The sequence below is a fragment of the Mustela nivalis genome (assembly GCF_964662115.1).
Source record: "Mustela nivalis genome assembly, chromosome: 2".
NCBI classification, from domain to species: domain Eukaryota; kingdom Metazoa; phylum Chordata; class Mammalia; order Carnivora; family Mustelidae; genus Mustela; species Mustela nivalis.
This window is the reverse complement of record NC_139021.1, coordinates 44206386-44278474: the sequence shown is the minus strand read 5'-3', so window position 1 is coordinate 44278474 and position 72089 is coordinate 44206386. Positions and strand designations below refer to the sequence as shown.

At 38.9% G+C, this 72089-nt stretch overlaps 1 protein-coding gene and 2 long non-coding RNA genes across 4 annotated transcripts in view; all 3 read right to left on the bottom strand.

Annotated features, from left to right (window-relative positions):
* Positions 1–15846, bottom strand: part of LOC309859014 — a 39770-nt gene extending 23924 nt beyond the window's left edge. Inside the window, exon 1 of the long non-coding RNA XR_014308491.1 lies at positions 15364–15846. This is a non-coding gene — a long non-coding RNA (uncharacterized lncRNA). The remainder of the gene's footprint in view (positions 1–15363) is intronic.
* Positions 15847–19186: 3340 nt separating this feature from the next.
* LOC309859012 lies at positions 19187–26610 on the bottom strand. 2 transcript variants are annotated; one of them, XR_014308488.1, is made up of 4 exons: positions 25750–26610; positions 24301–25003; positions 21767–22047; positions 19187–20689 (listed from the first exon to the last, which is right to left on the bottom strand). It is a non-coding gene; the product is annotated as an uncharacterized lncRNA (long non-coding RNA). The 2 variants fall into 2 exon arrangements; XR_014308489.1 differs by having other exon boundaries at positions 24385–25003.
* An 825-nt stretch (positions 26611–27435) lies between these two features.
* TMEM64 (transmembrane protein 64) lies at positions 27436–51522 on the bottom strand. The gene is made up of 3 exons (XM_082719411.1): positions 50580–51522; positions 36173–36328; positions 27436–31262 (listed from the first exon to the last, which is right to left on the bottom strand). Exons 1-3 carry the CDS (start codon positions 51375–51377, stop codon positions 31071–31073), a joined length of 1146 nt encoding a protein of 381 aa, XP_082575537.1. The 5' UTR covers positions 51378–51522; the 3' UTR covers positions 27436–31070.
* Between the last annotated feature and the right edge of the window lie 20567 nt (positions 51523–72089).

The window sequence follows — 72089 nt, the reverse complement described above, 5'->3', positions numbered from 1 at the left end:
ATCACAAGTAGGCAGAGAGGCAGGCAGAGAAAGAGAGGGGGAAGCAGGTTCCCTTCTGAGCAGAGAGCCTGATACGGAGCTCGATCCCAGGACCCTGAGATCATTACCTGAGCCAAAGGCAGAGGCTTAACCCACTGAGCCACCCAGGCACCCCAGGTGCTCCCTTTTATAGAAACAATCCTCATACTGGATTAAGAACCTACCTTCCTACAACAAGACCTCATCTTTTTTACATCTTTTACATTTGCAGTAACTCTACTTCCAAATAAGGTTACATTCTAAGGTTAGAATTTCAATATATGAAATTGTGGGGGGACACAACTCAACCCATAATAGACCAAGATGATATGGGATAAATCTTTTAGCTACAAACGAGCTGCCCCAACACAAATTCAGGGGCACTTCTTTGAATTGGACCATACAACTAAGGACTTGACAAAAGCTTCAGTAAGACATTGTATGTAATTCCTGACCAAGCTCTTAATCATCTGCTTGTTTGCGGAAAATCCTTGCTATTGATAACCAAATGAATGAGATTCTAAGTATGAGGAACACTCTGCAGTGTTTTTCCAACACTGTTGATTGTGTGGCTACATCCAGACTCTTTCCATTAAAGCTGTAATTCAAAACTCCAAGATCATTTGCAGGATCTTACCAGGTGACCTAAGAATATCTTTCACTAGGGTGAATAAGAGTAGGACTGTATCTAGGCACAGTCACCATCACTAGTAGGAAAAGTAACCCCATGCTGTGACCTCCTGACATTATCTTCATATGAAGGCAGGATTATTATTGGGTGGGGGTGGGGGTGGGGAGGTATCTAGTCCTTCCAGAGATTGTAGGAAGACCACATATTCCTTCTCTGAATGTGAGAAGATTAAAAAAAAAAGTAATGTCTGACTTCTGTGACACTTCTAAAACTATAAAACAAATATAAAACATATGTATAACTGGGTAATACATAATCAATATCAAGGTAATAAACAAATCACCAGATAATGGGAAGATAGAAAGATGAACAAACAGAAACTCTTCATGATGAAGTACTCAGGGTCCTGAGAAGCACAACAGGGGGGTGATCACACAAAGGGTTATTGCCAGGCTTGAACATTATTTTCACACTGCTGCTAATTTTCTTGTTAAAAAAATGCATCTTTTGAAGGATGTGTTCAGAGGAAGCCAAACATTCCCTTTCCTCCTCTGTAGCTATATGCCTGGCTAAACATCAAGTTCTAGATTAAAATAGACCTGGACTGAATCCTGTCCCCATTGTTTACTAGTTTTGTGACCTTGCACAACTATAGTCTTCTTAGCTGAAAAATGGTCATAAATAACCACTTTTTATCCCATTAGATTTTTAGTCTTGTTCCTGCTACATAGTAAGTTCCAATATAGTTTAGGAATAATTATTTTGAGCAACCTCCTCTTTTCTAAAGTAAAGGCAATCTTGTAATTCAATACTAATTGATATAGAGGCTGCTTGCCATATTTTATTGGTGGAGAAATAAAGTATGTGTTCAGATCAAAAGTAATGTTTAACTGAAGCCTGTGATGGTACATTTCTAACATCACTCATACTCAAGCACCCCACAGCATCCTTGCTAACATTAATTACCAGGCAAAAAGCAATGCTAAGAAACCAGAATCTTTAGAGGATTCTCTCTTGGTAACAAGGGAATACACCATTCAGGCTCCTTATGGTAATATCATGCTCTTTAGCCGAGTAAATAGTAAACAACTCACAGAAATAAGGAAAAAATTCCACAGATGCTACAATTTTGCATAAGAAGACTTGTGGCTATATCATATATTCCCAGTAGGAAGCTTAGTACATTAAGACACTATCTTCCTTGAGGTGTTTGGGATGTAATGCCATGAAAATGTATCCCCCATTTTATAAGAAGTTCAGACGTAAGCTGGAAACAAAGATGGCTTTGGTTAGGATACTCAATGCATGGATTTCCTTTATTTAAAAGAAAACGTTTCAGTGTGACATTCATTCCTTGTCTTTCCTACAGTTGCTGGTCTAGACAGAGGTTTCTCATCCATAATTTGGATCGACAGCTGGCTCTGTCAAACCCATGTTAGACCCATGTAGTCGGGTGATGAACACAGCGTATGGCATTTTGACTTTTCCTTATGTAAGTAAAACTTTCTGAGAGTTTCACAGAAAGAGTATTTTTTTTAGTACACTTTGATTACTAATTTTTAGGTCATATGCTCTCCTTATTCATAGTTCAGATTCCTGAAGTTTGACAGCAGCCAGCACAAAACAGAACCCTAAAGGTAATCTTGATGAGGTCTTCTTCCATCCTCTATGCTATTCCTCAACTTGAAAGATTACACTTGTTTCCTCATACCTATAATCCAGCACTTTGGCTGGGTAGGAGATGGCTTAGAAGGAATGAGTTAGCTTTGTGGATCTGGTGAAGAATTTGGGAAAGAAGTGATAAGACAAGAGCGGGGCAAAATAAGAGTGGAAAAGAAGGCAGGAAATGAGTGCTTTAGAAGGAAGGATCATACCAAGATCCTGGATATTTTTGGAAAGGGTCAATATATAATTAACTAAATAAATGCATACAGGAAAAGGCAGGACTGTCCTACTCAGAAGATTTTAAGAATTTGGAAGAAAAGATTGACCTAATTTTTTTTTAAGTATGTTCTCTAGCCATCAATAATACCTCCATTAGAGACTTTTGAGAGGAGAAAAAAAAAGTACTGACTATTTTAGATACACTTAATCCATTATTATCTACCCTCTTTTATCCTCACCTCTCTCTACCAGAAAAGGGGTATTTGGGACAGGAAAGATAATAGTCAAAGAGATCTACAGCCTCACAGTTTTTAAAAAATGATTGTTATGAAAAGTTAAGAAAGGCTTTTTAAAATATTCTAGATTCTAAGACTCACAAAAATGTCAAATCTTTATGAGCTTTGAATAGCCATTCCAGTAGCAGGGTAGAGAGCTCATTGAGAGGAGGAAAAACTGAACTTTCTCTTTTGGAATTATGTTGCAATTCATCAAAGAGGACACAAAATAGTTTAGCATAATGTCAATATTGAAAATAAACTAAATATGTTGGAGGAATTTAATGACATCTTCCACTGGCCACGGCAGAAAAGCCATATTCTGACGTGGAGCAGGTTCGTGTCCGCGAGCCACGTTAATGGCAGACATGGCACGCAACCCTGAAACCAAAGATCTGAGATAAAACAGTCAGGAGATTTCATCTCGCTTTTACAATACACAAGATCCTTTGGGAGGCAGCAACGTGGACTGCGGGGCACTTTGGCAGAAGCCCTAGAGGACATGCATCTAAACCCTGACCTTACCACTTTAAAGTGGTAGGAATTTGGAGAGCTCCTTTAACCTCATTAAATCTCACTTACTTCACGGGGAAAATAAGGATAACGCCAGAGCCTTGTTTTCCATCTCACAGGCTTTTACGAAGATTAAATGCCTCTAATATATAAAAGAACAATGTAAACTGTACAGCTCTGTAGAATTGTAATGGTTACAATTGCTACAGGAAATATTTGATACAGTTCAGGTGTAAAGGACTCGGTGTTTTTCACCCTTCAGTGTAATCCCGTTGCCACATATAAAACATATGTGGTCAATTAATTTTTAAAAACGCTACCTCAACAAAGTGCTGAATCATCACAAACATTTCCATCTGAGGCCTCCTAATACAATCATTCATAACCATTTCTTCAGAACTTTAAATTGAGTGCTGCTGGCCCTTGGAGAATGCATGCCAACATCCTAATTTATTTTCAATTAGTAGTTAATTTGCTTTAAAATGTAAGTTATCAACACTGCCTAGTCCTGAGAGTTCCAGAGTATTGGGAACCCACCTCATTTCCCTTTTGTGAAGCATTACTAGGTCACACAAAACCACAGCCTTCTCAGAGCAAACTTTCAGAGACACACACGAGGCTGCCCAAACCTCAAGAACCTTCTGTAGCAGCTCAGCCTGCTGCTTGCTTCCTCCGCAACAGGGAACTAAAATCATCTGCTTAGAAATAATTGTTAGATGAAACAGTATAGATAATAATAGCTTTCCTATATGACAAATGTACCCAAGTAATAAAATGAGTTAAAAGGTCTCACCTGCAACCCCAATTATCATACACAGCAAAGATGACACTTCAAAACAGTGGTCCAGTTGTCCAAATGGCATTTATTTGGACAAACGGATAGTCTGAGATCAGTAGATCCCCACTCCAATCATTTAGAAAAATCAATTTCATATGGATTGAATATCTATATAGCTCTCGATATAAAACTGTACCAGAAAAATATATATATATGGGCCAGTACTTTTATAATCCTGAAGAGAAAATGTCTTCTCCAAGTGGGACCCCAAACTCAGAAGCTGCATAGGAAATGTTTGGTGATTTGCCCATCTGAACACCCAAAAAATTAATATTTCCATGCAGTGAAAAGACAGCACACAAGTAAACTACATGAACTATAGCCAAAAGCAAACAGTAAGGGAGAAAATATTAAGCTCCTACAAATCAATAACAAAACAATCTAGTAGGCAAAAGACAAAAAGCCATGAGCAGGCAATTTATTGATGAATACAGCGGCCAACTAACATAGGGAAAGATGTTCAACCTCACCCCCCCCCCAAAAAAATCTAAAACAACAAAATAATCAAATACATTTGTAATCTGAGAAAAAGATTTATGATTATATCTGGTATTTTAAAAAGTTGAGAGATCTAGGGGCACCTGGGTGGCTCAGTCAGTTAGGCGTCTGCCTTTGGCTTGGGTCATGATCCCAGGGTCCTGGGATAGAGCCCGGCATAGGGCTCCCTGCTCAGTGCTGAGTCTGCTTCTCTCTCTCCTTCTGCCTGCTATTCCCCCTGCTTGTGCTCAATCTCTCTCTCTCTGTCTCAAATAAGCAAATAAAATCTTAAAAAAAGAAGAAGAATGCACTCTCTAACATAATATATACCTTTTTGGAATACCATTTAGAATTACCTATTAAAAACTTCGAATGCCATGCCTTTTACCTGCCCAGCAACATCACATCATAAAATTTATGTTAGCACAAGAGATAAAATATACATCTGTGAGAATATCCATTTATTGGCAATTGAAATGGGAAAAGGGGGAAATAATATACATTTATCTTAAGAGGAGATGAATAGGTAATTTGATGATGTAATCCTAACAATGAAAAACTCTGAACCTGAAGATGATGATGATGAAGGAAGAGATGCAGGAGAAGAATGTCTACATGTGCTAGCACATGATATACATGCAAACTATTGTTAACTTTAAAAAGCAATTTCCAGGACGCCTGGGTGGCTCAGTGGGTTAAGCCGCTGCCTTCGGCTCAGGTCATGATCTCAGGGTCCTGGGATCGAGTCCCACATCGGGCTCTCTGCTCAGCAGGGAGCCTGCTTCCTTCTCTCTCTCTCTCTGCCTGCCTCTCAGTGTACTTGTAATTTCTCTCTGTCAAATAAATAAATAAAATCTTTAAAAAAAAAAAAAAAAAAAAAAGCAATTTCCAGAAAATAGATGTAAAGTTACTGGAGACATATATCATATTGTTAGCCACATACATCTTTAGGAAATGACATTTGAGGGCAGAAGGATTTTCACTTTTTTAACTTCTTATCAGAGACTACAAACTAGTGACTTATCTACCTAGATTTAACCAGCAGATATATTTTGTACACACACACACAAAGAGAGAGACTGAGGGAGATCAAAAGCCAATGTTTTAAAAATCAAAAGAATTCCTGAGAAAATCTGGATTTCCTGATCTCATTAAAAACAACAACAACAACAACAACAAAACAACAAAAACAAAACCAAAAATGAGGAGATTTAAAACCCCAGGCCTTGTATTCCTGCTTGGCAACTACCAGCTAAAGCTGAGGAATGCTGTCCCTTTTAAAAGGTATGTGCCCTCTCTCAGTGTCAAGCTTGACTTGTGATGTCACCTGCCAGCTTTCCAGGGCCATTAGAATTTGTTTCCTTCTTCCATATGCTCTTGGAGTCTATGAATTTGTTATAAGTAAGCTTTACTTTTGTAAATAAGAAATAGATTGCAAATATTGATGGCATACTCTGTGTGGAATGAAGTACAGAAGAATCAGTGATAACGTATCAAGAGCATTGCAGTACGGGGTCAATTCCCAGGAGCTATAAATCCAGTATTTTCAATTAGCTGCAAAAAAGTTGAGTCTAGCTAACCCAGAAACACCCTAAATAGTGAAATCAGATATTCACAGGTGCAGGGACGAAAGGTACAGCTCTTGGCCTATCATTTAGAGCCTCTTGGTTCCACATTCATCAAATTCTTCCATGTGCAAAGCAAAATAGAGGCCACACAGGATACAAAAAAGGAGTAAGACACGATTTCTTTTCCTTCTAAGTCACTGTCAAATTTATTAACATCTAGCTGGTTGCTCTGCGTTAAAATATTTTTTCATATGGGGTGACTGGGTGGCTCAGTGGGTTAAAGCCTCTGCCTTTGGCTCAGGTCATGATATAGGGGTCTGGGATCAAGCCCTGCATTGGGCTCTCTGCTCGGCAGGGAGCCTGCTTCCCCTTCTGATCTCTCTGCCTGACTCTCTGCCTACTTGTGATCTCTGTCTGTCCAAAATTTTAAAAATCTTAAAAAAATAATTTTTCTTTGTATTCCTCATAGAACTTATACTCTACTTTTACACTCACTTGTTTACCTCCCCAGTTATAACACTATAAGAGATTTACTACTATTTCAATAACCTTTTTACTATTTTTCCATCTTTCCTGACTAATCAATTCTGCATCCCACTATCACGTTGATCTCTAAAGCTCTAATCCTCTCATGTCCCCTTTATTACTTCAATTAATACTTTAATTATAATTTTATTATTTTTAAAAGTAATTTTACTTCAATTAATTACTATAATTAATTAAATTCCTTACTTTAGAAAAATCAAAGCATGCCACAATTTGACCCCAAAATGTCTTTTCAGACTTGACTTGCATGTACTGTTTTTCATGTCCTCTCTTTTTCAGTCAAAACTGAACTGCTGGTTGCTTTCTAAACAATGTAATTTCAGACCTTCTTGCATTTGCTTGACTATTTCTTCCACCTGGAATGCCAACTCCACCTTCTACTTGCAGTTCCAAACCCTTAGCACAGAATGCTAGCTCCTGCAGGAAATTTTCCTCCACTCCCGTCAGAGACCTATTCCTGTAAATGACTGTCATGGTTTGCTAGGATTCCTAATAGAGTACACTATCAACTGATTTGCATCGTGGTAATTTAGGCATATGTCTTTTCTCTCCTTCTAGATGTAAGTTCCTTAAGAGCAAAGATTATAGTCTGCAAGCATGGAGCTTTGCATAGTGTTAAAGACTAGAAAGGCCATTTGATGGTTAATAACGCTGAATTTCTCTAACATGCTCAAAAAAAAGCCCAGTTGAAAAGTCAAGAGATGTGCAAGCTGATGTCAGGCAGAAATACAACAAAGGTAACAGTGTTGGGGGAGGTAATCTAGCAGACCTGGTACGGATGATTCCTAGGAATTCAGGTGGCATCAGAGAGCCTCTGTGGTGATGAGAGGCGTGTGTCATTGCACTTGTAACACATGAGCCTGATACTTCCTTGACATGATGGCGAGAATGGAACCTCTTCCCAGTAAAAAACAGATGTTCCAGCTGATGTCAACGAAGGATCTGGGACAAGCTGCTTTGGTGTGGCCTGGGAGTGGCTTGCTTCAAAACTCTCAAGTGGAGAATTGCTTAAGATATAGTGTTCCCAGGAAAGTCAGGTAAATCTTCCAGGACAGTGTCGGGCAACAACTGTCATTCAAAGAGCTGCTGGTGGCTTGGCAATGAATTATGTGGAAGTAATTAGCCTTGACTGTCATGAGTCCTCAAGAGGAAGGGACACCAAGACTTGATAAAAGTACGTAGTCATAACTTCTCATGGCTGTGACAGATGTGTAGATCAGGTAGCTAAATTTCCTGTATGAAACTAGGTCAAACCCATCTACTAAAGCATGTAGTTTATTTCAGTTACTACTAGATTTCCGGAATAGACCAGTACATATGGCATGTGGCAAAAAGTGGGTGCCTGCTTACCAAAGCTCAAGAGGGTATTTTAAAGCAAAAGGGAAAAATTCAAATAGGGACGTCTGGGTGGCTCAATCATTGGGCGTCTGTCTTCGGTTCAGGTCAGGGTCCCGGGGTTCTGGGATCAAGCCCTGCATCAGGCTCCCTGCTCGGTAGGAGGCTTACTTCTCCCTCTCCCAGTCCCTCTGCTTGTGTTTCCTTGCTTGAAGTCTCACTCTCTGACAAATGAATAAAATCTCAAAAGAAAAAAAAAGTTCAACTAGGCATCGGTGGAAAAGTTTGGAGGATGAAAGGTTGGCAGTGGTAGAGTGAGCGGGATGAAAGGCAGCCAGGAGTCCTATTAGTCATGACTCTTTTCCCACATGAGAATAGAAGTCTGACTTTGGACTTCTCTGAAACAAGTCAGAGCAATTAGAACACACGCCTGCAACAATCTACAGATGGAGAGGGACTCTGAGACTTTCCACCCTTCGGTAGCAAAGTAAGATCCTGGCCCTCCATTGAGCTGGAGGTGGAAAAAGCCAGGACTAGGGTTACTAGGGCACTTCCAAAAGTCATTGAACACGAAAGAAGTTCAATCTTTGCTTCCAGAGATAGGATTTCACTTGGCAGCTCAAGCAACATTTGGGAGGTCATTAAGAAATGCCTAGAGCTGATGGGGGAAAGCTAGTTGCTAGCAATGGATTATGAATCAGAAAGAGCCAGCAAATGAGAAGCAGAAATATGGGAAGCTCTGAGGGCCATTTTCTTTTCTCTTTCTCCCTTGCTCCTCTCTCTCCCTCTCCTCCTCCACCTCCTCCTTCTCTCTTTCTCTATCCCTCTGTCTTTGTCTCTGTCTCTGTCTCTCCCCCACCCTCTCTCTCTGTTTCCTCTTCCCTAAGGAGACACCCAATAAATAGCATGCCATCTCCTGCCCAGTGGCTCCTTAAAAGGACTACTGGACTCCTGACTGGAACTCCAGCACCACCAGTCTGAGTCCACCACAGAGGTAAAAAGCTCCTTTTGTCTCTGTAGCCTCCGAGTAAATTATTACATGATTAATACGGAAGGAGACCTTGAGTCACTGAGATAAAATCACGTTTGCTTTTCCTATAAATAGATAAAACTGGCCATGTTTAAGGACCTACCAGTATATTTTTCACATTAGATTTCATTGTGTTTTTATAATTCCATTTTTGATAGCTAACATATACACATGGTTCAAAACTGGCATTCCTGTCCCCAGCCACGAAGCAAACAATAATAACTATTTCTTGTATATGCCTCCAGAAATTATTTATGGACTCACAGTGACATATGTAGGCACTTCACGTGCCTGCAGAATTAATGGTAACACCTGTAATATATTAACACTAATAACACAGTACTGAAAATATGCAGGAAAATGCTAATAAACACTTTCATCATTCTAGTGCATGAATTATATTATCATGTCAACTCCCAACCTCCAATTTCCCAAACCATATATTAACCACAGTAGAATGCTTACTTATACAGCAAACTATCATATAAAAATATAAATCGCTTTAAGCTTTGCTTCCTAATCACCAATTAACAGAATTATCAACAAACTTCTGCTTGTATAGATGAATAGGGCATCTTCAGGCACCAACCTCAGGAAAGTAGATGACCTTTGTTAAACCTGTGAGCTCCCCAAAAAGTGTACATTTGATTTGCAACCTACCAATTGTGCCTGGACTATTATTGGAGGTTTTTCCAAGCATCATTTTGTTCAAAATGTTGTATTAAGTGTAGTGGACATAAATAATTTTTTTCTCTATTAAAAAGTGGCTAGCGGCACCTGGGTGGCTCAGTGGGTTGAGCTTCTGCCTTTGGCTCAGGTCATGATCTCAGGGTCCTGGGATCGAGCCCCGCATCGGGCTCTCTGCTCAGCAGGGAGCCTGCTTTCCCTCTCTCTCTGCCTGCCTCTCTGCCTACTTGTGATCTTTCTCTGTGTGTCAAATAAATAAACAAAATCTTAAAAAAAAAAAATGGCTAAGAGGTGTTGTATTGAGATATATACTTTTTAGTAAGATGCCTAAAATCAAGATGTATTCTATCAAAAAAACAAAAACAAAAACAACCACCATAACAACCATGAACTAAGGAAACTTTGCCTGCCTTTTTCTATCATTCTTCACAGATAAGCATTCTATATATTCTATTTTTACACTATTATCTTCACCCAAGTTTATGCAAAGTTTTAAATTAAAATAAAAAATGACAAAAGGGATTAATATTAAAACATCAACAGTAGTTATCTCTGGGTAGTAGGATTATGGGTAATTATGCTCTTATCTGAATTTTCTCGATTCTCTAAATCTTGCCTCAAGAAAAAAAGATCTTCAAGAGTATAATATTTTTAAAAAGGAACTAGTTCAATTTTTTTTTTTTAAATGATTTTGTACTGGCACAAAAACAGACCCATAGATCAATGGAACAGAATAGAGAGCCCAGAAATAGACCCTCAACTCTATGGTCAACTAATCTTCGACAAAGCAGGAAAGAATGTCCAATGGAAAAAAGACAGCCTCTTCAATAAATGGTGCTGGGAAAATTGGACAGCCACATGCAGAAAAATGAAATTGGACCATTTCCTTACACCACACACGAAAATAGACTCAAAATGGATGAAGGACCTCAATGTGCGAAAGGAATCCATCAAAATCCTTGAGGAGAACACAGGCAGCAACCTCTTCGACCTCAGCCGCAGCAACATCTTCCTAGGAACAACGCAAAAGGCAAGGGAAGCAAGGGAAAAAATGAACTATTGGGATTTCATCAAGATCAAAAGCTTTTGCACAGCAAAGGAAACAGTTAACAAAATCAAAAGACAACTGACAGAATGGGAGAAGATATTTGCAAACGACATATCAGATAAAGGACTAGTGTCCAGAATCTATAAAGAACTTAGCAAACTCAACACCCAAAGAACAAATAATCCAATCAAGAAATGGGCAGAGGACATGAACAGACATTTCTGCAAAGAAGACATCCAGATGGCCAACAGACACATGAAAAAGTGCTCCATATCACTCGGCATCAGGGAAATACAAATCAAAACCACAATGAGATATCACCTCACACCAGTCAGAATGGCTAAAATGAACAAGTCAGGAAATGACAGATGCTGGCGAGGATGCGGAGAAAGGGGAACCCTCCTACACTGTTGGTGGGAATGCAAGCTGGTGCAACCTCTCTGGAAAACAGCATGGAGGTTCCTCAAAATGTTGAAAATAGAACTGCCCTATGACCCAGCAATTGCACTATTGGGTATTTACCCTAAAGATACAAACGTAGTGATCCAAAGGGGCACGTGTACTCGAATGTTTATAGCAGCAATGTCCACAATAGCCAAACTATGGAAAGAACCTAGATGTCCATCAACAGATGAATGGATCAAGAAGATGTGGTATATATACACAATGGAATACTATGCAGCCATCAAAAGAAATGAAATCTTGCCATTTGCGACAACATGGATGGAACTAGAGCGTATCATGCTTAGCGAAATAAGTCAAGCGGAGAAAGACAACTATCATATGATCTCCCTGATATGAGGAAGTGGTGATGCAACATGGGGGCTTAAGTGGGTACGAGAAGAATAAATGAAAGAAGATGGGATTGGGAGGGAGACAAACCATAAGTGACTCTTAATCTCACAAAACAAACTGAGGGTTGCTGGGGGGAGGGGGTTTGGGAGAAGGGGGTGGTATTATGGACATTGGGGAGGGTATGTGTTTTGGTGAGTGCTGTGAAGTGTGTAAACCTGGTGATTCCAGACCTGTACCCTTGGGGATAAAAATATATGTTTGTAAAAAATAAAAAATTATATTTAAAAATAAATAAATAAATAAATAAATGATTTTGTGACCTCACTCCTCAAACAAACCAGATAACTAAGTCACTATATTTTTGAAAAGATAAACCTGACACATAAATCCAGTTCAGGCTATTCTTAGTTTATGATTAGTAACAGACCATGTTTCTACATATACATGGTCTCCTCATCAATCATTTGTACTTTTAGTTGTTACTTTTAGTTGTTTACTTTTAGTTGTACTTTTTTTTTTTTTACATTGAAACAGTTTTATTATGGGGAATGCAAAATTCAGCTTCCATTTTAATGATAGAACATGAAATTTCATGAGCGATAGACTGCTTCAGAGTTTGGGCTTGGGCCCCTTCCCCCACATAGTCGTCATGTTCCTCCACTTTAGGGTTATGCTGGTGGCAAAATTTGCAAAGCAGACTTCAGCATGCCATGTGCCCTAAGCTTGGTCACTTAACTCATTCTTATATGTCCTCTTTTTAAGGTATAAGGTCTTTAACAAAGATAAAAGATGGCTTAATGAACATAACAGTATGGTTAATATGATTGATAATTACTGTGATAACCATAATACTGTGAGTCTTAGGGTGTTTACTTCATCATGTAGTCAACCATGAAAAGGCAAATAATATCCTGAAACAAGAATTTCACACTTTAACTTCTAGCTACTTAAAATAATTTTCCCCATTTATTGGAGAGCGAAAAGAAAGCTTTGTACACTAAGCAACTGACAAATTAATTTGCTGTTCTTTGTAAGGCACAATCTTGAGAAGACATTAAAGTAAACAATATCACTAGAGGCAACAAAAAATTACTGTAGAAATCAATCTTGAGAATGGGGGCTGTTTGAGGACCATCTGTCTATTTTGCTTAAGTTAGCCTTGGGAGAGAGGGGGTTGTTGAGCAAATCCGTAATTGGGATCCACAAAAGAAATATTCAACACAATGAAAACTTAAGTAAAATACTTTTCAAATCAACTAACGGTCATATAACATAAATCTGAACTCATGATCCAGAAAAACAGCTGAGGAATGGTTAGAACACACCGTCTATTACAGTTAAATAGTGTCAATGTCATATTTGAATTAGGACATAAACAATACAGAATATCAAGTAATTCAGCAATGTTTTTGCTTTCATAATCAAACACAGTTTTGCTGACAGCATAATTTCTAACATCCTTGTCCTAGAGACAAGTGGACGTAAAGATAAAGAAAAAGCATTTCTTGATTAAAAAAAAGAAGAAGACTAGGAACTGAGAAAGAAACATATAACTTCTTTTTCCATATTAGGGATATTTTGCATTAAGAGACTGATTGTGGATGAAGGGTCACATGGCATACTAAATCTAGTCTCCTCTAAAATCAGCCTGATCCTTCCCTATGCTGCTAGTGCATCCTCTCACCCCTGTTTGGCCGCATTTCCCAGCTGACCACTATTTGGATCAGCGCCCAAGTTTTTGCTGAACTACCTGGAAGACCACGGTTAATTTCCTATAGACTGTAAGTGTATGAACAGAAATATCAGCAGATCGATCTGTCGGTCTAACAGGTTAAGAAAGAAGAAAGGACAAAAAAAAAAGAAGAAGAAGAAAGAAGAAAGGACAAGAAGGAGAAAAGAAAAAAAGAGTGGGAAATAACTAAGTGATGGGATCAAAGATCTAATAAAGCACCCACAAAGTGCAAGGGGGCTGATGAGGGAGTATGTGCAGGGCCCCTTCAGGGCAGGAAAAACTACTGTGTCGGGCAAGGACGAAGGCTTCCGTCACGCCCCGTTATTTCTCCACGTAGACAATGGGCCCAGGGAAATGAGACTAGATAGTCCAGTCTGACATAAATGTGAGGTGAGTCTCACAAATTCAGGGTTGGAAGATAGATATGGAACATACACACACACACACACACACGTATATATAATAAAAATATATGGATTTATTTGAATATATTATAATGTACATAATAATACATGATTTCATATAAAGTATATATTATACATTATAAAATATATACAAAAATAGAAACTAAAAAATAATAAACAAAAAAGAAAGAATAAAAGTAGAAATTCTAATAGAAGAAATAGAACCTTCCTAAGGGACTATCTTCTGGACCCACTCTGGGGACGACGTTATAACTCACCCACATAAAATCTCCTAATTAATTTTTTACCTATATTTCTAAGTAATATTTTTTTATATAGATAATAAATTCTATAAGTGGGACTATTTATTTCCTACTTGGATAAAGAGTATTCCTAATTCTTAGTTTACAGGGACACCTTCACCGGAAAGTAGTCAAATGTTCTTACTATTTTGATTAAAAAAGAAAAATTCCAGCCACAAGAGTCCCTGAGGTCACAATGTACCATTGGATGAATTCAGCATGTTATATCGACAAGGAATTTCAAACATGTATGGTTGTATGGCCCTCTTGAAGCTTTATGTTTCCTATTGCAAGGAACAGAGAACAGATGCCTTTTAGTTTAAAAAAAAAAAATTAAACCTAAGGACCTCAATAGAAGAAAAACAGATAAGGGGTGGGGAGAAAGTGGAGTAAATTATTTAGATACAGTAATCCATCATTTAAGCCTTCCAGAGGCTTCTGGATTTAAAGGAGTAACTCAGTATTACCTTATCCGGAGTGAGGACCTGCCCTTGAACGTATCACTGAATATTCTAGCCTAGTGGCCAGACCATTGGTTCTGAGGTTGGCCTGGTTTGATCCAGCCCCGCCACTTACTGTCTGAACTTAGGCAAGGTACTTAACCTAAGCCTTTGTGTTTTCATACCTATGAATGGGTATGCATGGCACCTACCTTCTAGGATTACTGGGTGGTTTAAATGAAATAATATACGGGAGTTCTGTAGCCCAGTGCCTAGGCTATAGTGAGCACCTAATAAATACCAGCATATTTGTTCAAAGTGCAGAATTATATGCCAAACATAGTGTCACCTTTCCTAACAGAGCCTAGAGTTAACATAAAATATGAACACGGGTTTTTTTGTTTGGTTGGTTTTTTGTTGTTGTTGTTCTTATAGAATTTTCCTCTCTCTTGATAATCACGGTGTCCTTTCATATGTCTGTCTGAGTCATTGGCATTTTGTTTAGATTAAAAGCTAGAGATAGGAGGCTGTCAAATTTGCTCTGCAAAGTCGCAATTGGGAGTCCTGAGGGCCAAGGGTACAGATGAGATAAAGGTAATTAAATCACAAGGGTGGTGATTTCCAGCCTGCAGTCTTAGCTTATGCTAGGCAGAGAGCCTGAGGTTGGACAGGCCTTGCTAGCGGAAGGGCAAATGGGGTGGAAATTTCAGTTCCCAAATACAGGAGTGAGAAGCTGTGAGATGGTTGTTGGCAGAGAAATGAGGAACAGTCTCAAGGAGAAAGAGTGCTGGAAAAGTACAACACAGACGTGCGTGCATCTTTCCTAAATCCAGTATTTACCTGCATTCCTGATTACCAGCCACTGGGCTCTCGGGCCTCACAGGCTATATTCACTTATTTTACAGAGGAAACAGCCAATGTCCAGAGATAATTCCTTGCCCAAGATCATTGGGCAGAAATTGCATTCCGAGGTGTCATTTGTTGTTTGTAGTAGTGGTTGTGGTAATCTGGGTCACGGGCATCGGAAAGACCCAGCGTGAAGGCACGGAGGTACGGAGAAACGGTCTGCTCCCGGAGCGGAGAGCAGTTTTAGCAAGTTCCACTGACTGATAAAACCACATTTGCATGGACAAGTCCTTGGAGTAAAGAGTGTACCCTAAGAGATTTCACGTGGGTAACTGGTCGCTACAGAAGCAGCCCGCTTGGTATTTGACGGTTACAGGCTTAGCAGTTCTTATTTTTTGTCCAGGAATTAGGAACTGGCATCATCGTGCGGAAAGGAATGCAGACTTGCCAGGCTGGGAAATGCTCCACGAACTCATATGCATGATAAAAAAGAAACAGGTTGCATAATTGCTACACATCTGTGAGAGAAACTTTTAAAATAGAGCTTTTTCTGAATAATTAATCTTATCTCTTGATTTAGGCAGTCATTTTTTAGTAATGAATATTTATGTCTCATTACCATCGACTTTGCTTACTGACTGCAAAATCACAGTCACTTCGGGAGAGGAGCCGGGAGGTTGATGGCGAGGAAGCTGCAATACGTAGGCTGGAAACTTTTCAGCTCAGCTACAATTAAGGCACCAAAGCATTAGAGCTCCCTGCCAGAGATAGTTCCAGATTCCTGAAGCAAGCCCTGCTTCTGTGATGCTGGGGGGAATAGATGGGACATTAACAATGCACTGTAGAGATTGTTTTTCTCCTACTGAGATGATGCCAGTAATTAGTAAATACTAGCAGGAGGGTGATGGAATTGAGGCCTTTTGAATATGACCCGTCGAGTACAGGAACCCCAGGAATCAATGACTAAAAAGTGTGGATTTAGCTTTTACTATTTTTTTTAATAAGCCAGACACAGAAGGACAGATGCATGATTCCATTTACATGATGTACGTAGGATAGGCAAACTTGGAGAGGGAGGAGGGCGGTGGTGATCAAAGTCTGGAGGAGAGAGAGAAACGGGAAGTTATTGTTTAATGGGTACAGTTTCGGTGTGGGAAGATTAAGAAGGTTTCAAGATGGAGGGTGATAACAGTTGCCCAGCAGAGTGACTATATTTACTGCCACTTAACTGCGTGCTTAGAAAGTGGGTAAAGTGGCACATTTCGTGTTATACATGTTTTACCACCAAAAAAAAAAAAAAAAAAGTCCTTAAGCCACAACAATCATGTCAAGAATACCTACCAGTTTTGACTTGTGCTGGGCAAGTGCTCAGTGTTTTTCGTGTGCATTCTCCCATTTAACCTCTAAGGAAAGTACCAAAGAGAATGAAATACAAAAGTTTACATCATCCTTCTCTAACATTATAAATATATTAGTTTTTATATAATATATATTTAGAACTTGAGAGGTCTTTTTAAAGTTTATGTGAGATTTTCATATTTATATTTTTCACATCAAACCAAAGGCAAGATTTAAATAAAAACAAACACTAAGGCTCAATGTTCTAATGCCAACAAGTGCCTTTATCGACAGCTGGTGCTTTTCTAACTCTCCTTCATCTACAAGGCAAAGGCAGTCCTGGGGGCTCAGGGTCCTTCTCCTGACAGACTGTAATTTTGACAGTAAGACAGAGGAAGGGAGAAGAATGTATTTACTTCCTTTCCCTTCTGCTCCCCTATTGTTGTTTCACTTGATGGCCTTTGTATGGTTTCTACCACGGACTTCTGTTACGTTGTATTGTTCCAGCGGCCATATCAGACCCTGCTTTCAAAACTGCCCCACCCCTCCCCTGGGAGGTCCATCAAGGGCTCCACTTGCTCTCGACTCACAGGGGTATGCAAGTGACCTCAGGAGGGCCAGAGTGATTTCAGAGGAGTGAATATTGACTTTGCTGTTACTTAGGGAAAGCCTGACTGAGGATCAGTACCTAAAAAACCAGAGCCAAGAAACGGAGAGTCCTGTTTGATGTTGTTTTTAAATGTCTGGCCTTTATTTTGGGAATGGCTGACACACAATGAGCATTCAGTTTTATTTTCCTTGAAATAACACACCATCTGACCAATTTATGAGAATGCCAAGATCTCGAGTACTGAAATGTGGCCTGAGCACAGTCTCCATTCCATATAACCGGTTCATTCATTCAATGAATATTTCCTGTGTCACAGGTGAGACAGGAAGCTGAACAGTTAACTGTCATAGTCTGTGGTTGAATGTAACATCAGAAACAGAGTATTCTGGGAGCACAAAGAAAGCACTTCTAACTCTGTGGGAACAAAGAGCGTTCCAGGCTGAGGTTGAAAGGGGCCTATGTTTGGTGGGGTGGGGAAAATCAAGGCGGCCAGTGTGGCCTTGTCAGCCTTTGCCTTCAGCCTTTCTCCTCCTGAGAAACTGGTTATCCCAGCAATGGGATGAAGCTCTTTAGCTCATTATCCTTTCTTTCTTGGAGAAAAGGTCTCTTTCACCCCTAAGATTATGAGTAGATGTCTCCCAGCTCAAAAGTTCTACTCCTAATCTTTCCACATGATCCCAGGCAAACATTTTCAATTGCTTTCATGAAATTGCCACTTGAATCTCCTCCTGGTTCCTTCAGATCTACGTGCTCCAAAGAATTCATCATCTTCTCCAGCCCATACACACCCAACCAGCATCTCTTCTTGGTGATACTTTCCAGTGGCCCATTGTCACTGAGTTAGTGAGGCTTAGAACTTCAAAGTCACCTTTGCTTTCTCCTCCCTGGTATTTCATATGGAATCTGTTATCCAGACCAGATGCAAATGGTCCAAGATCCAAAGATGGACCCCACCAAGATACTAAACAGGACTGGATGTGTTATAAGTGGGCCATCATTCTCTGGCTTATTGCAGTCAAAAAAAGATTATTTTTTTCCCCTCCTTGACTTATCTGCAACATGTTTATCTTTACCTGAAAACTTCTATTGAGGTAAAATAGGGTTTCTACAAACCATACTTCCAGATGAGCTTCCATGATTAATGGATTGTGAACAAATCACTTTAAACACAATGAACGCATATGAGTGCAAGTGTTTGTGTCTATACTTTTATTGAAGCCAGCTGGGTTACCAGTGGGTTCATTCTGAGCTCTTTCTAAGATGCCCAGGAACTCTCAACAGTTTTGTCTTTATTTCGTTCTGGTACTGAAGATGTGAAGTCTCCAAAGTCACTTCAGTGCTGCACAAGAGCTGATATTCAAGAGCATACCTAGTTCCTCCATCATATATATATATATTTTTTAAACCTGCAGATGTCCCTCTTCAGAGAGCACTCCCTTATTAACCTTATGTACTCTGATGTGCTTTGTGGTACATTGAAATTCAAGGTGAAATATTTGCCAATTCAATTAATTGGGAAGCAGGCAGCCCAAATAAACAGTCAAAAATGATTTACCAATAATAATTAAATAATGGCAGTTCTAATGATGGTAAAACTTCATGGTAACTAGTCAGGGTCAATGTTGCCTAATGTACAGGGAAGAACAATTAATATGAATTGTAACAAAATATCAATGAGAAAAATGATCAGCTTTTGTTCTCAATCCTTTTTTCATTTGTAATAGTTGATTAAGAAGTAACAAAGTAGAATTATGTAAGGTATACATGTTATTTCCTGTCAAAAGATAACAGAATCTGAACATTTATTTTAAAGTCAGTTGCAAGTTAGGAAACACAGTTCATATATTTACCTCTAAATGTGTACTTTGTTCTAGGGCAATGTGTTTGTCAGATACTTTCACACCATGGCATATAAAGAAAACAATCATCTTGGTGGAGACCCTCCACTTCTAAGTGAATGAAGCTGCTCACAACCATGGGAAGAGACAGGTGAGTTGGGCTACTGCTCCCATCTGGCAAGCCCATGGGCTGAGAGGATCCATGCCTGAGCTCACCTAGAACCCATCCATGACTGAGAAGCTCTAGTCTAGAAAATAAGAAGGCAATATAGTGTATTGTTGACCCTAATCTCAGCTCTGGAATCAAACCATGTTCTCAAGCCCTTCCTCGGGAGAGCTCTGTGTTCGTCAGTTTCGCCATCTACAAAAGAGCTAATAAATTCTACCTCACAGGTTTCCATTATCCCTGTAAAGTGCTTATTAGAATCATGCCTGACAGTAGGAGCTCAAAACCTGTCAGCCGTTATTTTCTACTCAGACCCTTGGACTATCCAAATAGGAGGAAGCCAGGTCACACGAATAAAGTACAGGAACTTCCCAGGAGCTGGGTGGGTCACTGGAGAAAAGGCTACATTGTTATTATGAAAATGTCCCTGCTCTGCTCCAAAGAGCAGTATCAGAGCTAAACTAGATTGTGGCATACATTTTTCCAAAGAATAATTCCACATACAGACTAGAGTTCAATGAGCAAACAGGATTTAATTTATAGGATTTACAGCACAGGTCCCTATTTCAGAATTGAATCTCTTCACTACATAAAAGCAAATATCATTTAAATTATTTCTTTTCGCCATACCCCTATTTTCTTATTAAGAATCTAAGATAATTTGGGCTTTGCAATATAATAATGTGAGAAATTTATAAATTTGAATGTGAATTTAATGAAGTCGAGAAGTAAATTTACTTATCTTGAAAAGGGCTGTAATATATGAACAGATACTTGTCAATATAGTACTTAAATAGGAATTTATTCTCAGACTTTGTCTCTACCTTATTCATGTAATTAGCATCTCATTTAGTCAATTCATATGTTCTGTGGGTGAAGGGCAAATTTAGTTAGTAAGTACTCTATTTCCCACTAGGTAAAATTAGAACATATAATCCATATCTGAAATCTGTTGAGAATTATTTTGAGTCCTCTGTATTTTCTCTATAAAGAATTTGCTACAAAGAAATCTTTTTACAAAATTACATAATGATTCTACTGTGGGATAATCAAAATCCCAAGAAGCACAAAAAAGAAAATCCAAGATGAACAGATATTCAACATTAATTCATAATGGCACTAGGGTCAAAATACTAGGATACATTTATTGTCATTACTTTGAGTAACAGTAATAAGTTACTCTCTGAAGAGGTGTGTCACATGACACGTTAAATAGGAATTGTTCAAATGTGCTCTGAGTCACAAACATTTCAGTGGCTTTTTTTTTTTTTTTTGATGGGTTCATATGGGCTGCATTGTCAGTATAACTGCCCAGTTATATGGAAAATGATGACAGTAATATTCAGCTCGTATCTGCAACATTTTTACCTGGAAACAAAATGTTTTGTCATAATTTTAATCACAACTTAAAGACAAGCCACAATAATCATGAAATAGTATTTTTAAGTTTAGGAAAATAAGAAATTTTCCTTTTTTTTTTTTTTAAGAATTTCTTTTTAACTGAGTAATGTTAAGTCATTCATGTATGTAATTTTCTTCCTCCCCTGATAAATAATATATACCTAAAAGTTTTAAAACTGGAAAGAAAATAACGCTTTTAGAATGAAACAAATGAACCGTAATGGCAGAAGCTCAGTGAAGAACATAGTCTTTCACTAATTTCTGTTATCGGAGGAAAATAACAAATTTAATAGCAATTTTATTTCAAATGTAGGCAGATATTTAATTCATTAACATAATCTATCTGTCATTTGCCATCCTCAGAAATCATGTAGATAATTGTAATACTTTTAATAGTTTAGAAACTATTTGTAGTTAATATGGATTCTGGTTCCACAAAAAACGCTGCCATTTCAAAACACTTTTGGGAGGTTGATACCTTCAGGACAGTTGACTTATTTTCTCACTTAAAAAAATCTGAATCTATAGATCTAAAATAAACTACTGCTTTTCAAAAAATAAACTTTATAAACTTGGTTTTACTGTAAGATGCCTCAGATAGCATGGAACTTAGGAAATACACTAAGATGATAATATATTTTACTTTATAAATTTTATTAGATATTGATAGTCATGATTTAAGGGCTTTGGACATGATCAAAAGGAAAATTTTTTTAAATTATAGATAATATAGAAATAACTTACACACAATTTTAAGTAGCTATAACACCAATTTGGATTGGTTGGGAGATGAAATGGGAGTATTGAGATAATTATGATGCCAGAATATTTGGTTGCTACCTTAGGGGAGCATCATTTTAATTGTGGACGAATGGATTTTTGATGTTACAAATAATGCATGTCTGCTATTAAAAAACAAACTAGGAAATAAACCTTTGAGTCTTAGCCCTGCCATTTACTCGTATTCTATGACTGGACAAATTACTTTAACCTCTCAAAGCTTGGCTTGCTCATCTATAAAATGGAGATAATAGTACCACTTACCTCACAGAGTTGTGCTTAGATAAATTGACATAGGTAAAATGCTTAGAATCTTGCAAAGCACGTAATAGGCAATCAATATTAGCTGTTACTGTTTTTATGAAAGCATCCATTTTCTTCCAATTTTGCATACATTGGATGTTTTTCTTTTTGTGCTTTTTAAGCTTTGTTGGTTTAACAGAACAGTATCATCATCATCATCTTCATTTATGTTTCCTTAATTACCAGTAAAGCTGAATTCTTTCTAATTATTGGCAATCTGGATTAATCGTCGGGGAATTATGCTGAGGGAAAAAAAAAAAAAACCAGTTCCAAGAGATTACATACTATATATCTCTGTTAGTATTTTGGCAATGACAAAGTTGTAGTATCGGAGACCAGATTAATGCTTGCCAGGGCTGGGAACAGGGTAGGGGCAAGAGAGTACGTGTTGCTGTAAAAGGGCAAAATGAGGAGCCCTTGTGATAGGACTAGTCTACCTGACTATATCCATGTGACTACCCCAGTTGGGATACTGTCCTATATTTCCATAAGATGCTACCAGTGGGAGAAATTGAGAAAAGGGAACATGTTTGCAGTAGTCCAAAAAAACAAAGATCCTCTGGTGTAGCATAATTGTATTAAATTATATTCCCTGGTTTTATAGGACATATAAAGTATGAAAAATTGACAAATGATTTAGAGCCAGTATTTTTGGAATATTTGTTAGATCCAGTAATGTAAGCAAGCCATATCTCATGTCTACAAGGTTATGCTAATTTTACTATCCAGTAAGTCAACAAATATTCAAATGCATCTCCTAGGTGCTGGGCACTATTCTGTGCGCCGGCAAGGCAGTGATGAACAAGAGAGAGAACAAGACAAAACGCCTCTGAGAGAGCAAGGGTGAAGTAAGAGAATAGTGCACATTAGTAGGCATCTCTAAGGCTCCATGAAATACGTTATTTCCATGTGTACACTTTAGCTGAGCCCTATTAAGGGTCTTTGGTAAACTCTGGGGAAAAGAAGAAAAGCAATTGTATGCTGACTGGTGATACCGAAGACAGCCTGTTCAGCTGGTTTCTCCTTTTGCTCTCTGCAACCACTCAAATAACTCAATACACTACCACTGATTTCACTATTAACGTTTTGGAGGGTTAGAAGCCAAGAACTTTAGCTCGATTGTTTATTAATATGAGGGCAGAGAACAGGAACCTGGGGAAAAGGCAGAGCCAAACTCCATTTGGTGAAGCTTTTCCCTAGTGAATGGCAGAGTTGAGACAGAAGTCTTACTGTTAAACTGACAGATAAGTAAAACGCTTTCAGTCTTTCAACATCAGCTTTCTCAAGACCTCTTGAGACAATCTGGAGTAGGGGTCGTACAAAATACACATCTTATGGGACACTGGAACAGATTTCTTGGTCCATATGTATATTTGCGACATCTTCCCAGAAATCCCCTCACTGAAATGTCGCGATGACTGACCTCCCCAACTTTTTTCACTCCTGAAGAATTGTTTTCCTGCGTACTTAGTTTTGTTTTTGCTTTTCCTACTCACCTATTACTGGGGCATCCCAAAAAGAATTACCACCCATCTTTATCTAAAGAATGTGGACTATCTTTATCAATTTTTATAACAGCAAACGTATAAAATAAATAAAATCAGTCTATATGTGTTGTATATCTTTCAGACACAGACCAGAGTTAAACATTTTTAAGTAAGAATGTTTTCTGAAAGAATACTTAAGTAGCCTTAAGCTAATTGTATTTAAGAAAGCTCTCATTTACAATTCCCTTTGATGGTAACAATGACAGTGAATTGAAAATGAGAGTAGTCTTCCCCCTATTACATATGTAATAAGGCACCTAGTTACCTGTTTGTTAAACTGAGGAAGCTTCTAATGAGCCCCAGGAGAGAAAGTAATTCCCAAAGTTCTTATGAGGAGTCAGCCTAATGCAAGTGCAAATTTAAAAGCATATTTAGAGTTCATCCTGTTTTCAGTCACTATCACAATAGGGGGTGATGCTGGAAGCAGCAATGGTTCAGCCCTTTGCAGCCCGAGGGAAAATTACAATGGAGAAATGTTTTCTGAGGCAGGAGCTCACAAATCCAGCACAGTGGCATGACTTCCTCTTGGGTAAGCAAGCAGTATCCTGCCTACATTCCATTTTAAAAGTCTGGGACAGATGAGTAATTAGTAAATTGTTCCATCAAATTTGGTCTCCTTAGCTATATCTCTTCTAACTGACCCATAAATGGTGGAGGTCATCAGGGTTTAATTGAGGGACTTCTTTTAATGTCTACTTTTTCCTGGCAGGGGTTCCCATCTATTTCAATGGCTCTATATGCTATTAATTCTTAAATTTACACCTCTATCCCAGACTTCTACTCTAAGGTTGAGTTCCATATAACCAACTCCCTACTCAATTATAACTCTTGAAATTCTTCCCAAACCTATTATCCCCTCCATCTTCCTTGCTACACTGAGTGGCTAGCCTCCACTCAGTTGCTAAAGCCAGAAACAAAAAAATTATCTTCAATAACCCTTTTTCTTACCCTCCATATCTAATTCATCAGTGAGTCTGGTGAATTTTGGTGAATTTGATCATTTAAATCTACCGTGAGTCTCTCTTTGCTTACCAAACCTGCTGGCCCACTCATGGTTAGCTGGACATCTTCAACAGCCTTCCAATTTGTGACTTTCCTTCTTAGCTCCTGAGTCCATTCTCCATATTCCACATTTACTTCTTGAAAGATAAGAATTTCAAATCTATAGGCAAGTTGCAGAAATAGTGCAAAGACCTTTATCTTCTGAACCCAGTCTCAAACGTGATGATCCATTCATTATCCCCGAATTCTCCGGTGAGCATTTCGTCTTGTGCCATCAAGATGGTGATCACCATCTAATAAAAAGAACCAGTTTTCCACTTATCTTAATGATGTCCTTTGTAACAATTCAATACAGGATCACATATGCATTTAGCTATCTCATCTCCTTCAACCTGGAACAGTTTTCAGTCTTTTTTAAATCATATCTTGACAGTTTTGGAGACTAGAGGCCATTTGTTTTTACAAGGTACCTCGGTTGGATTTGTCTGGTGTTTCCTCATGAAGAGATTCAGATCATGTATTTTTTGGCAGAAATATCATAGAAGTGATTTTTCCCCCTCATTGCATCACAGCAGATTTTATCAGTTCAGGTCCTCCAAGAAACAGATGCAAGTTGAACTAAACACAAGAGACTCACTGGGGGAAATGCCTGTGAAGAATAAAGGTAAAGAAGCAGGCGTTGGCAGAGAGGGCCTTTTGACCAAGACTTGGGACTAATAACTGTGAGAAGAACGAAAGATGAACCTCAGATTGCAGTTCAATCCTGAGAAAACCTCAGTTCAACTGATGGAGTGTCCCTAAGGTAATGTTTCCTGTTAGAGGACTCCCACATCAGGCAGGAATGGACAAGCTCAAGCACCCCCACCTTGCCCAGTGACTGGCCTAGGAGAGTGGGTGTCAGCACTCACGGACATGCACCTAGTTCTTCCTTTCCCTGAAGTGGCTGCTCATCTCCCAGGGTGTGGATGTGCCATAATTTGTGCAGCCATCCCCCTCCAAGCTACGTTCACTTTGCTTCCAGTTGTTTGACACTAAGAACAATGCTGCAATTAATAGGAGACATCAGAAATGCCAAGGATGGAATGTGAAGCAGGCAGGCTGTGAATTCCTTGGAGGAAGTTTGCAGGAAGCTTCTTTGTATGTGGTCTTCCTGAATTTTCTCCTCTAGGAGCAAGAAACATTCAGGCCACTCAGCTGCTCTCAGCCCACTGGAGGCCAGGGAGAGCGGACATATTTTGGTGGGGCCCATACCAAACCTCCACTGAGAGGCTCAGGAATCTCAAAGTTAGAACCTCCCCACGATCTCCCAAAAGAGAAAGCCCTGCTCTCTGGGAAACCAGAGAAAACCAATGGAGGGCTTTCTCCGCGAAGACCCCCACAGAAAGCAAACCTCACCTGTGCCCAGCAGTCTGTAGATCCTAGCGGCCAAGTGGAGGAAAGACAATCTCAGGCTCCATGTTTCCAGAATCTGTTCCAAGTCCATCTAATAACGTAATGCACTCCTATGAAAACTACCTAGAATGTAGATTCCAAGCAAAACTGTTCTTTTGTCAATTTAAAGTAGAAATGTGATGACACAAAACCAGTTAAAAACTGACACAAAATCAAATTAACTTAAAATCTGGTGTAATGAACTGAAAAAACTTAATGGAAAACCATTCAGCTCCCTGCCTTCCTTACTGAGGTCAACTTAGTGCAGGGCTGGGAGAGAAAATGAGTATGAAACGGGCTGTGCTTCCAAACATTTCAACTAAGAAGCGCTTTGTAACTAATAAGGACAGAATCAAAGAATTACCCCCTTAGCGGCTTCTACTATATGGTGGTCACGAATTTTGGGCATCCTAGGATAAACACACATTAAAACATACCACTCTAGGGGCACCTGAGTGGCGCAGTCAGTTAAGTGTCCAACTCTTGGTTTCAGCTCAGGTCATGATCTTAGGTTCCTCAGATGGAGCCCTGCATGGGGCTCTGTGCTCAGCATGGAGTCTGCTTGTCCCTCTTCCTCTGCTCCTCCCCCTACTCACACTCTCTCTCTCCATCTATCTCTATAGCGAATAAATAAAATATTTTTTTTTTAAAATGCCACTCTAATTGTATACCTACTGTAAGAATTTTGTAATTTTCAAATTATTCTTTGAATAATGCATATACTACTCTTTCTTTTCTATGCCACTTCTCTGCATATTTTGTGATTTTTAAGCCTTTCACCCAGCAGATTACCCTACAGAATACTAGTCATTTTTAGGACAGTAATATCAGTTAGTCATTACTCTTTGGTTAACCAACTTTGTTGAAACACAGCAGAATGGTCAAATTTACCATATACACATATGCTATTTTAATACCACTATACATTTAATGCTATCCCTAAAAATGTTCAATATTGATCTCATAATACAGGATACTACTACTGTGTATTCACAATGGGTGCTGACAGGCCCCTCAACCAGGGACGGTGAGCATGGCAGAGAGTACTGTGCCATCTTGGGTAATGAGCACATGTGCTGCCAGGCACACTTATCCAATGGGCACTCCACTACACCTCTCCACTTAGAGCAGTCTGTCAACATGGGGTATCCCCCTTTTGGTCTATGTTATGTTCCAGCAAGCAATTCTGACCAAAAAAGATGTACGTTGACAGTATGGTAACTGCTACAAGTAAACAAGGACAAGCATTATTTTAGGTGCTGAGATGAAAGTGTATGACAGCAGAGTATGTCCTCAAAGCAACAGTCATGGAACAAGGGTAGAGATCAACAGGAAATCACATTGGTGAAAGACTTTCATTATTATGAAGGCATTGTAAACATTACTGCAGCCTGGGGCAAATGACAAGATTTTTTGACAGATAGGTGGCATTTCATGATGGAGCGGTATAAGGAGGGGAAAAAAAATGGAAGGGGAAGTGGCAATGTTGGACATCAGAATCATCTGTCCAGAGGGCCTCTGCTATAACCGTAACCACGATCACCCCCATTCCATCTTAGAAGCGCGTCTTCCCTTCCTCCTATGCTCCCTCCCATGTCACACGCCTCTATATCCATCAAATTATAGAGGGAAAGAAAGAGAAGAAAGAAGGAAAATAAAATATCACCTTTTATTTTCTCAGGCACACAAGTGATCTGGGATGTCAATTATCAAGAGATTTTACTGATTCACCCTTTGAATTATCTATTTTAAATCTTCAGCTACCATAGAAAATAGTTTGCAGCAATCACTTAGCAATTCCAAAGTACCAAGTTATAATTTAGTTGTGAAATAAATTAACAGTTAATGTTCAATATGCACAGTTACCAGAACTCCTGAGTTTCAAATATCCTGTGGAACGGGTGATTCCTCTCCCTTCTTTAAAGGCTTTTAAACTTAAAGAGATGACCTTTAAAAAAATATATCCTAAATAGCTGATTACAACAGAAATCAGCAATGTCCAACCTAAACACCAAATCCTGTTATTTTGACCATTGTTCTGAAACAAAATTTATCACCAAAGTCATTAACCCAGGTCGGTCTCACTGTCCCTGAGGTCCTCCTGAACCTCTTTTTCTCTGCAAACACCACTTGGATTTGAATAGCGTGCATTTACCATGCATTTAAGGACTGACCTGTATCATCCTAACACATACCTATCCCCTTTCTCAAGCGTTCTAAAGCTAGTCCCACAAATACGGACGTAAGTAAACCATAGCACCTTCCCCAAGAACAGTCCAAATCAGCATTGCACATTAACACACACAGAAATGCTGGGACATGCTGGTGGTGAGACCATTGAGCTCAGTTACAGCAAGGTAAGTAAGAGTAACTACTGAACTGAACTTCTCAAGGAGGGAAATGTCTTAGAGTCATACATTTGACCCTACCAAAGGAAAGTCATCTTAGACAGGTTTGCAGTTGGTTATAAAGTACATAAAACAAGACTATGGCAGGCTCGGAACAAATCTACCCAGTCCCTTTTGAACACAAAGTAAAAACACGTGTTCTAATGACAGAGATTTGGTTCTATTATTTTCATAAACCAACGAGTACAGATTTCAAGTTATTTCACAAATCAGATGATCAAATGAAAATGGACGTGAAAGCACTTAGTAAATTATTATGTACACATTTTTAAAACGATGTGCTGTTTAAAAATAATTTACATGATAAAATTTGGCAAAGAGTAAACAAATCATTAACAATAAACCAAAAAAGTACGGAAAACTAAAAGAAAGGCCCAAAGAATTAAAAACAGAATCTTTCATCATATTGAGAAATTAGGTATGTTGTATGATTTTTAAAATGTTCATAAAGCAACTTTATACTGCTATTTGAAAAATCAAAACATTTTATTTTAAAAATATACACTCTAAAACTGGAGGCATTATTTGGGCAACATACAAGGATCTTGTTAAATTTGCTGCTGCCATAAATCTGGGATGCAAGCTTAAAGATGGAGTGAATAAGGCATGGCAATGCTTCATACAGTTTATAGAGAACACATCCAAAATCCAGTAACCAAATTCAGCTATCAAACAGCATGAATATAATGGATTGTTGTTTACTTGGGAGGCTGGGAAATAATGAAGCAAAGGAAAATTGCAGCTTTAGATTAGTATTTTAGAAATAGCAAACCCATACTATTTTAAGTAAAAATGGATGATTTTATTATATAAAATTATGATTGGCAGAATACAGAAAAATTATTTCTCTTCTACCTTTACATATTTATTTTAAGTATGAAGTAAAATGCAACAATTGGAAGAACTCATTACAAACTACTAAAAGGTATTCATTTGGTGAAATTATTCAAGTTACAAAATGCTAAGTAAATAAATGCACTTCAATAGACATGAAGTGTAACACAAGTCTGAAAGTAGTGATCTTAAATGATTCCTTTAACAAAAACTTATCAAAAACAAGAAACACAAGAAAAATATTGTCAAGTTAGATAGAAAAGAATAAATCAAGCATATTGTTCATTGGGATTATTAAATTAAAATTATTTTAAAAATAAAAACAAGTAATTAGGATAAAAAAAGAATAAGTATATTCTAGTACTGTATTTTTTTTCCTACCAAGGAAAGAAAGAAGGATTTGGAGGCCAATTAAGTACTGCAGACCCAGCTGCTTCTTGGATCATTTGCACTGAAGTCTTGGTATAGACATGTAAATGAACTTTTCTATTATCCAAAGGTGAGAAAACAGACATGATAAAGGTAAGGAAATCGATTCTAACTCCAATAAGGGAAAAAACTTATGCATTAAAATCAAATGCAATGTGTCTTTAACATAGGACTAGAATAATCTGCTCCCAAAGAATTCTTTTGCACTTTAGTGAATCAGGGCAAAGGTTTTACCCTCATGAAAGGGCAAATGGGAGTTCTCTGATAAGGTGGAATCTTCATAGCCAAAAAAGAGATACCAACCAGAAAATTTGCATTTGTATCTATAATCTGGGTTGTAAAAAAAACATTAGTCATCAAGTTCACAACTAAACCATTTTAAAAATCATAAGGTGATAGATGCATAATACATGTCATATGAATCATATGCCAAATTATTGTATGATATACTCCTAAGTGCTATTAATAAATATACTCAATTCATGCTACAAGAGAAAGAATTGAGACTTAATTTCACATTTCAGAATTCCTGAGTCTTATCAGAGAAAAACAAGTACCAAAAAACAAACAAAATAAACCCACTTTATAGTAGGGCAAATAATACAAATTTGGGCATTAACAGTGTATTTCTAGTTTTAAAGCTGAAGACTATGGGGACAAATATATATGTAACTCAGTGGACTGATAAACATGATTTTAAAGCTTAGTTTTTTTAAAAGGCGATTTGATCAAACAAGGCCACCTGAGTGACATCTTCAATGATGGTAAATCCATCATTTTAAAGGATTAGATCTTTTATCTCAAAGCCTAATGATGAATATAAAAGGAAAAAGAAGTTTATTTTACTAAAACTTTTTAGTAAGACTGCAATGGGACAGCCCTTTGATGAAAGATCTGAGGAGAGTAAAGCCAATGTAATGGAATTAGAGCATGGGTTCTAATTTGAGCCACTGCCCAATAATTTCCCTTTTACTTTGCATATTCCACAGTGAAAATAAAAAGGTTATCTTAAGAGCACTTCAGTCCCACAATGTAGGATTTAAGCTTGTGTGAACAGGTGTAAATGGCCCTGCAATGATGCTTGCAAAAATACATTCAACTGAAAGTTAATGTCTATATTTTAACTCATAAGGAAAAGGGAAGCAAAGTGGTCCTACTTAAAAAACAAAGAAACACTATCTTTTCTGAAAAGGATAAAGAACATCTAAATAATATCATACATTTAAAATTACATACTCTTACTCATCATTATAAGTAGGGAAGATGCTTACAACTTTTCATGGACTTTATAAATAAAGACACTAAGCAGAAAAATATTTGGGTTATTTCTCTGTTCATAAGTACCCAGAAAGAAAACAATTAAAAAACACTAAAGTGCAGACCTATAGGCCACAGAGGGCATAGTAAATGATAAAGAGGTGCAGTCCAAATTTGCATTTACATGTACACTTACATATCCAGAAAACAATTCTTCCTTTAAAAAAATTGTGCAATTTAAAAACTAGTCAGTTTTGTTTGTGCCGTATACAATTAGAACTTGTCTCTGCCCACTGGTAAGGTGACCACTAGACCTTGGACAGCACACTAGCTCTTGACAATCATACATTTCATCAGTCATACAATATTGATTCCACCTCCAGAAAACGTTAGGGTCCTCTTGTTGTAGAATGAAGAGCCACTGGTATTTGGTTGATTGCCTTTAACCAGAGAGGTTTTCAGTTCCATTTCACAAGCTACAATAGCTGCATTCAATTCCACTTGAGCTCGATGAACTACATAAAACATGAGGCCTATACTTATAATAATCTGTGAATAAAAATAAAACATTACAGTTAACAATATTTTACATGGGGGAAAAAAGGAGAAATAAACCCGGTAAATATTTAGCTTAGAAATATCTCAAATAGGATGTTTCTCAGATATGGTCAGGTAAGAATTTTAAATAGATTATACACAGTTGCCATCCATTCTTTCCTTGGCTTCGTCTACTGAGAGTAGAGGGCTAAAATCTATAAGTCATCAACACAGGATATCAGGTTAACACAAGGCAAGCATACATCCCTTTTAGTCCATAAACATGATGTTTACTTGATACAAGTCAAACTTGTCTCTGTACCAAAAAGCTTCCTTCAAGGATTTAAAAAAAAAAAAAAAAAAGTCTACAACAGAGGTCTGACAACTAAATCTTAATTTAATTAATGTACTATATCTTTGCATGACCATAAATGTCCATAGGTATTCCTAAGTCCACTTAGAAAGAAGCACTACCATTTGCAAATGAACTATCTGGTGCAGCTAAAATGTAAAATATCAAGAACCACTTAAAAAATGAAATGCCAATAAACTTCAAAATAAATTAAGAGACCATGAACATGAAATTGTTTGTGCTTAGGGAAAAACAAAACAAAGGAAAACATGGTGATTGAGAAAAAAAATGCCCATCAAAGAGATGCTAGAAAAAGCACGGACATGAAAGTCAGGTGCTAGTCTTGGTTTAGCCACTCAACTAGTCATGTGATTTCACATTGCTATGTGGGGCTTCTGCTACTCTCCAATAGGAAGCTGTGGCCCCTCTTTATGTGTTAAGATGCTTTAACATTCTATATACAGTTCATTAAAATGTCCAGGTGGTACACATCTTCTAACTTCATTTGTAAATCAGTTCTTCAGAGTTTGGAGCAAATAGTCTCAGCGCAACAAGGTTAGAACAGGTGACCTTTAATGTCCCAGTAAGTTTCAAAGGCTGATCTATCCACAGTGACCCTAAGATATAATACTGTTTCAATTAAGCCTATGCATAATTTTAGCATTTTTGTGGGAAAAATATTCTAAATATAAGCATTGAGGGTAGTGGGGGAAGGGCAGAGGCAGACATGTCGTGCCGGGGGTGGATTAGAGAGGGGAATTTGGAACTTGTGAAAGGGAGGCACTAGTAAATGGGTATTCATTATGCCATAAAATTCTGAACAAATTAGGTATTTTAAAGGTGGGCCTTCAAATCTTGTGTTGGTTCTCTAACTATGTGAGCTCTCTTTAAAAAACAACCAAACAAGATCTACTCACTGAAAACTCTCAGTCTGATACTTATCAGTGTTTTGATGACACCATGTGAAGTCATGGAAAGTACCTTAGAACTAACTTGGATGAGATGCTAAACTCTGCCTCAGACATGTTGAATTTGAGGTGCCGAACAGAGATCCAAAGCAATGCAGGGAATAGGTCCAAAGCTATGGAAAGAAGGCTGGGCTCAAGATGTGTATCAGGGAGTCCTTACACAAATAAACCTAACAGCAGCCAACTCAGGAATAGGATTTGCTAAGGAGAAAAGTTTTCAGAGTAAGACCAGAAAGCTTAGGCTAGAATCATGAGGAACATCAATTCTGGGGTGAAAAGAGGAAGAGATACTGATAAATGAACCAGGCAAGCAGAAAAAAAAAAAAAAAATCAAAATGGTAAGGGAAAAAAATGTTTTAAAAAGGCATGGTTAGCAGAATCTTAAGTTGCTAAGAAATTGAGCTAGATGAGAACTGGAAGGTGCATCTGATTTCAACAAAGTTGGTGAGGACAGTCATAGAAAGTAGGCTTAGATCTGGCAGAAAAACTTCTCAGGTTCCCAGTGAGGGTGAACTAGCTACATCTCTACATGGGACTTTCCCCAGAGGCCCTTCTAGACCCAGGGCCTGGCAATTTGTACAAAGTCTTTTTCCAGCACACCACCTTGGTGTAAATGTAAAAACAAAAAACAAAACAAACAACAACAACAAAAAAAAAACCAAAAACCTGTTTTAGAAAGTTTCCCTATTAAAAAAAAGAATCAAAGACAAAAGGCATCTCTTCCACTATCCACTGGAGAACAAGCTGAGAGTGTGAGCTGAACACAGAGTGTTTAGTCGATTTCTTAGATGGAAATTGAGGGGTTCCCATTTGAAGGCTTCTGATTTTTCTGTTAAGCAAAAGAGATAATCTGTTGACACTGAAGAGGAACATGGGGTTAGGAATCAAAATTGTGAGGAGCTGAGATAGGTTTGCAATAGTCATTGAGGCAACGGGGGAGTAGGAAGACAAAGGAAACAGTTGGGCTACGGGGCAATGTTGAGAAACCAGCAGAAGGTTTGCAACGATGAATTAAATATTACCAATCTGGCTGTATGACTTCCTGAAAACAACAGGTGCAAAGCATATCAAAACTTGGACTCATCCAGGGTTTTGGTTGCTGGGTACACAGAAAAATACAGGGCATGGAAAAGAGTAACTGAATTGCGAATCCACAGAATCCAAGTTGGATTTTTGTACAAGAAATAGTTGTGCCTTCCTCTGAACATCTATTTTGTATTGTTTTAATTGTATAGACACTGGGTTCTATTTAGGTGGCTATAAAGTTCAGACGCAGATTCATGGCTTATTTCTAGCAAATATGAGAAGCCTCGTGAACACACTTACTCTACTTTCACTTAAGCTTCATCCTTTTTTCCTATGGACTTCCCCCTTCAGGATGACTTCTTTTTCCTCTTGTTTTATTCTCCTGTAAATCTTCTGCAAGCTGAATTAAATCCTTTCTGAAATATACTAAGCTATAAAGTAACATCAGTAAATAAAACTGAGGCATAAATATGTCTTTACTTTTTTTGTTGTGATGGTTATTCTTGTTTTCATAAATGTCTGGGTTAAGAACTATTTGCCCTTTTCTCCTGTCTTGTATGCTAAACTTAAATTTGTCAGCTCAAACAAAGGGGTATGAAATCACTGGATTAAAAAGAAGATCCTACATTTTTAGAAGCACAACTGACAAATACATGAACTATTTTGTTCTATTATAACTCTACCAATTATAGTTCAATGATTTACTAAGATGCTCAGAAATATAAAGTATCAAATAGTGAAAATATTAGGAAACCTACTAATAATGACAAATTCTAATGACTCAAGCATAATATAAGGGGGGAGAAATATATTTCAAATGAATTATTCATTTTCAGGAAACTAGAAAAACATAAAATATACTTAAATTTATACTTAAAAAAATCTGAGAATGCAGGGTATGTTAGAATCTTATAGTACCGCAAGGTAATTAAAAACATACATTATCACATAATGTATAAAAACATACATTAACCATAATGTATAAAAAGTTTAATATGTGATAAACATACTACATCAATAAAAATAAACCAACTATAATAAAAACCCTAAACCTAGGGTTCTTTAGAATATGTCTGTGTGTGTGTGTATATAACTTTGTAGAAAAAAAGTAAAAAAAAAAATTCCCTGAATATCAAAAATATTACAAAATTTTTCATAAAGCAAGCCATTTAATTGATAGCTTTATTTACAGTTCAATATAAATACTCCTGGGCTCACTCTGTTTACTGAACTTGTACTACATAAGCACAGAGAAAATCAACTCTGGCTTTATTTATCATAATATTTTTAATACAATATAGTACCTTAAAAGTGGAGAATGATACACTAAATTTCTAATACGGTATCATATATTTAATAACATAAATTAAAACTAACAAGTTAAGGGATCAATAAGATGTCGGCTATCTCAGTGTTATCTGCTCAGTAAACTATGGTCCTAGTTTTGAGCATAGTTCACAGAGCCAACTCTGGTTGTTTATATCATGGTTCTACCCCTTGTAGCTATGACTTTACACAAATCACCCTCCACTAGTGTGCTGATAAACTAGCTCGCAGAGATCAGAGGTAGGAATCTTGATTTGGAGCATCTGCCATTTTCCATGGTATAAATACCCTTGCCACGATCAATTTCAAGTTACCACTGCTGATGTCACTGAACACGAAGTTGGGAAGAGATGTATACACAATAGGCTGGAGATAATAAAAATACATACCTTCTAGCCCTTTGGTAGGGATTAAAGGAGCTTAAATATATGGCATATAAAGATCACAGTAAGTTATTATCAGCATCTTACTAAGCCATCAAAAATTATGGTGATTTTATATATTGGTAAATCTCAGGAAGGACATGTAGCACAACCAAATAAATGAGTTTTTTTAACTCTTCCTGTTACAACTTAAAGGAGCTGAATAAATATGTCTACACAGCTGGATTTTTCTCTCTTATCAACATTTTTTTATATGTAATCATATGTACCCTAAACTATATTACAATTCGCATGGCAATAACAATTCATTACGCTAATCTTATTTGTAATGAGATTAATTTGTAATCTTATTTGTAATAATCAAATTTGTAAATTTGTAATGGAATACTTCAGATGGTTTTTATAAAGCAATACTTTCTAAAAATTATTTTGTTCTACATAAAATTGTACTGGAAAAAATTTACATTGCCAGCATAATACTCTTAAAAAATACCAATTGGAGAGTTTAATAACCTGAAGATAAGACAAAAACCCAACTCTATCAAATCTCACTAAAATTATATTCAGAAGCATAGTATTAACAATACTTCACAAAAACCCAAAATAGAGTGATGACTGAAAATCACTGCAAAAAGAACCTTATTTTTGTCATTCCCTTTTTAAAGAGAATTTTCAGGAAGTACCAGTTCAGTTCTATAAACTTCTATATATCTACACAATTAAAATGTAAATGTCAAAATACGAAGTATAATCAAAAGAACAAGGAAAAATCTTCCTAAATTATTTTCAGTGAAATCTGTTTTAAATCAGTAATGCCATAGAAAAAGGAAATTAAAAAAAAAAGACAACCCTTGGCCTTAAACTCACCTGTAAACAAAAAACAAAATATCCACTAACACTCTGTTCTGCAATGACATCTTCCATTGTCCGCAGGGTGGTACCCAAGTAAGAATTCAGAAGCTGGGTAGGAAGCAGTCCAACCGAAGATGCCATCAGATAGTTGGGTAAGGAGAGATCAGTAATCTAGAAGAGTAGATTAAAGGAACTGATTCATTATCAAGTAAAATTTCAATTTTACATAAAACTGTGTGTACAAGTCTTGTTAGTAGTTTTTCCAAGGGAGCTAAAACATTTACAAAGCATTCCAATTTTCTTAAATGATTATAAAGGGAATACATGCACAATGTAGATTTAGAATGAAATTCGAGTGTAAAGAAAAAATTTAATATTCTGATTCTACCACTGAAAGACAATATTTGTGACTATCTTTTTTCTTCAATGTAAATAAAATGTGTACACACAGATCATTTTGTAAAAACAGTTTTGTAAGTCTTCCTTATGTTATTTAATAAATCTTCATAAGCATACTTCAGTGGCAGTGTGGTTACCGGGCGTTGAAGCCAAATAACCCCACGATGGCATGTGAGTTCTGAGAATTCAGTGAACTACTATGCATCCGAGCATCAGTTTTTTCATCTGTAAAATGAGGGTAATAACCAACCTTACACTGTTGTTGTCAAGATCAGAAACATTTGTACAATGTGTAGCAAATGAATAGCACATGACTGACACTCAGAAAGGATAGACATTATCATTATTATGCAATTATATTACCACTGTGTGGATCTAGCTCAATATAACCATTCTTCCGCTATAGAATATTTAAATTGCTTATTGTTTGTCTATCTGTGATTATTTATTTATATTTTTATTATAAATTTTTAAAAAACTGATGAAAACCTTTGTATATTAACCTGTGTAGGGGTGTCTAAAATATTCCAACAAAACTCCTCCTCTGTTATTCATATCCTTATGTGATCTTTTCCCCTAGAATGGGGAAGAATAAGTTCTCACCCATCAATGGTGCTTACTTAATAGCAAACAGCCTCTAGCAGAAGTGAGGAGATGTTACCTTCAGTATCAGGTTACAAAAAGAGTAGAACTCCATCTCTCCCTACAGCAGACAAGCCATATCCTAAAGTAGCTTGATGGAGAATGCCGTGGGGCAAGGAACTAATGTCTTAGCCTACAGCTAGCCAAGACCTGCCGCCATGTGAGTAAACCTGGAGGCAGATAATCCCTCATCCACATCTTATCTATAGTCCTGGCCACCACTTGATTGCAGGATTTTGAGAAAACCTAAGTCAGAAGCACCTGGCTATGCTGCACAGAATTCCCAACCCACAGAAACTGGGAGCTAATAAATGCTTGCTTTTATTTTATTTATTTTATTTTTTAAAGTCACTCAAGTTTTGGAGTGATAACACAGGAAGAAATGACTAATACAATATGTATCTCCATTATTTTAGGACAGATCACTAGGAATAGAATTATTGGATCCAATAGTAAAGCCTGTTTTTCCAAAAAGTTCACACTGATTTATGTATCTATCAATACATAATCCATGAATGTGTGTTTCGTCATACTCTTACCAACTCTAAGTATTAAATTTCAATCAGCAAAATTGGTATTTCATTATTGTTTATCTTACACATTTTAATTTTTTATATTACTTTTAAATATACATTTTCTTATTTGCATTTCTTTATGGCTTTCCTTGTTCATGTTTGTCCATTTTTATTGGAATGTTAAAATTTTTTAATTTATTCGTAAGAGTTCTATAAATAGTAAGGGCAACCTTTGTCTATTATACTTGGCAAATATTTCCCACTATTTACTATAATAATAATAATATAATATATAATATAATAAAATATATTATAATATAAATATATTCCACTAAAATATTTTCCAAATATTTTCCACTAATGTCCCTTATATTTTATGTTTTGACATACACATTTCAAAATTTTTATATAATCAAATATTATCAATCTTTTCCTCTGATTTTTTTCCTTTTTTTTTTTCTTTAGCTTTAGGTCTTGTTAGGTTTTTTTTTTTTTTTTTTTTTAAGATTTTATTTATTTGTCACAAAGAGAGAGAGCACAAACAGGCAGAGTGGAGGCAGAGGCAGAGGAAAAAGGGCTCCCTGCTGAGCAAGGAACCCTGATGTGGGACTCAAACCTAAGACCTGGGATCACAACTGGAGCTGAAGGGAGCCACTTGATCGACTGAGCCACCCAGGTGTCCCAGATCCTTTTCTTTTTTTTTTAACGTGTATTTCTTTTCTGATTCTATTTTCCTTTTTAACATTTACCACTTATCCCTTCTGGAATTAAAGGTAAGGATATAGCCTATTCCTCCCCTTCTCCAAGAGCCAATTTCCCTAGCAATACTTACTGAATAATCAATAACTTCTCCTATGATTTGCGATGTTTACTTGTTACAAATAAAGTAATTATATATAAAGAGTCTATCTGGGGCTCTAATAATCTCCACTGACATCTTAAATCTTGTATTGAAACCAAATTGTTGCAAAGACTATCAGTTAATATCTGACAAAGAATTCCCTATCCTGCAAATCCTTTCATTACTCTTCTTATAAAACTGCCATAACTATTCATACCTATTTGTTTTTAGAGATAAGTTTTAGGATCATTCTGTCACTCAAAAGAAAAAATCAGTACATTTTATATTGGGACTATGGTAAATTTATAAATTAATCTGGATAGAACTGAAATCCCCACAATATTCAATATTCTTATCCAGAATGTATCTGTAATTACTCAAAATCTTTACATCTCTTACTAAGTTTGATGGTTTTATTTATATAATACATTTCTTATTCATGTACCGTTAAGCATTTGTGGTTTTGTTGTTGCTAGTGCTATTAATTTTGGAAAATAACTTTTCTATATATCCCCATCTAGGTTTACTAGTATGCAAGAAAATTACTGGACACTTTATTAAACTTTTTTGGGGGGCTGATGTTAAGATCTGGTATTTTAAGAGTAGCCTACAGTTATTCTAACTACACTCTAATCTAATCATGTAAGCCCTATTTTCAGTAAAGCTACATTCATCTCCACTCACAGATGATTAACTCGAGATACAGCACTGCTGGTTTGGAAAGAATACTACTGCGACTGGTTAACAATTTAACTCAGCAACTGTTGGCTCCAGACTGCCCATGCAAGATGTTCTGGTTGGTGCCTGCAAGAGACGGAAGGTAAGATACAACTCCTACCTCAAAGGGTTTACACACTGACAAAGACACATCAACTACCTCAAAAACAGGCAGTAAGGGATTCTTGAGAAGGACTACGTGTAGAGTGTTAAAGAGTAATCAGGGATTAATATTAGCTGCAGGAATAGGGGCCAAAGGGCAACCATGTGGAAAAAGAGGCATTTGAAATGGACTCTGAAAGCCAAATATGGGTTTGGCAAGCAGAGACAGGTGGGATGAGGAAGCTAAGGTGTTCTAAGAAGGGACTGAATGGGGACAATAGGGCACAGGATGTACCCGTGAGGTTGGCAATGGGGTCTGGATTGTTTAGAGCACACGCAAGGGAATCCTATACAGGACAAGGCCTTAGGGTGATACTTGTTAGGGGCCTGGGATGAAAAGGGAAACAAGTCTGTACCTAGTAGAAAAGCACTAGAGAGTCTAGTCAAGAAATGAGGTCAATGAGAGGAAGAAAGGCTCCTCTGTCAGTTTGGGGTAGTTATAGAAGGGGCCACTCTTTAGAATAAATATGTCAAAAGTATAAAATGAGTACATATGACAAAAAATGAATTATAAAAATTACTGCAGTTAATAATAAAACATTACAGGTTTTGGAGGCTGTTAATCTTTAAAGTAAATATTTCATTTCCAAAATGTCAGAATGCAAAGCTTCAGTCCATAGTCTTTAAATGCAATGAAATTTCTCCAAGTAAAACATAAAATTGACATTCACATGGAAATCAGGAATATCCAAATGGCGATATTAAGAACTGATCTCATAAATGTGAAATAACTCTACAACTCAACTCTTTAACAAGACCTTTGTCCAAAGGAGAAATCAAATATCACCAAACCTTTGATGACAGAACCTCATCCTAGGGAAAAAGCAAGTGTTACTGTTTATACATATACCCTTTCTGAAAAGCTGTGTATCAAAAGAAAGTAAAAAACTAATTTTGGCTAACTGTTTTAAACACTTACACTGGAGTGTCCAGTAATTTAACCAGTACAGCAACACAATCACATACACATACATTTTTCAGCTAGTACTAACTTTATTAAGATAAACAGTTCCAAATTATTCCAATACACCACTTCCTGCATGCTAAGGTCCTATTCAGAAACTGTACCTGGCTCCATTCTTTGAAAAACGTAATAAATTTAGAATACTTATTCCCAAAAGACCTATCCAAGCTTCTCTTCCCAATAAGTTCTCACCCATCAACTTCTTAAAAATCTGGCTGCTTGTCCTTCTTGCTGCAAAGACATTAAATGTGAGCATAGAATATTATCATTGGAGTTTCTGCCTACAACGTCCTGGGATCTTGGCTCAAGATTGTTTTCCTACTCCAAAGAACTCCTAGAAATCTCAGCCTACGATGTCATTGCTGTCTTGTTGCTCAGTCTCTGTGATCATAGAACTCGAGAAAGAGTTTCAGGGATGGTGTTACCTTGACTGCCATCCTCCCATGCTGTTAATACTCTAGAAGCACCATAGAGGCATATACATTCTCAGTCCTAGACGTACTGTGCTTTCCTTGGAGATGGAATTCATTTCTCTGGGCTTGTATGGGTTAATGTAGGACATGACCTTATACCAAATAAATCCTGAAAACAAAGAGCCCATTCAAGGGGCTGGGGGGGGGGGGCGACAAAAGAAGACGAAGAAGAAGACGACGACGAAGAAGACGAAGAGAAAAAGAAAAGGAAAAATGCTTAACTCAGAAGACCTAGAGCTGACTGATCTTTGGGGCAGACAGTAAGAGAACTTCTATCTTCAGACGGATCACTCAGATGCTCCCGAAACCCGAGGCCTGTTGTCCTCTACTGCACAGCACAAAATTCAGCTCACCAGGCAACCCCTCCACTTTCTGAGTTTCCAGCTGCTTATACAATGGCTTTACTGGATTTTCTGGATTTAATTTAATCCACTAAGAAACTATGTAATTTTTACACAGAATACCTTGACATAGACCTAATGAAGAATATAAAGAGGATCTATCTGTGTTTAAAAGAACTCAGATTAAAAAAAACAAAAAACAAACAAACAAAAAAAACAAAACACACACACACACACACAAAGAACTCGGATTTTATCCACAGTTTTATGAATCTAATATTAGTTTCAGCAAATTATACTTTCCTAAATTTTCTTGGCTTATACAAAAACAATGCTGTTTTATTGACAAAGTTGCAATTAAGGTAAATTCCAATTAAAAATATATTTAATAATATTATATAGAAAAAAAATCATGAATCCCCAAAATAATTTTTAAGAAAGGAATGGCAAAAGGAAATGAAAATGAGTACAGTTCAATCTTTTCATCTAATTACTACTTATTGATAAACTGCGTATATACATATCCTCAAAATACTATTGATATTTCAGAAACAGTTGCAAATGGCAACTAGAGCTGACCCTTGAACACCACGGGTTTGAACTATGCAATTCCACTTACACATGGACAGTACACTCTGCACATGTATTTCTCTTATGATTTTCTTAATGGCATTGTCTTTTCTCTAGCTTAGTTTATTGTAAGAAAACAGTAGGTAATGTTATTTGTATACAATAACATACAAAATATTTGTGTATTGACTGCTTATGCTATCAGTAAGGCTTCTGGTCAACACTAGGCTAAAGTTTTTTGGGGAGTAGATTTCTGACTGAGCAGGGGTATGGTGGGGGGTCAGTACCCAACCCCTGCATTGTTCTGAGGGTCAACTATAGTTGTCACTTCCAGAAATACAAAAATTTCAAAACCAGTATAAGAAAAGACATTAACTGCCCATTTGCCCTTCCTTCTCCTTCCCTCCCCAAAATACCTCTCCCCATGTCCCCAATCTCAGTTCCCTAGTTAAGACACCTCAGAAGTCAGTCACACAGCTCATTCTTCCCTCATTCCCACGTCTACTCATCTGCCCTGTCTTTCAATGCCACTTTCTAATACCTAAGAAATCTACCTACTGTCTATTCTGTTCCCAGTCAGTCTCTCCTCTCTAGTCTGGACACGGACAGGAGACCTACCTGCACTCACCACCTATGCTAAATCCTGGAGAAATCTTTTAAAAATCTAGATCTAATCCTGCTTAACTCTTACTTCTGCCATCAGAATACGGTTCAGGTTCACTTCCACAGGCAATGCGCTTCGTGACCCCAACTCTGATTTCCTCATGCTTCATGTCACATTACGTTCCAGGCACACCAAAATTCTCTTGTTCTTAGAACACTCCTTGCTCTCTTTTCCTTCTGGGCCTTTGCACAATGTTCCTTCTGGCAAGGAAACTCATATCCTTCCTCCCACTCCTCTTCCTTGGGCAAAAGTCCTAAACTTTCTTTGACTACTCAGTCATGGACATCTCTAGCAAAGCTTCCCTGAGCTCCCAGGTCTGCATTAAGAACAGCTTTCAGGTTGTCTGAGAGGACACTAGGCCGTCCCCATCCCCTTCACACTAGAGAGTAACTAAAGATTTCACCACCTGTTTGCCCTTCACCTCTTTCCCAGACTAAAAATTCTGTGAAGAAAAGGACCTCTCTTGTTCTTTATTGTCTTTAGCATGATGCTTACTATATATTACATTCTAAATACATACTCATTGGATGTTGACGATATAAACAACAAAATTGTTTATGAATGTTGAGACTTATAATAATTGTCAGTTTATAAACAGGTGAGGATGCCAAGTCCACTTGTAATCAGTTGTTCAGATATTGAGAACACCTTCACCCACCCCCCAGAAGGAAAAAATCTTAGAAATGAAAATTACCAGCAAAATTTATGCCATACTATACCTAGAATGTTATTTCCACTAGACTGTAAGCTCCTTAAAGAATCTGGGACGAACTTTGCCTTGTTCATGGTTATAACTCTAGCATTTAGAACACCAGTGGGCACAAATTCGGTAACTACCAGTTACTTATTAAGTGAATACTGAATGAAGACTAAAAGCATTTCCAGTAACCTCTAAGGCCAACCTAATGTCAAGGTTGAGACCCTCTGGCTAAGGGGCGACTGTGAAAGTACTAGGAAAAGTCTTGCTACTGGGGAGAGCAGACAAGGCAGAGGCTCGGAGAGAAGAGACCCACTCCAACAGCCGAGGATGCCTGCGATGTATAGGCTTCTACAGATAAAGATGGTTAGGTCAGTAAGTCTACCTACAAAGTAGAGGCCATTTTCTTATATACAGACCTTTTCATTAGTTCAGTGTACCTAAATTAGGAACTGCTTTTGATGGTTAATATTTAGGGAGTCACTGATCCATCTGAGAATCTGATTAATACACACACACACACTAACCCTTTTCCCCAGAAAACACACACACACACATACACTTCACTGAATATACTTTCTGGAACATAAATTAAAAAGATTTTATTTGTAGAGTTGAAAAACTATAGGCTAATTACTTTTACTCACCCCCCCCAAGAATTTATCAAATGCCTTCTATACATAGACCCAGCTGTCAGCAGGGAAAAAGATAAAAAAACCAGAAAAACCATAGTTGACTGTGTCCGTTTTATGTCATTCTATACCATTTGTAATGACCAAAATGCCCATTACAGCCAGTAAAACGTGACAAGAATCATTTATAACATTTACTCACAATGTTATATAAGGAAAACACAAGAATTCATTAATGTAAAGACTACAAAAATAAACATTAAAATGTTAATGATAGTTTTTTCTTTGTGCTTAACTGTATTTTTCCATTTTTACAATGAGCACTGCTAAACAAATACTGTTGAAATAAGTTTTAATAAAACCGATTTGCTCTTAAAGAATTTTTTAAAAATCTGGATAAAGGACAATAAGACATACTGTATGTATTATTAAGATACAGTAGGCTAAAAATACTGATCTGTGAATCGTAAGCCCACAGATGAGGCATGAAAAACACAGAAACTAATGAGATAACTGAAGGTGCATAAAGAAGGGTAAAGTTTTGAAGAAGTCATGGCCAGTTGGACTCAGTGGCACTGTGAGGCCTAAGGGTGTGGGCTGAGGTGGCATCACATTTGTTAACTTGGCCATCACATCTGCTCCTTCAGAGATAAGACTCCAAGGTCCTTCCAAACACACACTGATCTCTGTCTTGCTATTCTCTCCAAACCGTACCAGTGGCAGTGGATCAGTACACTTAAGAGTGAGAAGGAAGGACCGTCAGGTATGCTGTCACAGTGATAAGCACCATGACCCATCAACTATGTCTGACTCGATGTCTAGAGCTATAATACAGAATAAGAGTTTAGGATGAGAAAACATTTTTATAAAACATACAATCACCAAACTGTTAAAAAAAAAAGGGGGGGATGTTAAATTGTTGCTCAGAACATTTGCCTTCTGAAAAGCAAACTATGAGACCTTGTCTCTCCCCTTACAAATAAGATGACTGAGGGGGCAGATCATTAAATGACTTCATCAAAGTCACACAGGAGTGGAGACAGAACTACAGGCCCCCAACAAGTCCATGAGGCTAAGGCTTTACCATACTTGTGGTCTTATGATCACCAGCCTGTCAAAAACTTTAATTGTAAAATCAATTTCAGTTTGTGAACTAAACTACTAAAACTTTTCTTTCTCTTGATTACTCAGTGCAAACCTGAGGAAAATTCATTCCTTAAATAAGCTCCAAGTTCGTCTTTAATCACATTTTGCTGTCATTTAGTTAGTATATCAGTTTCACAGCTCCCTGCCCCTCCCCAAACCAACAGAAAATCTTTCAGTTGCTTTTTTTAACCTATTGTGGGCTCATAAAAATAGCTAAAGTAATTAATAGTTTGCTAACACATAATTCTTTAAAATGGTTCCACTGAAAAGAGAGCCAGGGTGATAGGGACAGGCCTTGCACTTTCAAATTTACTCATTTCTATTTTGTGTACATTCTACTCACAGTACCCATGTACTTACTGCTTTTGTTTTCAAAAAGATAATTTTGTTAAATACAAAGGTAAGTAAGCTATACAGGAGAGCTTAGCAGCTTTAGGCTTAATGGCTCTTTTATTAGAGTCACTGCTGAAGTCCTAATGCAAACTTTTCCTATAGTACCAGGCAAGACATAGCCTAAGTTTTGCAGCCCATGGGGTTTCTGAAAAAGGAAAGGAAAAAGGGAAACCTGAATTTTCAAAGCTACAGACAAGATTTGCTGTTTGAATCAGAAATATCGTGTCTGCTTCCTAGAATGCTGAGGATTAAAGTGAACACATCAAAGAGCATTTAGTAATTGAGGAATGGCAAGAGGCAGGGTATAGAAGTATCTATGCTGTGAGGGTTTGCAATTTATCCTGAGGGAAAAAGAAAACCCATTTGAGAGTTTCCTGCAGGGGAATAACAAGATCAGATTTACATATCAGAAAGAACTTTCTGGAGAGAGAAAAAAATGGAACTCCTTGGCTCAGAGGCAAGGAGACCAGGTGGGAGGCTGGCTGAGACACCTGAACCAGAGTGATGGTAGGGGGTCAAACAGACGTGTTCGGGAGTCAGGATCCATAGGGTGTGGATGATTCCTTGTGGGGGATCAGAGAGAAAGGAGGTAATCAAATGACAGTGTCATGAAGCCTGCTACCAGACAGCCCAGTTCTAGCTCCTTCCAGGCATCTATCTGCGTGACTCTTTTTAAGTTACCACTGGCCGGATAACTCGTTCAGGCCAGTAAAAAGTGAGATGATTTCCAGATGAAAGCTTTAAAATTCACCACATCCCAATAACCAAGTAAAAGATGGTGGGTCTGTCAGCCTGGATCCCAGGGTAAAAGGGATCTAACGCAAAGGTTCCCTGCCCCTTCCCCAAACCACGCTGAACCTGAATCTGTGTCAACAGGTAAGCAAACCTCTACTTCCCAGCTCACTGAGATTTAGGGGTTTCTACTACAGCATAACTTAACCTGTCCTGACTGGAGCTGTAAGAAATGCTCATCCTAGACGAGTGTCCAGATAAGAACAATACTGAGAAAAACGCACAAACTGTAAGTCTGTAAATCTGTCTTCATCGGCAGATGTCTTCACAGGCAGCTACAGGTACAAGATTACATTAAAAACAGCGAGCTTTAACTACTTCCCAGCCCAAAAAAACAGGTGCATTTTTTTTAAAGGAAAAAATTTAAATATGTACTTGGGAAATTATATTTCTTATGATCTAATAATTGATACTATGAGATGTATGGACTTTTTTCTTATTTCAACAGTTTCAAAATTGGGTAGTGTCCATTTGCCTATCCCATTTAGAGCACATGGAAAAAGCAAAGAAATATGGTTAATAAAAGACACAAAGCAAAGGAGAGCCCCTTTCCTTCTATATTTTAACCTTTACAGTCATCTCCTGTCTCTAAAATGTAAATACCACTACATGCACCACTAATAATGATAATGACTGCTAACAATGGCAGAATTGACTATGTGCCAGGCAATACTTGAAGTCTTCACTACACCAGGTTTTTTTAAGATTTTATTTATTTATTTGACAGAGAGAGAGATATCACAAGTAGGCAGAGAGGCAGGCAGAGAGAGGAAGGGAAGCAGGCTCCCTGCTGAGCAGAGAGCCAGATGCGGGGCTCGATCCCCATGACCCAGCCTAAAGCAGAGGCTTTAACCCACTGAGCCACCCAGGTGCCCCTACACCAGCTTATTTAACTCTCATAACTCAGCATGGACTAATCAAGGACTATTTCTAAAGCCTATGCCTCTCATGATCACTACACCTCACTTCCTCTTTAAGGTAACTCAGATAAACTTCTTTAATCAAGGGCATTACGAAAATGATTTTCTTTTTTTTTTTCTTTTTTTTTTTTTTAAATATTTCATTCATTCATTTGACAGACAGAGATCACAAGTAGGCAGAGAGTAGGCAGAGAGGAGGAAGCAGGCCCCCTGCCAAGCAGAGAGCCTGATGCGGGGCTCCATCCCAGGACCCTGAGATCATGACCTGAGCTGAAGGCAGAGGATTAACCCACTGAGCCACCCAGGCACCCCCCGAAAATGATTTCCTTAATGGAATAGAAGTGGGGTTGCGGGGAGATCTTTTAAAAGATGGGAAGAAAAGAAGAAAACATAAATATGCCTGGAAAGTGAGCAGCTGTAGGCAGTCAGAGGGGTATGGGGATAGAAAGGGTGGAGGTAGAATGAAGTTTTAGAGCAGAAAAGAGAAAGTCAGACTAAAACAAAAATCAGACGAAACTAAACTTTCTTTTCACCTACATACCCTGGGTGAATTTAGTAAACTGTTTTGGTTGAAAGAGCTAATAAGCAGATTGTTAAGAAGAAAAAAATAAAATGTAACAGACTCTGTTCACTGGCTCTACAAGCCACTCTACTTACAGCTATGAATACGAGTATTAGTGTGACACATATTATCACCCATCCTGCTGTCAAACCGCAGCTTCCATTTGCTAGGTAAGTGACCCCGAACAAGTCCCTGGAAGGCTAAGCCTCTGTTTCTTCCTCAGTAAAATTAACTAATAATGAGACCATTTTCCTTTTTTTTTTTTTCCTTCTTTACTCTTGACCCCACAGCACCAACTTGAGTTGCCTCTTGTCAAGTGCGGTTTCAACTATATAATTACCTTAAGTTATTTCCAAGCACAAAGTAAAACTTCTAATTCACATATTTAATATGTTAAAAACATTTTTTAAAAACTGTCTCACTTATTTTTCATGATTTTATTCACTGATTTTAGAGAGAGAGGAGGGGAAGAGGGTGAGGGAGCAAGAATCAAGCAGATTCCCTGCTGAGTACGGAACAGGACATGGAGCTCGGGGCCAGGATCCTGAGATCAGGACCTGAGCCAAAACCCAAAAACTGAACACTTAACTGAATGAGCCACCCAGGCTCTCCAAAACTGTCTTATTTTTAATTAAACATATATAATGAGTCCTTACTATATACCCAGGACTACAGCAGCTATTAAATATACAGTGGACCATAGTGAGTGCTGCGAACTGTGTGAAAACCTGGCGATTCACAGACCTGTACCCCTGGGGATAAAAATACATTATATGTTTATTTAAAAAATTTTTTTTCTTTAAATATACAATGAAGAAATAGAGCCATGGGTTGAGACCCTATCCTCAAGCCATAGTGCAGACTTCTACTTTATCATTTATTTAGTACCCAGGTGACCCTGGGTAATAACAACGGTAATGGTGACCAAAAAGAACACATATTTGCTAAGCCAGGCTCTACTGCAGGTATTTATCTTATGAAATTGTCTCAATGATCCTATGAAGTAGGTACCATTTCTCTTCCCATTTTGCAAATAAGGAGCTGACCAGAGAGGACAAGCAACCTGACCAAGGTCAATAGATTCGATGCAGAGAGTAGAGCACTAGTCCTATGCTCCAAGCTGTTAAACAAGTCTACACTATATGCATAAATACATTCTGCAGAGCTGGTTTAAAGATTAGAAATAATATTTGGAAAGAGCTTAGGGTAGTAAGCACACAGTAAGTGAACAAGAAAAGGCACAAGGATACAAGCTATACTGGAGAACAAAGCAAATATTCAGGTTCCTTAGTCCCAACTCTCTTCCAAAGTCTTAGAAAACTTGATCTATTTTACCCAAGGCTGGATCAAAGTTCATGTTTATACTTAATACTATAAGTTGTTGTGAAACGGAAAAATTTAAGGCAAAAAACTACCAAACCACCATAAACACCAAAACTTCTCTCTACCTAAAAAGACAGTTACCTATTTCCATGCCTCCATAAGCCTCATTCTAGTCGTTGCTGCTGTTGATTAATATCAACATGAGACTTGCAAAAGGCACTTAAAAGAAAGAGAAAAATTAAAAATTCTTAATTTCATCACAAAAATGGTTAAGTTGGTAGAATTATTATTATTTTTTTTTTAGATAAACTGCTAGTTTATTCAAATTGTTTATCCTGGTGGTTACAGCTTGTTAAAGTTATATATTGGTTTGAAAGCAATTCGTGGTGATAAAAATTATTCAAACTAATGAATAAGGAGATATTTGGTCTTTAAAAGGATACCACACTCCTAAAAATACCAATCTTTACCTTTTAGGAATCAGTGGTTGGAATTATTCTTAATACAAAACAAAAAGAGAAAGTTTCTAAAGACTAACAATATTTTGAAAACAATACAATGTATCAGAATCACTAACATAACATACCTATTATGAAATGTTTATACACCTATATATGTATATGTACATACATATATAGATGTACATACCTATATACCTATACCTATGGTTTTGAGCGCTGCATCTCTTTACTTCCATATCACAGTTTTATTTAAGTCAAGCTGAAGGGCTGAGTTCCTGAAAATCGCTGTACGAACCCTTTGTAGTTTACAATCATTGACTCTGGGGAACTCAGTCATCTAGTTCAATGCCTTTGCCTTAGAAAAGAGGAAAGCAAGGACACATAGGGTTAATGATGTGGTCCAAGACAAGAAGTTTGTAAAGACCTCATTCCCTTCTTCCAGGCAGATGGTCTCTTCCACTAGCAGTATTTCTACTCCTCAATCAGTTGCAACGAGCTAGAGAAAATTAAATAAATAAATAATACAAGGCAAAAAAGAGTATAGAAGGTGTGTATAAAGAAAAATATATGCTTACTAAGCAAAAGATTATCTGTCCTATTTTGTTTTATTCCCTACCTAATGATTTCAAATTGCAGTTCCTCCAAAGAAAAATAAACAGGAGGATTTCCCCCCTTTGCACTGTATTAAAGCAAATTACTTTGTGAAGAACAGGCCTATTAAAGTTTTAGGAGACTATAATATGGAGTCGCAAGCTACCCCTTCCACTGTTTACCCAAACACTTCCTTCAGCCCCACGTCGTTAAAAACTTGAGTTAAAACCTTGGATGCATTTTTGCAGGCGAGAGAGCTAGGAATGTGAAGCCTTCACTCCCTGACTGTTGCCAAAGCTGCTACAGAAATAAGATGACAAATGTTTAAAACGGACATTTTCATCCATCTCCCCTCGAAGTTAAAAGGGCTCTTCATTTTTAGTCACACTCATATGCCAAAAAAGAGTAGTTCTTTCTCTACCACGTCTGAGGCCCCGACTTAAGATTTGTTTTATTTGTATGAGATTTCTCAGCGTGCGACACAAAGTGATTCTAACTCCTGTTGTCAATGTCACTTCTCTGCTGGCATTTATCTGATGGAGCGCCCTCCCAGGGCCGTCACACGACCGCTGGAAACAGTCTTGGAAAGGGATGGGGGACAGCGGGACACCACTCACCGAGAACACTGCATTCTGAAGCCCAAAAGGTATGGGGGTCAGTCTGGCCAGCGCCACCACTTTCAGGCCGCTTCCTCCCTCCACGACGCGAATAACGGCGCTCAGTTTCTCGCTGCTCTGGATCCTGGCGGCCACCCAGGCAGTGAGCAGCCGCTTGCAGACCACATGGGCGATGAAGGTGCCGATGAGGACGCCCACCACCATCAGTCCCATGCCCAGCACGAAGCCGTACAGGTAGCCGGCGGCCACGTTGAGCACGATGTAGCCCCAACCGCAGGGGAACGAAACCACGATGAAGCCCACGACGAAGAGCAGGACTCCCAGCAGCGAGTCGAGGCTCTCCACCCAGAGCAGGAGGTGCTGTAGGTAGCGGCGGACCAGGGCCAGGGAAGCGAAGCACAGCGCGGCCAGCACACACACCAGCACGAGGCTCCGGCACCAACAGGTGCTGCCGAGGCAGCAGCAGCGCCAGTTTCTCACCTCCGCCACGCCGACCACCACGCTGCCGCCGCCGCCGCTCCCGGGGCAGCCCGCCAAGGCCCCGCCCGGCGCCGGCAGCTCCGAGGCCGCTGGCGGACCGTGGCGCTCCAGATAGGCGCCGAGCAGGGCGCCCGAGGCAGCAGCCGCCGCCGCCGCCGCGCTCGCCCCGCCTCCGCGGGGGAGGCGATCGGCCGCGTCGTCCCCGCCCGCTGCCCGCGGCAGGGCCCAGCGGGCCGGCGGCTCGGTTCGGCCCTGGAGGGCGGCGTGCTGCAGGAGCCGGGGGAGTGCCTGGAGCAGGCTCCCGCCAGGACTCCACATGCCTCGGCCGGCGCGGGCCCTCAGCCAGCCAGCCCCTCCGCCGCGGCGCCTATCAGGCAGCGGCCCTTCATGGCGCCCGGTACGCCCTGCCTCGACTCCCTGCGTCCGCTCGGGGGGCAGGAGAGGGCCCGGGGTAAGGGCGAGGACTCAGAGGCGGAGGGACGGGTCCGACCGAGAGTGAGAAAACTCTGGACCCAGCACCGGCCGGGCCCGCCCCTTTTCAGCCAGAGGGGGTGGGGGCCTCGGCGCGGAGGCGGGGCCTAGCGTGAGCGGCATTCTGGCCCCGCCCCTCCGACGCACAGTCGGGCCAGCGGCGGGGATGGTGAGGAGGGGGCCGGTGGCGGCCGCGGGGGCGGTCTCGCGCTGGGGCTGCTGAGAGGAGTTGCTGGGAGGAGAGAAGGATCCGAGGGGACGCAGGTACGGGAAAGGGAAAGAGGTGTCAGCGAAGAAGTAGAGAGTGCGGTGAGGGGCTGGGACCAGGCGCGCTCCCGACCTTTCCTGGCGGGCGCGCGCTTGCCTGCGTGTCAGGGCGCGCGCTCTCCCGCCGCGCGATCCTCGGACCCAGTCCCAGTCCGCCAGGCTGCTTGGATCCTTGCCCATTGGTCGTTTCTGCAGTAACCTCTGATTCAAGCGAACAGCATGTGGGACGCTCACATCCGCAGCTCTTTAGGCGACACTGGAGGAAGAAGAGTTCTTCATTTGCTTTGAGGAGAATTTGCTAATTGTTACCTCCCCAGTCCCCATGCGGGTATCCTTCTGGAGATGGAGTAATTAGGTAGAAAGGCCCACCCTTGACAGAATGCCCTTTCTGACCCAGAGGTCCTTTACCAAGTGCTAGACCCTTGGACTAGGGACTTCTCAAATAGATCCCTGGAAAGGCTGTCAAAAGGCTCCTCAGACTCTCTTGCTGGTTTCTTACCTACCTTTCGTCTTTCTGAGTTTACTGTTACCCGGGTCCTCTTTCCTTCTTTTTTAGGGTTGGTTAGACCATCTCATCCACACCCATAACTTTGATCCCACCATATTTCCCTTGTTCTGATGACCCCCAAGCCCGTCCTTCCTTTGTCCAGCCTGTGGACACATGCGGGTGCAGTTCCTGTAGGCGCCTTAAACTTAGCATGGCTTGCTCGATAGCAGCTTGGGCTCCAGTGCAAAATATTTAGGGTGGGAGTGGTCAAGTCATTAACCTCTCAATCTCAGGGTTTGCGTTTAAATCGCAAAATGAAGATAAAAGAACAACTTGACATAAACTTGTGAAGATTAAATAAAATACAACTGATCCTTGAACAACAGTGGTTTGAACTGTGAGTCCACTTACACTCAGATTTTTTTCAATATACTACAGTACTGTAAATGAGTTTTCTCTACCTTAAGATGTGCTTAATAACCTCTTTTCTGTAGCTTATTTTATTATCAGTATATACTGCGTAATACATATACAAAGTGTGTTAACCAACAACTCTTCATTGGTAAGGCTTCCAGTCAGCAGTTTGGGGGGCAGTCAAAAGTTATATAGGGATTTTTGACTGTGTAGGGATCAGATCCCCTCATTTTTCAAGGGTCAGCTGTAATAAAGTAAGATGCTTGTCCGTATGCCTGGAATCAGTGTTCAACTATGTGGAGGTATCTATAATTAAAAGTATCTTCCCCACAAGACCTGCTCTTCCTTTTGAGTTTCTTATTTCAATGGATGACCTTCTACCACTTGCCTGCACAATAACTGACCAGGACACTTTGGGTCCTTACTGATCAGGTTCCTGCTGCTTCATGTCATTCCTCTTAATCCACCTTGATTTGGCTGAGTCAGGAAAAGTACCTCAGTGATGTCAGACACATGCTGCTTCATCTTTTGCAACTGCTGTGGCCCATGTGGAGAAGCAGCTCGTAATGCATCCTCATTTAGCTAAAGTTTTACTTCCTTTCTAGAAACTTCCGAAACTACCTTCCGATCAACACCACACTCAATTTGATGTTTCTTTTCTGTTTTTCCACTGTTTGCTACATAATTATTATTACGCTTGTCCACTGTGTTGAAATTTTTAGTCTACATCACTGTCTCTGTCTTTAGACTGAATTTCTTCAAGGTGGGCTCATTACTTAAGCACTAAGACGGTGTAAGCACTTTATAAATGTTTGAGGAATGAATAAATTATCACAGTTTATAAGAAAAGATACTAAGGCAAAAACACCAGATGGGGCCAACACAATTGTCTGGGCAAGAATCCATGAAGGGCTGAAGTAGGTAATGGTCATGAGGTTAGTAGGATGAGAATAAATTACAGGGGAACAGCTATAAGCTGGGCAACTAACTGAATGTTGGAAGAGAAGGAAGAGTCAAAGATAATAACTGGGTTTCTTTTTTTTTTTTTTTTAAGATTTTATTTATTTGACAGACAGAGATCACAAGTAGGCAGAGAGGCAGGCAGAGAGAGAGGAAGTGAACTAGGCTCCCTGCTGAGCAGAGAACCTGATTTGGGGCTTGATCCCAGGACCCTGAGATCATGACCTGAGCTGAAGGCAGAGGCTTAACCCACTGAGCCACCCAGGTGCCCCTGGTTTCTTATTTGGTACAATGGCTCAGTTATGGGCCCACTGACCAAGAGAAGGAACACAGAAAGTTTCTGGGAAAGATAAAGGATTCTGTCTTATAACTTGAGATTTGAAATAGCTATGATATAATCCAATTGTGGCATTCCAGCAGGTAGTTGAAAATATGGATAAAAAGGGACAATGGGACATCTGTTAGAAATTTGGATATTGGTGTATAGGCAGCAGTTAAAGCCATGGTTATGGGTGAGTGAATGGTGGTGAGTATATCAAATACTTTCTGTTCTTTCTCAGATACAAGTAGGATTGCATTTCCTGGCTTCCTGGTAGTTGGGATGAGCCTCCTGACACATTCTGTCATGAATTATGAGCATAGCACTTAATTGCTGATGCAAGACCTTCCAGAACTCTTTTTGCTCTTTGCCATGGCAATCAACAATGTTCCAGAGAATATATGCTCTGTAATTCTTGGTCTTAGAGGGAGGATGATGCAGAAAAGAGTCCCATTCACCTCATGATGGATATTTAAAGCGAATGAGAAGTCAACACTGGTTGTTTTAGGCAACTGAGATTTGAGGAGTTTGTTACCAGAACAGATCTTTGTCATTTCTGACTGATGGAAATGAGAAGAATCAAATCTTGAGAACATTAATGTGTTCATTAGACAATTTTTCATGTAAGAAAGACCCAGAAACCACCTCCATTAAAAGGGTGAAAACAAAAGTGTTTATATGGATATATGAGTAGTTATTAGGAACCAAGGCCCCTCTAGAAGCTGTCCTCTTATTTCTTTCCTCTTGGATCTCCATTTTTTTCTCTACCTCTTTGGTCTGTCCTCACACTACTGACTAGTAATTAATTCTCTTCTCTTACTTTCATCCGCATTTCAGAGGATCACAGTCCTGTTGCAAGACCCCTTATCTCAGCCTCATCATTGGCTGCCAGTCAGTCTGTAGTCATGCGGCTTGTGTGTCAGGCACCTATCCTGACACAAACAGGGCTGCCCTGCACAGAACACCACCCAGTTCTCTTGAACACGGGAGCTCTGGTCAGGGCGATGCAGACTATACCAAGATAGTTCCATTCCCCCGCCTGCTACAATTTATTTTTCACAGAATCACTGAAGCTATGTTTTACAAATGGAAATTAGGTATGTCTTAACTTACAAAGACTCCAACCTGCCACCTCTAGCCTAAAACCTTTCTGTTGCGTTAGCAAAAACATCCCAGCTCCTTGCCAAGTCTACAAAGCCCTTTATGATCTAGCTTCTGCCAACCAGTCCTACCTCATCTCCTATCACCCTCCCTCCAGCGACACTGGCCTCCTGTCTCTGCCTTGGATAAGCCAAACTGGTTTCTCCCTCAGGATGTCTGCACTCCGCCCTTGCTAATCTCTCTTGTCTGAATACTCTTCCCTTAGCTTTTAGAAAGTGTATTATTCTTTCCTTCCTTCTTATTAATTTCAAATTTTACTGTCATCTCAGAGATAGAGTCTACACTGAAGTCATGGTACTCCTTTTCTTAATTTGGATCTACAGTCTGAAATTTGTAAAGTTATTGCTTTACTGTCTTCCCTAAGGAGACCAAAAGCACCATGAAAATGGTCATCTTTTCTGTCTTAGGATCCTCTGTAGTTCCTAAGTAGTTCCTAGCACATTAAATTTTTTAAGTGAATAAAGGGGATGGTAGGTAGTGTAGTGTGCTCGTACTGGTTGTTTTGGGCTAGTCCTCTGTCTGGGTTCATTCTCTGCTTTTCCCTGCCCTGCTGTGTGTCTCAGGAGGCTGAGCTTTAGAGTTTGCATTTCCTAGCCTCCTCTATCCTCTGTCTTTCCAGTTAGGTTTGGCCAATGAAAAGCAGCAGAAGATGACAGAATAGTACGAGCAAGAAGTAGGGCATTTACCTCTGCCCAACCCAGCTTCACTGTGGTTTCGGGAGTAACTGAATTCTTCAATGACCAAAGTTCCTTTATCAAGTTTCCAGGTCCATCCTGGCTCTGGTAATGGTTTCCTGACGCTTCACTACCCTTATAATCCTCCTTTGGTTAGACTCTTTACTATGGCTTCTGTTGCCCACTGGGGCCCTGACTGATAGCTGAAAGGGTGAAAGGCTGATCAGTTCAGTACAACTAACACCTGAATTAATGCAGCTTAGCCAAGGCTGCACAGAGAAAGTGATGGAACCAGGTTTTAAAATCAAAGTTCAGAGGGCAACTGGGTGGATCAGTGGGTTGGGCCTCTGCCTTCCGCTCAGGTCATGATCTCGGGGTCGAGCCATGATCTTGGGGTCCTGGGATTGAACCCTGCATCCGTTTTTCTGCTCAGCAGGGAGCCTGGTTCCCCCTCTCTCTCTGCCTGCCTCACTGCCTACTTGTGATCTCTCTCTGTCAAATAAATAAATATTTTTTAAAAAATTTAAGTTCAGGTTTTATGAAAGATCAGGAGAAATTATTATACTGGAAGTCCAAGGAACAGAAAATATTAAGAAGGAAGAAAGGGTCACCAGTGCCCAATGTTGCAAAGGGTTCAAGGTAAAAGAAGGACCAATAAGGGTCTCTTAGATAATGTTTTAAAAGTAGCCACCATGGGGACTTCTGGGTGGCTCAGTCAGTAAAGCATCCCACTCTTGATTTCGGCTCAGGACGTGATCTCAAAGTCTTGGGATCCAGTCTCATTTCCAGCTCCCCACTCAGTGCTAAGTCTGCTTGTCCTTCTCTCTCTCTGCTCTGCTCCATTTCCCCCCTCCCACACACACTGTGTCTCCCTCTTTCCATCTCTCTCTCTTTCAAATAAGAAAATAAAATCTTAAAAAAAAAAAATAGCTGCTAAGGCATTAGGAAAGGTACTTTCAATGAAAGGCAAATTGTAGAGGTTTGCGAGTAAATGAAAGGTGAGTATAGCAGAGTCTAAATAGCTCTTTTGATATTCCTGAACAGAAGAAAAGGAAGAAAAGGGTGACAGCTAGGAGGTAATGGCAGGTGAGGAAGATGGGGAGATTGTGTGATGTTCTAGCGTGTTCATAAGTTGAGATAAGGAAGCCTGGGGAGAAAAAAGGATTGAGAAACAGAAAAAGAAGTGATGAAGCCAGGTTCCCAATGAGATGGGGGGGGGGTGGATTAAGATCTAGGGAAAGGATTAGATGCAGGGAGGCAATGCTTTCTCTGAGGTTTAAAGGAATGATGAGGAATGAATACAAATTTGCCAGTGCTGATTTCTAATTGTAATGGAGTCTGTCATTGGGGGTTTATTGGGAGAGATGCAGATAGTTTTTCTCTTCCCCTTTGATAGCCTATGGCATGATTTCCATGATCACAAATAATTTCCCTGATTTATCTTCTCAGCTCTTTAGGTGCCATTCATATAGTGGGTACATTTTTCTAGCCTCCTTGGCATGGAGGCTCCTTGCCACGGTGTTAGTCATTTGAATTCCTTACTTTGTTAATATCTGTGAGGAGAGGAAGGAAGGTAGAAGAGGGAATCCAATCAAACATTATTAATAACATTTAAAAGCAAAATGGTAAGATGCTATTAAAAAGTAATTCAATGGTAGATTACTCTAAAACTCTAAATTATTTTATAATTGCAGATTTCACAATATTTCACAGTATTACCTTCACTTAAACTTAAGTACATCCATAATGATAAGTACATTTTGATATGTGGGTATTGAAATTAATAGTTAAAGTTAATTTGCTGAGATTTATTGTTATTCATGCAAATTGTTTCTCATCCACAATTACAAGTCTTTACACGAATGTACTGCCTTTACCTTTCTCTACCTCCTATTTACATCTTTGAGTGGTAGGTTTGGGGGAGATTTTAGGGTTCTGGGATCAAAATTAGAATAGATTTTGTAATAGAGTTTAAATACCGAGTTTAAAATAGAATTTTAGAATTTTGTAATACAGTTTCAGAAGGCTTGAATTCACTTCATGATCTCTGTGCCAAATGAACACACACGCCAGGCATCCTTCAGTGATGACTCCTGCAGCCAAAGGATATGAAAGTGTAAGCAGTGCATGGAATAGTGGAATCAGAACAGTGCTGTTTTTCAAGAAGCTCTCCAGCTAACAAGGCAAATACCTTGAACACTACTTTTAGAGCACTTCACAAAAATGAGTGCCTTCTTTTTTCCAGACTTGCTTAAGATATATAATTTAAATGAGTGTCTGGACCCTCTGTGAAGTTGCTGTTTCAGTGTTAGCAACTAATTCTTTCTGAATGATATATATTTAATTTATTTGTTCAACAGAAGCATAGTGGGGATATATATCTTCGCTAGCTGCCTTGAGAATATAAATATGAAGGACATTCATTTCCTGCCTTCAAGGAAGTACAGTCTAATTGTGAAGAAGAGAACATTAACTCAATTAGAAAGCATGGGATATGGGTACATCAGAGTGGTGTCTAGATGTTTGAGATGGCAAGGGTAAGGTAGATGATTCCTGATGGCTGGCCATGTCCACAAGTATTTGTCATTCTGTTCCGGGCTTTCCTTAATCCCTGGAGCTAACTGTGAATGTAACCAGTCTTCTTCTATAATTCCTTCTGTCTGTCATTACAGTTGTGATGGGAAATGCTATAAATGCTATAATCTTTTCTAGCCTTGATCTGCCATAATTTTGCTCACATACCTGTCCATCCTTTACCAAGTATACATTTTCATGAGGAGTATATCTCCAGCCTCCCTCTCCTCTACCAATGCTCTTCAATATATTTGATTCAGAAGAAGTGAGTCTTGATGGAGGTAGCAGGTAAAAATTAGCAGAAAGGGGGGAAGCACCCATTCATATCAGCTAAATAATTGTTTAGCTAATTATCAATTAAAGAAAATAGGAAATTACAGGCTGATCTTACAGTTACAACTTCCAATCCAGAACAATCAGAAGATTTGTTTCTAATTTCAACTATTTTCAATTCTGTGAAAACAGTTTATCAAGGCTCAGTCAGAAAACTGTTGTTCATTCATGATGGTGGGGGGAAAGGCCAAGCTTTGCCATTATTATGATTCTGTTACTATACAAGTAGATGTACACACAAAGTTTTGCCCAGTCTAGCCACTACATTAATTAACACCATCTAGGATATTAGGGATACAAATGAGTATAAAATATTATGCTTAAAGTTTTGTAGACCTGTACCGCTGAAACAAATAATACATTATATTTTAATAAATAAATAAATATAATGGCAACAAAAAAAAATAAAGAAAAAGGAAAATTCAGAATATCCTATTGCCAATGATCCTTATTTCCCAGTATATAAAATATGATAAGAGGCTGATATTATTTCTGTAGACTAAATATTTTTAGGCAAGCATACACAGAATTTTATGATTTATTAAATACTTGTGGCTTTTCAGTTGTTCTTGTAAGTGAAGACTTATGAAGAAAATATGATCAGAGACTATTTCTAAGATTTGGATTTGTATCAAGCTCATTTGTTTCATCTATTAAGTATGAGTTCAGGAGGAAAGGCCTACTCTGTTGACCTCCAGGCAGAAAGTGACCCATCTGGCTAATTTTCTTTTGCCTCATCTCTTCACATCATTCTCTCTCAAATCTGTCCTCCCATTTCAAGAGTAAGAAGAGAACAGTCTCCTTTGGAAGAGGATTCTTCTTCAGTTAAAAGAAAGGAATTAAAACAACAAACAAACAAACAGAAGGTGTAGACAAGCTTGCTTGTTAAATCACCAAATAAAGTCTTATTCAGTAATTACTTATTGGGAACATCTGTGATTCCAGCCTCTTACAGGGCATGCTGAGGGTAGGACTCAGCCCCCACAGATCCATCTTGCAGCGGGAGAGGCATAAGCAATTGTAGCGTGGAATGTTAGGTACAAGGACAGCCCAGAGGAAGGAGTGGCTAAATCTGTCTGAGTATCAGAGAAAGTTCTGCAGCAGAGGTGATATTTGAGCTGGTTGTTGAAGGATGAGTATACACTTATTTATATCCTGCTTATTCCAAAAGGATTTAAGGGACCAGATCATCGAGGAGTGGAATAGCATTTCAGACAGGGGAAGTGCCGAAGCACCGAAGTGTGAAAGGGCACGATATGCTTGGGAAGTCGTGGGAAGATCTGAGGGCAGATGATGCACAGAGTAAACGTGGGTGAACCTGGGGGAAGGGAGACAGATAGCATAACCATTGTGTCAATCTCTAGCAGTGGTTTGCAAACTTGAGCATGCATCTGAATTCCCTGGAGGCTTTTAAAAGCCCAGATCCCCGGGCCCCATCCCCAGAGATTTTTGAGTCTGCAGATTTAGAGTGAGAGGGCAAAAATTTACATTTGTTACAAATTTCCTACTGATGTTGATGCAGCTGGTACTAGGACCACACTTTCAGATCCATTTCTTAAGAGTTTGGATTTTATCCTATATATCATTTGGGACCTGAAATTTGTGAAGCTTAAGAAAGAAAGAATCAGATTTGGATTTAGAGGAGTTACTGGCAGCTGTGAGGAGAATGAGGGAGGGAAACCACTGGGTAGATTATATCTCATGTCCAAGGGACAAAGTAAATGGGCCTCAATGCATTTATGGGAAGATGAAATACACTTGAGAATGTCTAGAGGCATAATCAAGATTACTTGGAATGATTGAGAATGTTAAAATGATCTTCCAAAATATAACCAAAATACTATAACATTTATGTACTCAAAGAATTTCATGCTACCAAAATCTTTAAAATAGGGTCTAACAAATCATCCAGAATTTCAGAAGACTCTCTTGCCAGTGTCACGCCTTTATAGCTAAAGAGAGAGAGAAGACTTGGTCGTGGTCATTCTGCAGTCAGTCACTCCGCAAAATGTGTGGCGTGAAGGCCACTCATGTATACTTAGACCTTCCTAAGGCAGCATCATCTAGGGGTGCTGTTCACCTACTATGCCCATTCAGAACATCACAACTTTAGCTGCAAGTATTAGTTGTGATCTTTCCAACATCAATATACTCTTAATAACTATAGGGGTTCCCCCAAATACGTTAAGACTTCGTAGATACAACATGGAGGATAAATTGCAACTGGCTGAAACCATTAAATAGAGAAGTATAGATGAGTAACTTGATCCTAAATTGAACCCGTAATAACACTCGGTGAAATTTTGATTTTAGCTTCAAGATTCTCTTTGCAACTGAGTCCTTAGCCAAGTGTGCCTGAGGAGCCATCTCTGTTCTGTTCTCTCTTTGTTGTTGTTCTTAAGGTGCCAGGTGCTACTGACCCTTTTCTTGTGTTTTGTGCTGTTGTTTCCTCTTACAAGGCTGTTGAAATGGTCACTTCCTTGTACAAAGCCTTTTTTTTTTTTATCTTTTTGCAGTTTCTAAATGTTTCCATCAATGTAATCTCTGCCAATGGCATTTCTAAATTAGCTTCTCTTTGTTCTTTGCAGCCCATTAACCTAATATATCTTTTGCACTGGACTTCAGCCTCTGTGTACTATCCCCCTTTGCTGGTGATGAGGCAGGAGCAGGAGGGGAAGGAAAGAATGGAGTGGGGTGGAAGTAAGGTGTCATATTTTTCTTCTTTTGAACTAGAAGAATAACTTTCAGATTGGGTGTAAACTGAAAACAGATCTCTCCCTTGGACAGAAATGTTACCCTTTCTTTAACAATATTAAACATACTCTTCAGCTGTAGCCTTTCAGGAACTTTTCTAATTGACTCTTTAATGCTCACAAATCATGGGGGAAACAAAAAAGCTTCATAGTCATTGTTGAGATTAGAGGGGTTTATATGTTACTCCTCACCACCTAATTCTAAACTGCGAGAGATGTGAGTCAGGAAAAAGAAGATCAAAACTTTAACTCTATTATTGATAGGACCGATGGGGCATCTGTCTTAGAGTGAAAGACGATAATGATGAACCGCTGTCAGTCGAGTCTTCGGAACAGCCCACTAGAGGGAAAGTTGGAATCTGTTACACGGACACATTAGCCTAACCCATTGTCAATCACCCTCCCCACAGTAAGTCCTTCCGCTACCATGTGGAAAAGCACAGGGGTAGAGGGCAAAAAGTCCAGGGAAACCAGGGATTGAATTCCTCAAGACTGGTATATTTTCTAATAAAGTTTTAGTGATAGCTCTAAGAAAATACTAATGACGAACCACACAGTGTCTAATAAGTGACTTCTGAACAGTATCAAAATAGTCTCTCCCTTTAAGAAAATTAATGCCAAAGACATAGGTATTTTTAAAAAATCAGGGAAGTTACTCATCTATGAATAAAGATGACAAGTGGCATAATTATACGTATAACTTGTGATAATTCCACCAACGATCATTTCATTTAAAAACTGATAATTTGGAGAGTTAAAACTTTTGGTTTTGGTTTTGGGTTTGTTTTTTTTTTTTAAGTTGTCACATGCTGTTATTCCTACTCCATTCCTCCACCTTTCACCAGTATTAAAAATTCTATCTGGGTATGTGGCCATCCCACTAGAGTAACTCAACTTCCCTTGCAGCTAGGAGTAGCCAAGTAAATAAGTTCTCAGCAACAGAACAGCAGAGAAGAAGCGATACATGCAACTCTAGTCTCATTTGCTTAAAGGAAATGTCTTGCTCTCCACTTTCTTTCCCCTTCTTGGGCTAAGATACTGAGATCAGTGGCATCAGGGACCTTTAATGACCTAATGAACCTGAGCCTTTCTACTAGCCTAGACTGGCCAGACGATAAGATGAGAGAGAAATGAAATTCTGCCTTTTTTAGGCCACTATGTGTTTTGAGTCTCTTTTTAATGTCAGCTTAACATTTGTACCAACTAGTACAAATATTTATGCCTATTTCTGACATTGTTAAAATATTCAGTAGGAAGAAATGTGCACAATTAGCTATTTAGTGGGTTCAACAGTGGCCCCCAAAAGATAGGTCTATGCAGAACCTATGAATGTAGGCTTATTTCAAAAAAAGGGTGTTTGAAGATGTAACAGACAACACATGTCCTTATAAGAGACAGAAGAGGAAAATACAGAAGAGAGGGAGGCCATGTGAAGAGAAGGGGGGATTCAAGGGATGTATTTGTAAGCCAGCGAACTCCTGGAGCGGCCAGAAGCTGAAAAAGGCAAGGAAGGATTCTCTCCTTTCACAGGGATGACGCAGCCTGTACCTGTGAAGGAATAAATTTATCTTGCTCCTAAGCCACCCAGCTTGTGGTAGTTTGTTACAGCAGCCCTAGGAAACGAACACAGCCATCTAATAAATTTTGATAATGAAGATGACGAAGGACGTGGAGAAATTAAAAAGTCATTTCTTGTTTTGTTATGAAATACTATAAGGTGCATAGAACAGTAATATGGAGGGTTCATTCACTCATTTGTAAGACACGTTGGGGCACATGGGTGGCTCCCTTGGTTAAGCGTCCAGCTCTTGATCTCAGCTCAGGTGTTGATCTCAGGGTCCTGAGTTCTTGCCCCATGTTGCTCCACACTGGGCATGGAGGCTACTTTAAAAAAAAAAAAAAAAGTAGGGACTCCTGGGTGCCTCAGTTGGTTAATCGTCCGCCTTGACTAGGACCATGGTCCCAGAGTCCCAGGACTGAGCCCCAAATTAGGCTCCTTGCTTAGTGGGTCTCTGGTTCTCCCTCTGTCCCTCTCCCCTCTCATACCCTTGCTCCCTCTTTCTCTCTCTCTCTCTCAAATAAATAAATAAAATCTTAAAAAAAAAAAAAAAAAAAGACACCGTCTGGTTGCTTTAGGTATGTTAGCCTCTGAAAGGTGCAGGGTATATAAAAACAAGAGAGACATCAGGGCACCTGGGTGGGCTCAGTGGGTTAAGCCTCTGCCTTCGGCTCAGATCATGATCTCAGGGTGCTGGGATCAAGCCTCGCATTGGGCTTTCTGCTCAGCAGAGAGACTGCCCCCCGACCCACCCACCTCTCTGCCTGCCTCTCTCCTACTTGTGAATTCTCTGTCAAATAAATAAATAAATAATCTTTAAAAAAAAAAAGTGGGCGCCTGGGTGGCTCGGTCAGTTAAGCATCTGCCTTTGGCTCAGGTCATGATCCCAGGATCATGGGATCGAATCCTGCATGGGGTGGGAAAGTAGTAATTTATTTGCAATATAAGATATTAACTTCATTTTACCTATAGAAATAGGTAGAAGGAGATTGCAGTGGGGTCTCAATCATTCATGCTCAAGTGAACGCAGCTGGGCCCGAAGTTGTTTTCCAGGATCAGATGGAGAAGCTGGAGTAAACCTTTTGAGGAGTCCCTACTAAGGAACTAAGGAAAATAAAATCTTTAAATAATAATAATAATAATAATAACAATGAGAGACATGGTCCCAACCTTCAAAGGTTCATAGTCTCCTTGGAAAAGATATATGAATGTGGTCAGCACTGTTTGATTCATTTTAAAAAGGAGCTAATTGGAAAAAAAAAAAAACACACAACTATGTCACAATTTTAGGCTACATGGCAATGAGAGAACCTCCCATTAATTTGTTGGACAAATAAGTTTGACCATCTAAGAATATCAGATATTCAGTTTGTTGCAGTGATCATTCTATTTGGGAAATAGGACAGAAACTGTAATAAAAATATTTCCTTGTATTTCTAAAGCTTTCACTGTATAGACGTTAGGATTATTATGGATCTGGACTCCTGGTCTTGTATCTTTATTATCTTACAAGTAAGATTAATGAAGTAAGTTAATGAAGTAAGTTGCCAGCGAACTGGCAAGTAAGTTAATGAAATAACACACCATTCTAACCAGTAAACATCTCCAATTTAGAATGGTTTAAATCTACCTATCTGTCTGACTATTTATTATGTAGCCTCCACACCCAACAAGGAGCCCAATGTGGGGCTCAAACTCATGACCCTGAGATTGAGAACTGAGCCAAGATCAAGAGTCAGAATTCAAATAACTGAGCTACCCAAGCGCCTCTAAAAATCTACTGAGTGAGGAAATTCATTTTAGAGTAAAGAGAATTGTTCGTGATTCTCCTCCTATCTCCAGTTTATGAAATACACTTTTTTGTATTTGGCAACCCCATAAATCAGGGATTTATTTCAAAATTATGTCCAAAACAACAAAAATTGCTGTTATGATCACATAGAAAGAATGCATTGAGTATTATTTTTTTTTAAAGATTTTATTTACTTATTTGATAGAGAGATCACAAGTGGGCAGAGTCAGGCAGAGAGAGAGGGGGAAGCAGGTTCCCTGCTGAGCAGAGAGCCCGATGCGGGGCTTGATCCTAGGACCCTGAGACCATGACCTGAGCCAGAGGCAGCGGCTTAATCCTCTGAGCCACCCAGGTGCCCCTGCATTGAGTATTATTCCTTGGAATGCTTTTAGACTTTGAGCAGTGCAAGATTCTCCCACACATAGATACTACTAAACAATATGGAGTCTATAGTTCAAATCACCTCTTAATTTTATCTGGGAACCAGAGATCCCTACTAGATCCTTTTATTAGAAGGGACTTCTTCCTTAATTACTCCCACTGTCTTCAACATGGCTATTCATAGATAATGTGAAAATCAGATTCTACCCTCTCCCCTGGTATTTTAATGTTTCGTATCATTTTAAAATTTTGATTCATTTCTTATTTTCACTCAGTGCTGAACTTGTATAATATTTCCTTTTATACTATCCAGTCTTCTCTTGGACCCACAAAATGAGGATTTACTGTATAGGAAACATATACTGAAAATAAGTATGCATAAAAATACTGGAAGGAAATACACCAAAAATGCTCTCCTTTGGGTGTTGAATTAATGAATGAGGGAGGTTTTTGTATTTTTTTTTAAAGATTTTATTTTTTCTTTTTGGCAGACAGAGACACAGCAAGAGGGGGAACACAGCAAGGGGTGGGAGAGAAAGAAGCAAGCTTCCTGCTGAGCATGGAGCCTGATGCAGGACTTGATCCTAGGACTCTGGAATCACGACCGGAGTTGAAGGCAGACACTTAACGACTGAGCCACCCAGTCGCCCCAATGAATGAGTTTTTTAAATCTCCTTAGTGCTTTTTATCCTAAGCTTCTACAATAAAAATTTAATGGATTTTGATATTTGTTTATTTGCAATATAAGATACCAGCTTATTCTACATATGGAAATAGGTAGGAGGAGATTGCAGTGGGGTCTCAATTTCTCATGCTCAAGTGAACACAGCTGGGCCCGAGGTTGTTTTCCAGGATCCTGTGGAGTAGCTGGAGTAACCCTTCTGAGGAGTCACTACTAAGGAATCTCTGCCTCTGCAGGCCTGCAGGGCAACAGTAGTACTGAGCTTTTCTCACCCATCCACCAGGCACGCAGGTAAACAGAAACCAACCTTCTAAACATTTGACACAGTCCAAATTCATTTTTTTAAAAGATTTTATTTATTTATTTGACAGAGAGAGAGATCACAAGTAGGCAGAGAGATAGAGAGAGAGAGAGGGGAGGAAGCAGGCTGCCCGCTGAGCAGAGAGCCTGATGAGGGACTCGATGCCAGGATCCTGGGATCAGGACCTGAGCTGAAAGCAGAGGCTTAACCTACTGAGCCACCCAGGGGCCCCACAAATTCATTTTAAGAACTATGTATGGGCACCTGGGTGGATCAGTGGGTTAAAGCCTCTGTCTTCAGCTGGGGTCATGATCCCAGGGTCCTGGGATCAAGCCCCACATTGGGCTCTCTGCTCAGCGGGGAGCCTGCTTCCTCCTCTCTCTCTCTCTGTCTCTCTCTGCCTACTGGTGATCTCTGTCTATCAAATAAATAAATAAAAATGTTTTTTTAAAAAAGAAAGATTTACAATGATATTGAGAAACTATGGTCCGAAAGGAAAACAGAAACAAATGGCATCGCTGATATATTCAAGTTTAACCTAAGTTTTAAAAAAGGTAATAAATTTACATTCTCATTTAAGTACCTAGGTATATACCATAATCTTAGAATGCCATATAGTGGTTACTAATTTATTAGGTTGAGACTTGGAATATATTTGTATATATTTGTAGATGCCTAGCATTTTAATGAGTTACCTTTTTTTTTGCTGCTAAATTCTATATACAGCTTATCTCAGTAGTATTGATTTTGGTAATATGTTTGATAAACTGATAACTGATAACTGGTGGTAGAAGGTAATATGAAATCCCTGGTTCTATGAAATGAAAGTGGACAGGAGCACTTTTTCATTTTAAACAGCTACTCAGGTAAAGGGCAAACACCAAAATCAGTTTTGTGTTGATATTGCTGTTTCTTCACTCTGTCTGAATAAGATTTTTCTTGGACTCACAGCCATTTCACTTCCTGGGGTGAATCTTCTTTCATATTTTTTCACCCAAGTTTTCATATGGATGTTTTCAAATAAAATAAAAGTGAAAAAATATGAAACCAGTAATATTGCTTTCTGAGCATGCACTGTCAACCTCAAAACACAAAAAAGAAAAAACCAAATGAAACAACAAATTAAGTTGTCTTGTGGTTTTGTTTTGTTGGTAAAGATTTTACTAACTCATTTGAGAGAAACAGCATGAGCAGGGGAAGGGACAGAGGGAGCGGGAGAAGCGGACTCCCCACAGACACGAGGCTCCATCCCAGGACCTTGAGATCATGACCTAAACTGAAGGCAGATGCTTAAACAACTGAACCACCCAGGTGGCCCAAGTTGTCCTCTGTTTTTAAGACTTAAAGCATTCACTTATAAAAACACTGATATTCTCAGACAAATAGAAAACTATTTCCCCTGGTGAAATAGTATTTGCTGTTATAGGATATATAGTTACATCAAAAGAGAAGTAAGGGCAAGCGTAGACAAGTTCATTGTGCAAGTGTTCTCAGAAATAAACTTGGAAAAACATACCTCCCTGAGTAGAAATATTTCAGCTGAGTTTGTGGAAAGGTGTTATCTGTTGAAGTCAGCAGAAATCATGTCTTCATACAATTCTGGCTAGAACATGGTTTTTTAATGATTGCTGAAGTCTGATAGAAAGGTTTATATAATTTCTTGTTTTAATTACTTTAAGCAGGAGTTCTTGTTGCCATGTTCAGCTTTTCTGCACATTAACATTTTAAAATACCAATTTCCTAAAAATGAGGGGATTATCATTATTTCAGTTGTAAACAATCAGCTATACTCTTTTCTTTTGCAGACCCGCCTGCCTATTATGTGACTGTTTATGTGTTAGTCTAACACCAGCTAGCCTCGTCGTGTTTTAGTCATGTCTGTACAAATATTTCATCTGTGGGAGATAGTTTATCTGTCCGTTAGGGATCAACCCACGAGTAAACTGTGCTTACTTGAAATCTTCCGTTTTTTAACCTAATGCCTTACCTGACTTTTGGGGTCTGTTAAAGAACAAAAATAATTGAGAATTGAAAACAACCCATAGTGTCACAAATAGAGGAAATGTGTTATAAGGAATAAACTGAAGCAGTTTTAGCTCATCAGATTTGATGGAGACATCTGCTTTGGTTGCCTGCATCTATTGCCTTCTTTAGCTTACTTATCCGCAAATGATGCCTTAAAGCCTCAGCTCAATGCCAGACCAGCCCTGATCATGACTTAAAACAATATGAATCAAGCTGGCTTTTTTTTTTTTTTTTTGTCCAAAGAATTGTTCAGCAAGCATAACAATGTACCAATCAGAATACAGAAGAGAAATACAGCCTGGAGATGCAAAATTTAGGAGGCACCAGCATTTTAATAGTTAGTAAAGCCTTGGAAGTGGGTGCGATCATCTAGGAAAAGGGAGTAGAACAATCTCTATCAGTTGTTCAAAATCCTGAATAAACACATTTCCTTCCTCCCAACCTCATTGCGTATCATGGCCTCAAATATCCCCATTGTTCCAGCTTTGGTTTTTGTGATTATATATTATAAAAAATTATTATATATTATAAAACTAATATTTTTGCATAATTTTCAAATTACTGTAAAATCTAATATGCACTTTCAGATTATACATGCAAAACCCTTGATGAATAAGGAAAGCAGCTAGATGAGCATGCTGACTCAACCAAGGGGGTGGCTGTGGCTCCTATCTGCTTCCCAGGATTGCTAGAAACAGCTGATGAGACCATTTGGGTAGAGATCCTTGAGACTCGGTATACAAAAGTCAGAACTTACAGGATGCTCTTGCAAGCAGCAGATAATAATTGCTTCTAAACATGTGCAATGGGAAGTCTTGAGCGTTTGCTTTTGGAAGCTCGAGCATGGCATATTACGGTGTTAGTAGTTGTGTTCGTCGCATAATTTCAACAATGTGGCTGCAACATGACTCACAGTAGATGTGATTTTATTACCAGTATTCAAATTATTTGTGTTTCTCTGGATGTTTGATAGCTCTCAAATTCCAAACCCAGCAAAGCAGATGAACAGGTGTGGGTCATAGCATGGGTAGCCTTTTTTCAGTGTGGGCAGGCTTGGGTTCACCGTAAAGATTTTGTGGAATTCCATGGGCTTGTTAAATGTTTTATTACTCTGTCTACCCTCTTGTTGGGACCTTTACTGACAGCAATACCACTAAAATGTATTCTGCAAACAAAAATAGCATTTTTTACTTCTAAATCAATTTTTCTTGCTTACCTTGTTTAGAAATTTGAGTGAGTTCAGGATACTATTTAATGATGTTTTGCCAGAAAATACCAAGAGTGTCCCTGAAATTGCCTCAAATAATTATATCCTCCCCAGTGCTTCTGAGAGGTATGTATTCGCTTACAGTAAAATTCAAGGGCAAAAATAACCAAACAACAGTAAAAAATTTTATTAGTTGGAAATTTGGCTTCAAGCCACCATACGAAGCTCTAGTAAACTGGGCTGAACACATGAAAGGTTTCTTTTTCTTGAGCCTGGTTGGCCTAAATAGCCTCAGGCTATAGCAGGCTCTTGGGATTGCTCTCTTCTTACTTTTTAGCTTCAAAGGCAGCCTTAAGACTTCAGTGAGCACTAATGGAAATGGAGGGAAACCCAAAGAGGACCCTATTAGCTCTCCTGTGTGTTGCTGAAGTAAACTTTTCATTGCGCCCCACACTTAGGGAGAGGATAATCTCTCTTTGCCTCTCACAGCACTCTGCTATGTCCTGCCAGCAAGCCAATGGAGGAACAGAGGCCTGTGTAACCTAGAGCCCGTGGAAAGCTTAATCAGCATCCTCTGATCTTGCTAATGCAATCAACCTCCTCCTCTCTCCCTAAAGTAGCATGAAGAATGTGAATGTGGAATGATGTTCTATACCGAAGGAAGAACAAAACTATTTCAAGTAGTTGAGTACATTTCCTTCGAAAAGGCAATGTGTTGTTGCCTTCTTGTTTTCTGTTAGATAGATCTTTGATAAAAAGAGGCACTTTTGGGACCCCCAAGTCCGGGAAAAATAAATCACCCATCTTCTGATTCCCTGGGGACCAGTGTAACACACACACACACACACACACACACACGCACACACACGTGCATGCACACGCACATTCTTTACACAAAGTCTCTGGCATTAACCCAGAGCCCTAGTGAGCAAGGCTGAGTCATAGAGCTCTACAAGGACTCTTTTTGTCCCTTTGGCCTAAAGCCTAAATAAAAAGAAAGCAAAGAGGCCCCTTTGACTTCTTTGCCCCAGGCCTACACCCAAATTTTTGCTTTAAGAGTCTTGCTACTTTATTAATAGTAAGAAGGGAGGAAAGACAAGTGTTTTTTTTTGTTTTGTTTTGTTTTTTTTGTTTGTTTTTTTAAGGAGCACCAAGGGTAAAAGAGTCTTTTTCTTTTACATCTAGAACTGATCTTCCCGAACTACCAAGTCCTAGACCACTCAACACTGGGTATCATGACCTGAACTGAAGACAGATGCTTAGCCGAGCCACCCAGGTGGCTTTTTTTTTTTCTTAAGATTTTATTTATGTTTGACAGACAGAGATCACAAGTAGAGAGGCAGGCAGAGAGAGAGGAGGAAGCAGGCTCCCTGCTGAGCAGAGAGCCTGATGTGGGGCCCAAATCCAGGACCCCGGGATCATGACCTCAGCCGAAGGCAGAGGCTTTAACCCACTGAGCCACCCAGGCACCCCTGGGGGGCATCTTAATACAAAAATCATTTAAAAGGACACACTCTGTATGAGACAAAGAGTAGTGAAATTGAAATACCCTCAAAACCCTAAATATGGCCAAGTCAGAGCAATTTATTTACCTGCAAATCTCTTTGAAGCCTTTAGCTAATGGCTGGCTGGCTTTGCTTCTTCATTGTATGTTCCCTCAGCTTCTCCTCTTGAGATGCTCACCAAATTTTGTTATTCTTCAGCAGTCATCTTTTCTTCTACTGAAAGCTTCTCAAGGGCCAAGACATTATGCCTTTGACTATAACTTTTATTCAGAGCATCATTAAGGAGGGTATTTCAGGTGAAGGTTTCTTCATCTCCCCCAAAGCATAGAATATGTAGCCAACCTTAACTCTAGAAGTATTATCATTTGTGTAACTGAGGACATTGGGAAAATTAAATCTCATACCAATATATGGTTTGTTCATCACTAACTCTTCACACTGGGTTTTATGAGTCTGTAACCCCATGACCATCCTCCTTTCATAGATCTCCTACAATTTCTCTGTACTAATCTGCATTTCAGCTGGACTATGAAGTACAGGAGGGCAGATCATCTGGTTTGGTCACTGCTGGATTCCTGGCACCCATCACCTGGCCTAGCCTATATTTAATAAGCATCTGTTAAATGGATGAGCAAAACATTCAGGAATCTCTTTTCTAGACACTCTTTTCTAGACACTGATCATTAACTGTACTTTACTCATTGGATCACCTCTGCGTTTTCAGTCACAGACCATGAAAAGACTAATGTGTACACTACCTACTACTGGAGTTACTGCAGCCATTCCTGCTCAGGATGGTTTTAGACTCATGCTTCAACCATTCTTAATTTCATTAGAAAGACAAAGGAAGGGGCACCTGGGTGGCTCGGCTAAGCATCTGTCTTCAGTTCAGGTCATGATACCCGGGCCCTGGGATTGAGCCCTGCATTGGGCTCCCTGATCAGCAGGAAGCCTGCTTCTCCCTCTCCCGCTCCCCTCCCCCAACCTTGTGCTCTGTCGCTCTTTGTCTCACTGTCGTTCACACTCTCTCTATCAAAGAAATAAATAAAATCTTAAAGAAATAGAAAAACAAAGGATAAAGAACTATCACTATAGCTGAAATAAATTATAAAAGATACCTGAAATTCGGCTCTAAAACATGTACCTCTAACTTTCAACATTGTAAA

Bases quoted from the DNA above. Each gene is read 5' to 3' on its own strand.
- TMEM64 (XM_082719411.1), bottom strand. From the start codon at position 51,377: ATGTGGAGTCCTGGCGGGAGCCTGCTCCAGGCACTCCCCCGGCTCCTG. The intron at 36,329-50,579 runs GTGAGTGGTGTC...CTACTCTTCTAG, and splicing joins TTCAGAATGCAGTGTTCTCG to ATTACTGATCTCTCCTTACC. The intron at 31,263-36,172 runs GTGAGTTTAAGG...TTTTATTCACAG, and splicing joins ATTTTGTTTTTTGTTTACAG to ATTATTATAAGTATAGGCCT.